General features: G+C 51.1%; 1 protein-coding gene across 1 annotated transcript; it reads left to right on the top strand.

The window, feature by feature from the left end:
• The first annotated feature begins 53,910 nt into the window (after positions 1 to 53,910).
• Positions 53,911 to 58,190, top strand: CD93 (CD93 molecule). The gene is made up of 2 exons (XM_045529093.1): positions 53,911 to 56,217; positions 56,494 to 58,190. The coding sequence occupies exons 1-2, from the start codon at positions 54,296 to 54,298 to the stop codon at positions 56,516 to 56,518; spliced, it is 1,947 nt and encodes a 648-aa protein (XP_045385049.1). The 5' UTR covers positions 53,911 to 54,295; the 3' UTR covers positions 56,519 to 58,190.
• The last annotated feature ends 13,006 nt before the right edge of the window (positions 58,191 to 71,196 follow it).

The raw sequence follows: 71,196 nt of genomic DNA, 5'->3' as shown, positions 1-71,196 counted from the left end.
TCTGTCTTCCTCTGCTGGCCCCTGGTTCCAGAATGTGGACCCAAGCCCAGGCCCTACAGATACGGACAGTTCTCATGTTCTTGGTCCCCAGCCCTCCAAACGTAAACCTCTAGATTAGGAACTATCGCATTAGAAACACTCCCCTCCCATCTATTTTTCAATATGAAACCCAGAAGTTCAGAAAACAGAAAAGGAGGATAAAAGGAATATTAAAAGCCAGCACCTTTCCAGCTTTCATTATGTGCCTGACACTGTGCAAAGGACTTAACCTGCAATCCCCTTATTCAATCAATTATTACAATAACCCAGGAGACGCCGATTACTGTTACTCCCATTTTACAGATGACTCTCTACGGCACAGGTGGCTGCACATCCAGGACCAGCCTCATACTCTTCAGGGCCCTTGTTCAAGGGTCACTCAGAATTTCACGATGGCAACAGCAGAGTATTAAGCCTTCCTGGCTATGTGGTAAGTGCTTAGTAAACGCTGTTCCTGAGGCCAGGAGCTAATGAGACAGGGAGGATGAACGGTGAAGTGGGCCCTGGTTCCCAGTTCCGGTTCTGCAGCTGCTAGAGGAGCAATTCACCAGCCCCCTCCAGGGCCCATCCGTCCCCTGGGAACAAGCCTGTGGCCCAATGAGCTCCCTGAGGACCAATGGTAGCATGATGTCGCACACTCAGCTGCATGGCCCCAGCTGCTGAAAACTCGTGCTTTTGTGACCTCTGTCCTAGTGTTACTGGGACCTACCTTCGAGGCAGAATAAATCCATGCTGAAGTTGACTTGATGTCTGTGCTGTTTTTCTTGGGTGTGAGGAAAAAAGATAAGAACCAGGAAATCAATAGTGCGTGATCCACACAACCAGAAAACACACAGGGAATAATTGTGCTGACAATATAGTGACAAGAAAAGGGGACTTACCAGATAAAAGGAAGGGGCCGTGTAAGATGATTTGCTGCTTGTCTGAGAGGGCAGTCGGTGGCTCGGGCGGAAGTCCTCTGGGATTCTGAGGAGGCCTGGCTCGTCATTCCACGAGCTGAAGGAATTATTGGCCATGCTCCAGCCTGTGGTCAGATTATTAGGAGGTTCTTCAGGTTTAAGGTCAACTTAAGCTCATGGATACCATGTCAGCCTCAAAGCTACGGTAACCGCCCATAGCAGCAAATCCTGGCGATGCTCATGTTGGCTGAATCCTTCAATTGCCACAGAAATAGATACCAACTGGTGCATAAATATAATCGTGTTGTTCTCCAATGGATTTAAGAAAATGCCTGAGAGAGGTAACTGACCCCTCAATAGCACAGGCTGCGTGCTGGCTTCTCCACGCCTGTCGCGGTGCCAACCATCTGGACCAAGATGCAGGGAATCTGAGGGCTCAAATGTGGCTTTAGTTAGGCAGAGGGAGCCCCTGCAGATCACACCGGGCACCTGACCCCAAAAGTGCTGACCGAATCCTAGCAGGACACTGACGCCCAGTGTTCCCCAAACTGCATTTCTTGGAATGCTGTGTCCTATAGAATATTAATAAGTGTTTCTTACGCAAACAAGCAAGAAGATTCCCTGGTCCATGGAGTTTGGAAAACACTACCTTATATATTTATTGGTTTTGCCATCCTCAAGCTTTGCGTGCGACATGTTGGAAAAAGCTATTTTAAACAAAACAGATATCTCTATTTAGAAGTTGTTGGTGCCTTTAATGTGCTAATATGTGTTTTGAATTACCAAATTGAGAGGGGTGAGCATACAGCTCCACTCAAATTTATTTGATAAACCCTCAAATTTAACTGTTCCTTCTTTTTTATGGAATATCTACAGACTTATTATGGAAAATACAAGTTCCAAAGACGACAGCTTGCCAAATGCTGCTTGAAAAAATATAAAGATAACAGAATATTTTACACTTAGTTATGCCGGTTGGAAGTCTGATTTATTTTGTTCCATTGACATCCTAGGCAGGGAAGGGGAGTAAAGGGAAACCTTGCTAGCATTTACATCTTCTAACACCTTTGCATCATGGTTAGAAAATTACATTTTTTAAAGCCTATGACGGGTGAAGCCTGGGATGTTGGGCAATTGGGGGAGGGGCCCTCTTTGGATTTTTGTCCTCAGCGCTTCTGTTTTGGTGCTGCAGGAACAATGTGTCACAGGAAGCCAAAACATTGGGTAAGAGGAGGAACAATTTGGACTTTATAAGTCTTCCGCAAAGAGATTGACAAAGTATTGGCGAAGGAACCGCTGAGCTAGAGCCGGCCCTATAAGTCTTGTGTAAGTTTTAGCAAAAAAATTTTCCTTGCCTGCTGCTTTTCAGGGAGGCCGATCCTAACATGTGTCCCACCCCCGGGTGTGAGCGGGAGGTGTCCTGGCCTGGATGAGGGCGCGGTTCCTGCATGACAGCCACCCCCATCGGCCGGCTTGCAGGGACCCCCTAAGATGAGGACTGGGTGTGAGTTGTTTGCTTGGAAGCTGACCCCAAAGTGTAACACTGGGAAGTGGGGGGTGAGAAGAGGAGGAGGGGGTTGGGGTACTGGTCCTCCCACCCCATCTCCCCCGGCTAAGGCCTGCTCTCAGGGACGGCCACTCTGGCCTTGTGGGCACCTGCCAGAGAAAGCCCCTGGGGAGACGCAGGTGTTTGCTGCAGGGATGGGCAGTGCCGGGGGTGTGGTGGGACCCAGAGCAGGTGATGTCCTCTGATGTGACTGTCATCCCCAGCATTTTTAGGTCCCATGTCTGCCTGTTATGCCTGACCTCACACATCCTTCCATCCTGTCCTCATGCCAGCCTCAGAATCACCCCAGAACACCCCCAGAGAGGCTTCACTGCTTCCAAACTCCCTTGAGCTTCAGCTCCTGTGTTCCGGGCTCCTGGCCCCCACCTGCCTCGGAAGCCAGCCCCCAGGATAGCCCACATCCTCCCTCCTCTCCTCCTCGCAGAGCCCACTCACTGTCCCACCTGCGGTGGCCCTTCCCGCATGGCCTAGGGAGGGCTCAGGCACTGTGTCCTCCCCCAGGTATGCCCCAAATGCCCAGAGGGCACAGCTCGAGTTCTCAGTGGCCAGGGACTGAGCCTGGATTAGGAAGCCGGGAATGCCCACCCCCACTGTCCTGGATGGAAGAGGGGACCGACACTGCTGACATACTGTGCCTACCTTACGAGCATCCCCTGGAACCCGCAGCTGCAGTGTCATCTGCCTTTTATGGACCAGAGCCTCAGAGAGGCTAACCCGGTGGCCCGGGCCACACAGCCCGGCTGAGGTCCAAGCCCAGCATCTCCCCAAGCCCCAGGCAGCCGCCTCACTGCCGGAGCCTCAGGTCCCCATCCGCAGTGACGCTGTCTGTAGGGCGAGATTTGTGGTTTCCAGCCTTTTTTTGTTTTTGTTTTTGCTTAGCAATGGAGCTCGTCTGCAGCCTGCTATTCTGAGAAGCCCTGTAGGAACACACACAACGTAGCGCTGATCTGGCTGAGCTGAGAGGGGACCCCGCTCACCCAGGTCCGTCCCTGCGGGGGTCTCAGCTGCACAGTTGGAAACGCTGGGCTGTCATTCCTTCCGGTCTAAGCCTGTTTCCTTAAGGGTGGCCTAAAGCCACTTGCAAAAGAGTCCCCTGGCAGCCTGTTCCAAAGCCCTCTCCCGGCTCCCAGCTTTCCTCCACATCAGACGGGGTGCGGGGCAGCCGGAGCAGAAGGAAATCTGTGGTTTTAATGAGAGCACGTGCAGCGTTTTAGGCCAACTATGGTTTGAGAACTATTTTCTTCTGACCTCCGTTATCTTATCAAAATAGATAAGAAAAATATTCCATGCTAGACATCAGTGCTATGCAGAGAGCTGATACGGGGCGAGGAGACTTTGGGCAGCTGGGTGGCCCCTCTGCAGCCAGGCAAGGCGCCGGCCGAGTCTTCTTGAGGCACCGTGGGCCCTTTATTGGAGGGTGGCTGGGGGCAGGGACATCTCTTGGCCTCCAGGAAGGACTCTCCCCTTGAAGGCCTTCCCTCGCCCCACTTCTCCATCATCTGCCCGCATTCCTGGTGCCTCAAGTTGTGCTGCCCCCTCTTCTGGGTCCAGCACCCAGCACACGGGTGCTCTTATTGGAGGTGTGAGGTGGGGACTCCGTGCAGGCAGTCCACACCTTCTGCTCCCAGGTTTCCTCCAGTGTCACTTGACAAGGAAAGGGTGGCTGCCTTAACATCCTTGGTGAGGGACATCCTTCTCTAAGGGATGGGATGGCCAGCCACACAGCTGTGTGGTGTTGCCTGGGTCGTTCTTCCATTGTCCTCCCCGCAGGCTCAGCTGAGTTCACCATGTACACGTGCAGCAGTACAACCCACAGGGGCAGCCCTGTGGTGCGTGGACCCCACACTCTGCATCTCCTGGCCTCCCCCAGCCTCCCAGACCGGCCTTCCCCCTCCCTCGTCCTGGTCTCTGCTCCCCACGTCCCATCACTGGGGCCTGTCTGGCTCAAGTCCAGCCCACAGACCTTACCTGGGTTGCCAGAGCCCAGCCCAGCTGTCCTGGACCCTGGCTCCCCCTGCCCAGTGAACTGCTCACCCACAATGCCCCCTTCCATGGCCCCGGGACCCTTCCCTGACAAGGGCTATGTGCCCTGGAGCCCCGACTCTGACCCTGAGGCCAAGCTCCTCTTCCTCCCAGGGCCCTGGGTCCCTCCCTCCTATGACCAGTGGGGCCAGGGCCAAGCTGCCCTGCCTAGTCTCTCCCGCCTGCTGCTCCTCAGTGCCTGGCTCCTCCCAGGCTCATGCCCATGTGACCATCCCCTGCTCTGATCTCCAGCGCCCAGGCCCCTGCCCAGACACCCCCAGTACCCGTGCTTTTTGGGTTGTGCCCAGGGGCCCGGGTGCGAGCCTCGTTCTCCTCCATGTGGAGTTCAGCCTCCCTGCTCTGGGCTCTCAGGCGACACCAGCGTGTGCTCCACTCCCTCAGGGCTGGCTCAGCCACCAAGGCCCATTTCTTCCCAGGCTCGGGGCCCTCACTGGTCCAGCTCAGGAGCCGGATTCCTCAGGATCCAGTGGCTAAGGCCCGCACCTAGGCCTCCTTCTGCCCAGTGCAGTCCCCTTAGCTGACTCCTCAGGGTCCCCTGGGCCCTCACCCCTTGGCCCTCCCTGTGATGTGAACCTGCCCTGCAGCTCTGCCTCCTCACCCCTGCTTCCCAAACCCACTTGTTCCCTTTGCCCAGGAGCTCTTGATTGTCCCCAACCCTGGCTTAGTCCCTCCTCCCCTACCCACTCTAAATCAGCACCCCAGCACCCACGCCTGCCCCTCCCCCTTCCTCTGAGTCAGCACCCAGCACCTGGGCCTGCCCTTCCTCCAACCCTCCTAGGCAGCCTCCCAGCACCCACGCCTGCCCCTCCCCCATCCCTCTGAGTCAGCACCCAGCACCCAGGCCTGTCCTCCCCCACCCTTCCTAGTCAGCACCCAGCACTTGGGTCCCAGCACCCGCACCACTGTCCTGAGCTCAGTGCCCAAATCATTCTAAATTCCCTTGTCTCCTCCCAAGAATCACTGTCTGATGTTCCAGAACCTTCTAGTCTCTGGTTTTTCTTCCTTGCAGCCTGGCCCCTCAAGTCCTTGCAAGTCACTACCTGATCTCCCCACGAAGCAGTCCCCTGGGCATGTTCTCCTGGTCAACCTTGTTTCTGAGCCCAGATACTCCTGGGCTGGCCCTCATATTGGAGTATGTCAGGCCCAGCCTGAGTCCCCTGGACCCCCAGCCCCTGCCAGGCCCTTGGGGAGCCCCAGGCTCTGGAGACAGATCTAGACTTCCCCATACAACCCCTTCACCCCAGAGTTCATTGTTTCCATTTAGAGCAGTGCCTGTCAACCCGGGGACACTGGGTGATGTCTGAGACAGTTTTGGTTGTTGCTCAGCACTCCACAGTGCCCCGGACAGCCCCACCATGGGGAGTGACCAGCTCCCAATGCCACAGGGCCAAGCTGGAGAGATCCTGGTCTGAGTGATGACCCCAGGTCCAGAGGCCAGGATCCCCTAACGTCCTGAGCACATTTTACACATGTGTAGCATTTTCTCGTGGGAAGGGGCTTTGCCAGCATCCCGTAGTGCTCTTTGGGAGGATGGATGTGTTCTGCATCTTCGCTGTTTGACATGGGAGCCACCAGCCACAGGTGGCCACTGGGCCCTTATAGTGGCTCATGCAACAGAGGACCTGAATGTTTAGTGTTGCTTAACTGTACTAACCCGAGCAGCCACCTGCGGCCAGTGGCTGCGTACTGGGCAGCACAGCTCTGGAACTTTGCTGGTTTCCCAGAGGAAGCCCCGGCTCCTAGAACCTGAAATGCTGTTTCTCCAGATCTTGCTCCAGACACCCCCAGTTGCTCCACACACCGGTTCACACTCCCAGAACTTCCCTCCGAGCCTCCTGCCCAGCCGACCCCAGCCCTGCTCCTCTGCAGCCCCTGGGTGGGCCGGATCCAGGGGCCTGGATGCCTGGACAGCCCTGTGGCTTGAACACTGTGCACGCAGCAGGAGCAGGCCACCCCCACCCACTCCCCCCAGAAACCTGCCCCAGAAATGCACTCCTGCTGTCTGTTCTCAGTGGCACCTTTTAATTTGCAAAAGTTGCCCTCTTGGTTTTCCTCCCACAGGACCATCCTTCTTTCTCTGACTCCTCTGACCCCTCCTCACGTACCCTGCTCCCCTCCTCACCTACCCTGCTCCCCTCCCCTGTCCCCTGGGCCCCTTTTCCCTCACATTTCCCTCAGCTCCCGCCCTCCCTGTCCACTGCAGCTTTCTTTGTCTCTTTCCCTCCCTTCTCTGAGTCTTTTTTCCCCAATCTTCTTTTTTTCTGCCATAGTGTCTTCTCCCAAAAGCCCCCTTCTTGGCCCCCAGTTTATATCCCTCTGAATAAAAAGCCCAGAAACCACCTGCCCCACAAGGGGACCCGCTTTCCCCTGCATCTGGCGTTCACCAGGCAGTTCTGAGAAGGCCTCGGACCCCCAGGGTGGGCAGAGGGGCCTGGGGCATCCATCTGTGTCAGCCTCAGTGTTTCTCTGCTGCAATATGGGGGTGGGGGGACGTGGGAGGGTGGGGACAAAGGTCCGGCTCCCGAAGGTTGGATGGGCCCTGTGCATCCCCTGTCAAGAAGTAGCCTCCCCACTGGAGCATGCACCCCTGCTGTCACAGCGGGAGGTGTCCCCATTCTCTGGATGGGAGGCCTACTGCAGCCACCGTGTGTGGGGGAGCATTTCAAAACCGGGAATCGGTGGGGCGAAGGCCAGGGAGAGGAGGCCCTTCCGGGTTTGAAGCGTCGCTTCCAAGCATGGCCGGGAGGGAGCCCTGGGGAGGATGGGCCAGGGAACCCCAGCAGGAGCCTTTGAGAGCTGCTCTTCAAAGTCACGCTGGACTGCAGCCTCCAGATGTCCTCACCACCCTCTCCTTTCCCCAACCCTTACTCACTGGTGTTGGTTGGTTTTTCTCTCCCCAACTTCCTCTTTCACTCCTGTTGAGAAACCCGGGGCCGGGCAGCTGCGTGTCTCCAGTGCTCGGAAGGAAGCGTAGTGTGGTCTTAGCGCTCAGGTGTGAGCAGGAAGTGCGTTCTCCGTGTGCATCCTGGTCACTAGCAACAACAGATGGAGACCACTGTGCACCCCCAGTCAGGCCCCACCTCACTGAATCCCACCGGGACCCTGGGAGCTGGGCACACTCGCACTGTGTGTCAGCACAAACCTCTGCAGGCCCAGCTCCCAAGACCCAGGCCAGGTGGCCCCGCCAGGGCTCCGTCACCTGGGAGGCTGGCAGACTAGGGTCACGCACCTTTGAAGGAGTATAGTGACTTAGGCAAGAGACGCGGGAGCCGTGTGCTCTACCCTGTCTTGTCTTCAAAGCCTCTCTCCAGGTTGCTGCACGTTGTCACAGAGTCAGGGGCTTTGCGAAATCATCCTGGCGGCCAGGCGAGGTGGCTCACGCCTATAATCCTAGCACTCTGGGAGGCTGAGGCAGGAGGATCGCTTGAGTTCAGGAGTTCAAGACCAGCCTGAGCAAGAGCGAGACCCCATCTCTACTAAAAAAAATAGGAAGAAATTAGCTGGACAGCTAAAAATATATAGAAAAAAATTAGCCAGGCATGGTGGCACATGCCTGTAGTCCCAGCTACTCGGGAGGCTGAGACAGAAGGATTGCTTCAGCCCAGGCTGACCCCATGGCACTCTCGCCCAGGCAGCAGAGCGAGACTCTGTCTCCAAAAAAAAAAAAAGACAAGAAAAAAGAATTAAAAAAAAAATTATGCTGTCGAGTATTATTAGAAATGAGCAGACAGAATTTCCTGCATGTGCTACTTTGTCTCACAACGTGTGCATTTAAAGTTCACAGTTCAGGCAGTTCTGACTACACTTGGAGCCACCAGCACAGCCAGGATACTGAACATCTTCATCACACCCAAAGCTCCTCATACCCGTTGGCGGCCCAGCCGCTCTCATTCCCGGGCCCCGGCCTCTACTGACCGGCTTTCTGCTGGTAGAGATTAATTTTCTTTCTGTGTAAATGGAATCACACACGTAATCTTGAGTCTGACTTACTTCACTCAGTGCAATGATTTTGAGATTCAAAATGTTGTGTGTATCAGGAGTTTGTTTCTTTTCATTCCTGAATGCAAGTGGGCATGTGAAGTTGTACCGTTTCTTGGGAAAACCATCTGTGGTTTCCTTAAAAGTTACCTATACACTTGCCCTCCCACCAAGAGGAGGCCCAGAGGGCTGGGAAATGCACGAACCCCCATCCCGGCAATGTGCAGACTGGTGGCAGGGTGTCCTCCGGTCGGTGCAAGGCGCTTGCCGGCCAGCCCTACCGAGAGAACCACGTCACACGATATTTCCTTGTAGAGCTACACACAGGTATTAAACTAAAATCAAGAGTAGCAGTCATCTTTAAATGTATAAATTCTCTGACAATGCAGTTTTTTTATGCTTTAATCACTGCAGACCAATTTTTGAGGATAAAATTACCCAAAAATCAAATTACATAAAAAATTCAAATTTGGAATCTATCAAAAACAAACAACCCTCAGATGATATTTTTCCTCCATTGTAGCTTATGATGTTGAAAAGGCTCACTAGTAATTCGTAACTGATGGTGAATCTAACTCCGAGGCAGACGTGGGCCGCTGGTCCAAGGACACAGTGATGTCTGGTGGGTCACAGAATCATGTCAGAGTGCTCCAGCAGCCCCTGGGACCCAGGCAGAGGCCGGGCTCGTGGCCCCGACTGTGGGCTCCAACACTTCCCCGCTGCAGACCTTGGTCAGGCCACCTTCCCTCTCTAGGTCTCAACGGCTTCACCTATAAAGTGGTAAAAAATAACAAAAGCAAATCAGGCCAAAATGAAATGACATAAGAGTCCCTAACTTCCCAGCAGGCTTGCGAGCACCCAGTGCAAACTGAAGCACCAGGTAAGGTCCGCTGTGGCTGCCCCCAGCCGTCAACGAGACCATAGCTTCACAGACATGGTGGGTCACAGCATCGGCCCAGTTCTACACTCCTCCCCGAGTCCCTGCCCTCTGCCAGGGGACTTTGCTGGGCCCTCCCACGTGGGTAGAGTGCCTGCCCCAACGTCCGACCCTGGGCTCATCCAGGAGACTCTGCCAGTGGCACATTTGTTAGCGAATGTGACTTATCAGAAGCACAGAATGGATCTGGGCATGTGGTCTCAGGCAGGTGGCCTGGAGCAGAGCCCCAACCCTGCAGAAGCACCAGCCAGCCCAGCTGAGATGCACATCTGACCCTCCGACATGTGGGCTCTCATAATGAACAGGTGCTATTTGAGTTTTGGGGTGGTTGTTACACAGCAGTTGCTGACTGATATGACAGGGATATATGACATGAAAAGTAACAGTATCATGGGATTCTAAAGAGGAAGATTTACCAAAAACTTCAGAAATCCTGGAGGAGGAATCTCTGGAGTTGTCCTTGAAGGGTGTGGGGGGACGTGGCGGGAGGAAGAGGGAAGGCTGGCATGTTAGGGTGAACACACACTGTTTTGCAGACACAGAGTCAGGCAGCCCTCATGCTAGGACAGCAGGGAGGGACATGGCAAGCAGACTGTTGGTGGGGAAGTGTGTTGTGGGCCACATTGTGATGTATGTGAGTTGTCACCTCCATTGTCTCAGAGACCAGTCCTTCCAAGCCCTGGCTGAAGGACAGTATCTGGCAGCACTAGGACCAACACTCAGAACCTTGACCTTGCTTAGGGGGCCCCTCCCAGTTCACTGCACCTGCAAGCCCTCCCCGAGGGGCATGGTGGCAGCCGCTGGTCCCACTGCCACCATGCACGATGAGGCCTATTGGCTGGAGTGGCTGGATGCCCTCCCCCAGGCTGTGGTGGCTTCTGCTCAGCTGCAGACACTTTGCCCAACAGGGCCATGTTCCCGAGCATACAAAACAGGAGTGCCATCATTTTCATCATCAGATTCAGGGGGCACACTATTGTGTCACATTGCTGTCCTTGGCTCATTACATTAACAAACAGTGTGTACCACAGGAACAGACGGACGCTCTGGTCAACATGTAGAAACTCCCTGCACGTGTCATGGGGGTAATGAATGAGGTCTGTGTGGGGGTGTCGGGAAGGGTGTGCTGTTTCATCAAAGCCCACAGCAAAAACAATAGCGATCTGGGAATAAAGAATGGATTCCGATCATTTCCCCCCAGAGGGCTTCACCCTGCCACTTGAGTTCTGCTCAGGTCACCCAGCACCCGTTGGGACATGCCAGCGGGCGGCGGATCCTCTGGGCTCCCAGGCCCTGGAGCCGAGGGCTGGCGTGGCTCAGGCAATACTCTCCCGGGATGCCTGAGCCCAGAGATGCAGCCTGCAGAAGGCCTCGAATCCCTGAATGTATATAACCTTGCTGTGGAAAGAAAAGGGCTCTTATCTCTCAAGGAGTCACAATCTAGATGAGGCACGTCCAGCCACGGATTGCAGAGCCTGGGCATCTCGAGAAAGCATGGCTTTAGCCACAGGTGCAGGACTCGCAGAGGCCCTGGGAAAGTGCCTGGAGACATTCCTGGTGACAGCAGTCCCTGGAAAGGGACCAACAAGCCACCATCAAGCCACCAATGTGCATGATGCTACTTCCAAGCGAAAGGTCTGGTTTCTTGGATTTGGGGCAAGTTTCTCCATCCACTGATTCCTTGGGTGACCCCCCACATTCATGCTCAAGGGATGGAGACAGGGTGCCAGGGAGTGGGAGGAAACCAGGAGCAGGCCCTGGAAGCCGGAGAAGACAGAGGGTGGAGGTTGAGGTCACTGTGGAGCAAGGCGGGACAGAGCCTCCACTGTGGCTTTGGACAGACAGGGATGAAGTTGGCCAGTTTGGGGGGTTGTTGAGAAGAGAATGTGCCCTGCGGAACTGGGAACACCAGGGGATTTAATTCTTCTATCCATAAATGTCTCCTAAGCTCCTACCCCACGCCAGCCGAGCACGGAAGGAGAACAAACCAGCCTGTGAACTCCCCGCCCAGGGGCACTTGGTGACCCCTCGAGACTTACTTCTCCCTGGTCAAGAGGGAGGTGGTGGAAAAGCCTCTGGGTATCTTGTCCTTGAACAGGCAGTTGTGAAGCGAAGACGGACCCTCCTGGAAGTGGCAAGGTTGGAAAGTCTGGCCCTAGCCTCTGGGGACTCAGGCAGAGGGGCCAGGGGTCTGGAGGCCAGAAGGAATCCTACAGGCTCCGCTGGGAATGCTGGAAGGAACCCAAGGACCTGCTCTGTGTTTGCCAGTACTGGGGCTCATCTTAGTTTGCCAATACTCCACCCACCCCACCGCACCCCAAAGCAGACCTGAAGCAAGGACCCATGTGCAAGGATTTGTGGGGCGGTGGCCCCAGGAGGCACCGTGAGGGAGCAGTGGGAAGTGAGATGGCAGGAGGAGGCAGGTGTAGGTGCGACAAGAGGGGTCTGTCGGGCACCCCTATGGGTGTACCTCGGTGACGGCTCAGGATGGGGTCTCCACTGACCCCGGGCTCAGCTTGGGGGTTGTCCTTGGGGGCTCAGCACCCTGCTCTGCGCCTGCCCCGCCAGAGGCTGAGTGAGGTCCTGAGGCCCAGAGGCAGAAGCTGAGATCTGAGACCGAGGCCCTGGGAAGGACCACCCCTGTGTGCACCTGTGCCCCTCGCAGAGCACATGGGCTCCGGTGGGTGAGGACATCGGGGCGGCCCTGGAAGTGACAGTCCTGGGACACACGTGCACCCAAGGCTGTGAGGGGTCTTCCCCGGGACTGCTAATGAGCCGGCCAAAGGCAGCGGGTGCAGCAGGCGACTTGCTGAATCACACTGGCCCGGCAGGGAGATTGTGGGAGCACATGTCCCTGTGCTCTTTGAATCCGCTTCTCTGACAGCAGGAGTTGAGCAGCCACCACCTGGTGGGGAACCACCGGGGTGCTGGGATAGCACAGTGGCACAGAGTTCTGCGTCAGTGGAACCTTTGCTTCAGCACGGGACAGCCAGAAGCACAGAAAATGACACCTGGGTAGGAGGCAGAGGAGCGGAGGGCAGGAGGCGGCCAGTGGCTGAGCCGAGGAGACCGGGGAGAGGAACAGAGACGGGCCCTGTGTGGTGGAGCTGGGCGAGCGGATGCAGGGAGAGGGCAGGGAACAGACCGGCCGGAGCACGGCTGGGCGGCCACCGCGGGTGAGGCAGGCCAGGGGAGGCTCTACTGGTGTGTCACCATCCAACTGGGTGACCGTCAGGGGCCTGCCACAGTCTGGGTGAGGACCACAGTGGCCTGGGCAGCGGTGGCAGTGCTGGTGGTGAGAAGGGATATTTGGGGACAGATGGAGTCACTGGGATGTGCTGGGGGGTTGGATGTGGGGGAGGAAGCGACAGAGGCCTGGGGACCATGGGGACCACGGGGAGAGGGTGGGCTGGAAAGGCCGGCAGGAGTTGGGTGTGGCCGTCCTCACTGAGAGCCTCCGGGTGCCCTAGGGGAGACTTGTGCCTTCCTGGATCTGTGCTAAGGGAGGGTCCCAGCCAACCACTTTTTGTCGCCATGCGCAGAGTCTGGAGGGACACGAGGAGCGTGGAGCAGTTACCCCAAACCCCAGCACCAGCCCCCGAGGAAGCAGGGGGCTCTGGAGCAGGGGTGTCGCTAGGAGCGCAGATTTCCCTCCCGACAGGCCCCCAGTCTGTGTGTCCCGGGGACTTGCCGGACGGGCCTTCTGGGGCCTGTGCTCTGCTCAGAGTGGCTTTGTTGTTCCAGGCGCAGGAAGGAAGGAGGGTGACTGTACCGGGGGCCTGCTGGTGGCAGTCTCTTCATGGATGGATCTGCCCACTCTGTCCCTGCCGGTCTCACAGTGTTGCTTTTTGGGCTGGGTGTGACTGACTCGCTTTTCCTGTTTCTAATTCTGCCCCTCTCCTAAAATGGGCAGATTTACCCCAAAAGCTGGCAGGAGAGGGGCGGGCCAGGAAATGGGAGCCAGTCCTCTCTTCCCTGAAGGACCCCAGAGCCTGGAGCAAGGTGGGCGGTCTAGGAGCATTTACAGCCTAAGGGAAGGAATGGGAGTGACGCTCCTCAGGGCCTGGACACAATGGCCGGTCCACCCCCAGAGCAGGCCCATCCGGGCAGGGGAGCCATGGAGAGCCCAGGGACTATGGCTGGAGGACGATGTCCCCTCCTCTCAGCTCCTGTTCTCTCTCTGCAAGTGAGCGACTCCAGTCACCACTCACCCCTGCCCCAGGAGCTCTACAGCTGCCAACTGACTCAGGCTCAGAGGTGACTCCGGAGACCCCTCATTTCCAGATGAGAAATTGAAGCCTGAGGGGAACTGACCCCTCTCCGCCAAGGACGTGCATCTCTGTGGGGCCCAGCAGGCTGGTCTCCCACGCAGGTCAGTGCCCTCCCCCGGCCGCCTGCTCTGACACCAGCCGGCGCTGCACCTGCGGTGAAGGTAGATGGCAGACCAGCCCTATGCTGCCTCAGGGCTCCTCCTCCTCGCACCTTCCCCCTTCCCAATCTTCTCTCCTGCTTCCCAGGTCCCAGCCAGGGGCTCCTGCCCCGTGGTTCACCAGGCAAGTGATCTGGCTCGACCACTGCTTCCCTGGTCATGACCCCCGCCAAGGACTCTTAGGGCTCAGGGCTTTGCTCCACCGTAAGGTCCCTGCAGGTTAGAAGGAACTGTAGATGTTGGTTTCACTTTACATTTCAGCTTATGCTGTCTGCTCTGAGAAGCAGACCCCGAGAAGGGATTAGACATGGTTATGGGTGAAGTGGTGTTCCCCAAAATCTTGTTGCAGTCCTGAGCCCCAGTACCTCAGAATGTGACTGTAGTTGCAGACAGGGTCTTTAAAGAGGTAATTAAGTTAAAATGAGGTCATTGGGGTGAGTCCTAATTCCACATGACTGGTGTCCTCATAAAAAAAGGAAATTTGGGCTGGGCACGGTGGCTCACGCCTGTAATCCTAGCACTCTGGGAGGCCGAGGCGGGCAGATCGCTCGAGGTCAGGAGTTCGAGACCAGCCTGAGCGAGACCCTGTCTCTACTAAAAATAGAAATAAATTATCTGGACAACTAAAAATATATAGAGAAAAAATTAGCCTGGCATGGTGGCGCATGCCTGTAGTCCCAGCTACTCGGGAGGCTGAGGCAGGAGGATTGCTTGAGCCCAGGAGTTTGCGGTTGCTGTGAGCTAGGCTGATGCCACGGCACTCTAGCCAGGGCAACAGAGTGAGACTCTGTCTCAAAAAAAAAAAAAGAAAGAAAGAAAGAAAGAAATTTGGACACAGAGAGACACACACAGAGGGGCAGGTGGCGTAAGGATTGCAGGGAGAAGGCGGCCACCTTCAAGCCAAGGTGAGAGGCCTGGACCAGACCTACCCTCAGCCCTCAGGAAGAGCCAGGCCTGGATACCTGTGTCTCAGACTTCAGCCTCCAGAACTGTGGGACGATACACGTCTGTCGTGGAAGCCACCTGGTCGGTGGTGCCTGGTTACGCCACTGAGCACACGCACACAGACGTTCAAGGGTCATGGGGGACATCGGTGAAGAACAGAGTGGAGGACGCAGAGCAGGTGGGGGTCGTCCAGACCTGATGGGGTCTGGCCCTTGTTGGGGGAGGAGGGGCTGGGCAGGAAGGGCCCAGAAAGCCTTGGCCAGGACAGTCAGGAGTCCCTGCGTCCTCCCCAGAAGTGAGCCGAGTGGATGTCCCTGCCTTCTCAGGCTTGGCCGGGGCAGCTCCCTGGGAAGCATGGCCTCAGCTCGGACCTGAGGTGGGTCCAGCGGCTGCGGTTGGTCAGCCACAGCACTCGCGGCTGCAGGAGAGCTGAGCAGGCAGCTTCCCTCTGCAGTCCTGTGACTGGGAGGCAGCCCTGGGGGCAGACTGGTGGCGCCCGGCTCAGACACACCCTCCCTCCAGATGGCTGGTTTCACTTCTGGATGGGGAAGCCTGAAGACTCGTGACTCCTTGCCTCTGTCACCACAGTGGGGGCGGCCTGGCCCAGAGATGACCACATCCAAACAGGCCTGGTGACTGGTCCTCCCCCAGGACAGCCACGCCAACATCGTCCTCTCACTTTCTTCCTCTCTGACGTGGTGCCCGGGGGATCCCTGGGCCATCGGGCCCCTGGAATCTGGTGAGGGAAGCTCCATGGTGGGCGTCCCAGGGGCTAGGGGCCAGGGGGACAGCACAGCAGAGCTGCGGGGGGGATGGGGAGATGCTGTCCCTCTATTTCCTGCGTGGTTCAGCCCCTGCATCCTCACGTCCATGGCAGGCCCAGGGCCTGAGGCCCGGCACATGCGGGTCAACCCTGGAGCAGCTGGATCAGTGTCAGAGCTAGAGGCCATCACGACCTGGTGGTGACATGAAAGAGATACTCACAGGGAGCCACACTAGGGAGTAGTGGGGACTGTGGTAAATGAAAGAAAAGATGCTTCCATCTAAGGAAACATGCTCAAAATTATAAATATAATAAATGAATCTTCCCCGAGGAGCCAACAAACACCGGTTTTCGAGTGAACGTGGCGGACGGGTCCTAGTTTTTGACAAGCACAGTCAAGATGTGCAGGATCTCCTCTATTTCCTCAAATCTGTGATGGGGAACTTTTTCCTCTGCCATTTTTAATATCTAGGCAAATCTTAAAATTGATGTATACAGTTCGTGTAGTAGGATCTCTCTTACTTTCTTCCCTGAAAAGTGCTGTCATATCGCTGTGTTAGAATCATCTAGAAGGCCTTGGAATCAAGAGGAACGAGTAAGCCTCCAGCATCTGGCAGCTCTCGTCAGTCTCCCCTTGTACTTGGTGCGGGGCCTTCGTCACTGAAGCAGTGGTCACTGGCATTGCCCAGTGGGATACTGTTCAGAAGTTACACACGACTAAGTGTCCAGGGACTGCAGGGCCCGCTGAGCACCTGGGTGTCCAGAGGTCATTCCCAGACCCTGGATCCTAGAGATTGGGCCCCCCAGGACCTCACAGCCAGTGTAGACACCCCCCAGACCCCGTGGATGGCACTGTTACACAGGGGAGCAATGAACTTCCATTTCGTGCCAGCCACTGCCTGTGGCGTGTCTTTGTCAGAGCAGCTCGGCTTATCTTCTAGTGCACCTTGGGGCTTTGGGAAGGTTAATTTGCTGGGGCAACGAAGGTTGAAGTATAAGAGAGGCAAGAAATGGCAAGAGGTAACGCCACCCACCTTCCCCAGCCACGTCTTGCTGTTTCCTTGCGATCCTCCCGTCTCGGCCTCCCAGAGTGCTAGGATGACAGGCGTGAGCCACCGCGCCCGGCCCTTCCTGAGACTATTTCATCATCCATAAACCAGGGATGAGGAAGTCTCTGCGCCTCCCAGACAGCCAAGCCACTTCCTCAAGGGGAGCTTTCCACGGCTTTGGGGGCAGATTATCTGAGACTCAAGGGGCAACTAGATGGATTATTCTGGTGACACCTTGCCCTGTGCCATGCCATAACACCGAAATGCAGGCTAGGCATGGTGGCTCATGCCTGTAATCCTAGCATTCTGGGAGGCTGAGGCGGGTGGATCATTTGAGCTCAGGAATTCAAGATCAGCCTGAGCAAGAATGAGACCCCGTCTCTACTAAAAATAGAAAGAAATTATATGGCTGACTAAAAATATATATGGAAAAAATTAGCCGGGCATGGTGGCGCATGCCTGTAATCCCAGCTACTTGGGAGGTTGAGGCAGGAGGATCGCTTGAGCCCAGGAGTTTGAGGTTGCTGTGAGCTAGGCTGACGCCACAGCACTCTAGCCCGGGCAACAGAGTGAGACTCTGTCTTAAAAAAAATAAAAATTAAAAAAAAAAAAACCGAAATGCAACAGAGTGGAAGAAAATTCTGAGCACGGGAGCTGGAAGGAAGCCCTGGGCTGGGAGGGAAAGGCTGGGCCGAGGCCTCTCCACCCTCACTGCAGACTCATCAGCTAATCTGGAGGTCAGTTAGCTTCTCCGAGGACCCACGTCCCTTTCTATAAAGTGGGGATATTGTAGCAGTTCTGCCCCTGTCCCGCCAGCCACATTGGTTAAAACCTGGTGACTTGTGAGAAAGGACTGTGCACAGGGGAGCACAGCAGGCGACAGTGACGTCTGAGTGACAGCTCTAGACTGTGTTGTATCTTTCCGGCTGAGCATGAGTGGGACTCCAGTGCACCCTCAGTCTCCCGAGTGACACCACACCTCTGCCTCTGCCCTTTTCCTCATGCAGAACACAATAAGGAAGGGTGCGGTGGAAAGAATGCAGCGTTGGGTGTTACACAAACTGGAGGCCAAATCTTCACCAGCTGTGTGACCTCCAACAAGTCACCTCAATTTAGACTGGGCACAGTAATAACTGCCTTTCGGGATTATTGTAGGATCAGGGATGATGTGTAAAGATGATAGACTGGTTAGATGCTTGCATGAAGACTCAGGAATAACTATACTATCTTCTCAAAAGGAGAGGGAGGAGCACAGAGCCAGCCCAGCGTGCGGGAAATCTAGGAGAAGGTCTAAGCGACCTTTCATTCTGGCGGCGGCAGATGGTATTTTCCAGTACTGGCCCCAGCAGTATTTCTGGTCCCCAATGCTCTTCTCAAATCTTGCCACTGGCCGTCAGAAGCAAGAGTCTGTGTGCCTTACTTTGCACCTGCAGTGGACATTTGTGCTGCTGTGTGACTTCTAAGGCTGGGTCATCGAGGCCCTAGAACTTCTACCTGTTCTCTCAGGACACATGACTTGGGTGGCAGTACTGAGCTGTCCCACTGCAGAGCCCATGTGGGGAGGTCAGAGGCCAGACAGAGGTGGAGAGAGATGCCGAGGGGCCCCCGGTGCACCTGCCCCAGCCCAGGCACCAGGCAAGGCAATGAGGAACCTTCAGGTGGCTCCAGCCAGGCCCGGCTGACGCAGAGGGAGCAGACCAGAGACACCCACTAAGCCCTGTCCACATGCATATTTGTGAGCAAAACAAATTTCGCTGGATGTGTGTCTGAGACCTGGGAAGGTTTGTTACACAGCAATACCTGATGGGGGGAACAAAGGAATCTCTCTGTTGGAGGCACGATCATGAATGGACTTCTCATGTGCCAACAAGGAACATCAAATCCAACTTGGCACCTAGTGTGGTGGATGATTTGAAAGTCAGGGGGGAGTCCTCTTGCATCAAAATATTCTCCTTGCTGGCCTGGGTTGATGTATTCATTATGACTGATAGTTTCATTCACTAGACTGAGGGCATTTTACCCTACTCTGGCCCCAGTTCCAGGAAGCCATGGCCAGTCATTTACACCTTAGTATAACTGAGTGTGGAGTGATCTTTCCAAAGCAGGGGACCTGGGGTGCCTGGGAAGAGAACAAGGAGCCTTGGGGGAATCTTTTGGGGCTCTATCCTGCCCAGACCCAACATACAGTTTTTCTGAGGAAAGCCGCAGGCACCACAGGCTCAGGGACCACCCTTCTGGGGCATCCCCACTCTCTGTCCCCTTGCTGACATCTCCCCACGGGCCTGCTCCCGTTGGCGTTCTCCTGCTTTGCTGGTCCACTTCAGACTGACGACACATTCCTTTCAGATGTCTCGCTTTTTGATTTCTCAAGTACGTGGCCATTCGTGCCCCACTGGCCTCTCACCTGCCCACCCACAGCAGCCAGGGTGCCCAGTGCCGGGTCTCTCTCCAGGCCCTGCAGCCCACCCTCCACTTGGCCCCCCACGCCGCTGAGGTGAGTGCCTGCTCTACAGCCCACAGGCCCCACGCCAGGGCATGTTGCACTCTCCCCTCCCCCATGTCAGTGGCTTTAAGACAACACACAGCTGGGGAGGAAGGCACAGGCACGTAGCATACTCCATTCAGACGTCATGGACCTGGGCCTGCGGTAAACCCAGGCTGATGTGCCCATGGTGGGCACCAAAGTGACCATGCAGGTGGGAAGCAGCTGCTATTCAAGTCTCCATGTGCCCCCTGCCTGCTGACCCCTTTTCTGGGAGCCCCATCCCCCCAGAGCTCTCTACAACCCAGCAAGAGCTCAGAGCCTGCTCTGGCCTCTGTTCCGAGGAGCCGCTGCTCACGCCCAGCAGGTGGTAAGTATTTTTAATACCAGCCCAGGACACAAGCAAAGCCCTGACTGGGAAATACCAGATTCCGTGATGGAAACTCCCTTGAACTCGCTGTGGGATGCTCAGCCCTGAGCCGGGCAGCCAAGGTGTTTCCACTTTGCTCCAGAAATATGCCAACCACAGCCTCCACTCGTGGTTTCAGCAACAGTCCCAGAGTCACCATTAAAATCATGCATGTGCTCTTCAACACCAACATGGCGTAAAGTTACAGGCCCCTCACCTCCTAGGGACTCTAAGAGGCCAAAATGTAAAAGGAAAATGCCTGGAGTGAGAGGGTTGAGAAATGAAAACTGTGTGTGCCGGTGATCTGGCCCGCTAAATTCAACTGTGCACGTTCCTGGGGCAAGTGACACACGGAGCTGTATGTCCACCAACTGTCTCGAAGGTAACATGATCACAGAAGCATAGGCCAAGTTCACCCCCATCCCATGCACGGAAGGTCGGCCAAGACCCTCACTGCGGGAGAGAGAAGGGCTGCAGCTCCTGAGAAGAGATTTAGAATGTGAACAAAAAGGTGGGCTTTGCAATTTTTACAGTCACAGGATCATCTGAGCCAACTCCTTTAGTGTCCAAACGGGGAATCTGGCCCCAGGGAGTCTCTAGTTCAAAGTCACCCAGTTTCTGAAGGTCTGCTCCTGATCTGAGATTGCACCTGGCCCAGCAGAGCTTGTCCTGTGGGGGGTCAGGTCTGAATAACCTGTGCGTGCCCCAACAGGAGAGACAGGCTGGAAGAAGTTTCCAGAGGCCAAAGCTCAAGGCCAGACTGTGAGTCGTGGGGCCGGTACCTGAGATAACACGCAGGCAACAGCAGCCCGCCTTGGAATGGGGTCTGTCTTGCTAGGACCACCCTGAGGTGTGTTTCACACTATGCCAGAGGTGCCCTGCAGGACCAGCCCAGATGCCCACGGGCTGCTCATGGACCCACTGTGTTACGGTCAGAGGACTATCTGGACCAACCTCTTTATTTTCCAAATGAGAGAAAATTGAATTTAAGGGCTCCAGCTCCCCTTCCCTGCCTCACTGCCCTGCTCCCAAATGCTCACTCTCAGGATCACCTCCAAAGAACCTACGTGCACTTGAATCCTTAACTGGAGGAATCGGGCCTAAGGCACGTCCATCCAAGGATGGATTGGAGCCTTCCGAAGCCGACAGCCACATGACAGGGACCAGTGTGGCCCCCAAGCTTTCCTGGCACTTTGAGTCACTTGCCCAACATGGCACAACTACTAAGAGGCAGAGCCAGGATTTGAAGCTGACCATTGGACCATGGAGCCTACACTGTTCACCACCCTGCCATACTACTCTCGGAAGATATGACATGCACATGCCAGGGAAATATAATGAATTCATGGAAAAAGTTTTCCCAGACTGAACATGTACATGAATAGAGACAGTTGCTTAAGACCCCCGATGCCAGATAAAATGGGCATGACTGTGACCAAGACGTGGAGTTGGACGTGGAAAACAGGGCGTGCCTTGCATGCCAGGCTGTCCCCCCACTGCATGCCAGGGTGACCAAGCAGTACAGCAGGATTTGGAGACAATGGAAGCTGCCTATTTGAGAAGGTCCTTTCTTCTCTAAGTCCAGTCTCTGAATTAGCCCAGGCACAAACATTAAACTGAGAGTCAGGAGCCTTAAGCTTAGAACTAATGCAACCTACAAATTTGCTGTGTGACCTTGGGTGGTTTGTGTGACCTGTCTGAGCCTTCACTTCTCTGTAGTCTGCACAGTATTACCTTCAAGTGCAATCAGAGGTCAGAGAAATGGGGGCTGCTTCTTGCAAGAGGTCATCTCCTGGATTTAGAGCTGCAATGTTTATGTGGGTACTGTAAATTATCTCACTGTCAGATAAACACCTCTGAAAACTTTAAAGCAGAACCTTTGCTCAGTCTGGGCTTTTGATATTCATTCTGGGAAAAATTTTTGGAGAAATGACTATGGTCAGTCATTCTCACACAGCAGTAAAGACACCACCATTTTCTCAAAGGAGACTGAGTTCTAGTCAAATTAATAAGATTAACATAGGTAATTAAACAACTTATTAACCTCCAGAAGAATTTATCAATTTGGATAGCCTTTTATTTTCATTTGAAAAATGAAATTACATTAGAAGAGATAACTTGATGTTTTTGGTTTTATTATCACTATTTTTTACATTAAAACTAATACGTCCAAAATGACAGAGATTCAGGAAAAAGTTGGATGGTAATACCTTAAAAATAGTAAGATATCTAAAAGTCTAGAGCAGTGTTTCACAGACCTCAGGTTTTCAGATACAGAGACAAACGCTTGCGGATAATTGACATTCTTCAGGAATGTCTTAGGCACGGGCTGTTTTGGTGATAATATAGAAAGGTGATAATATAGAAAGCAGTCAGTAGTGGTGACCTGGAGCCCCAGTGCACAGCCCAGAACTGCCCGGCCTCTGCAGATATCTCTTTGATCAAAGTACCTATTTAACGGTAGGAAATGTGGCCTCTGACAGCCCAAACATTACAGGTTGCAGTTCAGCGTCTCAAAGAGAGCCTGGCCTCTCAGTCTCAGAAAAATAGAATTCAAGAACTAGATGGCCCCATCCGGGTCACTGCCCACCCTCGGAGCAATCTGCCAGCACCAGGGACTGGTCCTCGTTGGAGGAACGTGGCAGCCGATGCTCTAAGCAGGTGGGGACGGACAAGAGAAATTCTGAAAATGGAGTGTCAAGGTGACCACCCCCTGCCTGGCTCCCAAGAATCCTAGACCAGGAGGCACAGGGGCCTTCCTTGCTCCAGAACCAGAGTGTACACTCAGGGACAAGAGGTGGTCCGTGGCTCCCAGAACAGCTCCAGGAATGGGAGAGTGAGCAGAAGGGCTGGTTTTGGAGCTGGAAAAAGCGCTTCTGCTTACTGGCTGTGTGACTGTGGCCAAGGACGTCCCTTTCACCGTCTAAGCTTGAATTTCTTTATCTGTAATGTGAGGATGAAAAGAAAATGCAAGGATGCGGTGCTGCCCTGGATGTGAGCGGTGTGTGCCCTGGCACAGAGCAGATGCACAGCCAAGGCCAAGTCCTTCCTGGCGCCTAGCCTGGCCTCTGCACACGGCCAGAGACTCCACACTGAACTCTGGGGACCTCGTTTCCTCCTCAAGGTTGCCCTGCTTGCACACAAACTGATTGCATTAGGACAAAAGTGGTGGAGGGAGGTTGAGGCAGGAGGAGAAAAAAGCACTCTGTGAGATGTTCAACAACTATTCTGAACTTTTTAAAAAGGAAAAGCCCTCCGAAAGATGTAGTGAAACAGGTACAGTTTTTCTCAACTTGTTGAAGTGATCCTTTATTTTCATGGTCTAACAACCCCCAGAGTGAGCGGATGGCCATCCTAATCATTGCTGCCCTCTCAGGCATGCTCTAGCCTGGCTCACGCCAAGTCCTGATCCTGCGAGTGATCTCTAAAGCCATCCGTGTCTCCAAGTCTCCAACAGCAGCAGGGTTCCGTGACAAGCTGTGGAAGAAATTTAGCAGAGCTCTCTCTGTGTACCTTGGCTGGAATTGTTCCTATCTCTATTTGCAGAACCCTAAGATTAAGGCAGCCAATCCATCAGCCAGTACCCGTGAAACACCTACTGCATGCTGGGGCATCAGGAGGAGCTACCGGGATGTTTATCCGTGTAGCACATGTTGCCAGGTAGCTGTGTGCACCAGCTGCTGCTCTGGGCAGCACGGATGGGTCAGGAACACAGTGGGCAAGCCCCTGCCTTGCAGAGCTGGTAAGTGATGTGTGCCACGGGGCAAGCTGGGTGGGGGCAGGCAACTGGGAGTGTTGGGGAGGGGTCCTACCTACAGCATGGGGGGGCATGGGAGCAAATGCCTGCAGGGCTGAGTGCGTCAGCTTTGAGAACACCTTGTGAAAGAGCATCTTAGGCAGAGGGAGTGGCGAGTGCAAAGGCCCTGAGGTGGCATGTGCTTGGCACGTGCTAGAGAAGCCAGGGAGCTACTGGGGTTCTTTGTGTCCTGGTGGGGACAAGAAGACATCAAGCAGCTTGCAGGTCAGAGTTGCTGCACAGTTCCACCAGACACGATGGACCTGTCCCCAAGGAGCTGGGCAAGGCCAAACTCTGCCTAGCAGATAGCCATTCTAGCCGCATGTGACTTTGTGCCAGGAGTTGCTATCTATGTCCATCCTTCGCCTGGGTCACCTAGCAGCCTGCAGATGTACAGAGGATGAGTTTTGGATTCGGACACACCCAAACTGTGACATTTTGCTGTAATTACCGTGCTTCTCTGAACATCTCTTTAATTTCTAAAATGGGGATACTAGTAACTCATAACACATGGGGTTGTTGGCAGGAAAACCAGATAATGCAAATGTTGTGGGCTCAACTGTGTCCCCCAGATGAGTATATTGACATCTTAACCCCCATCACCTCAGAGTGTGACCTTAGGAGATGGGGCCTTTAAAGAGGTAAAATGAAGTCACATGGTGGGGACCTGATCCAGTATGACTGGTGTCCTTATGAGAAGAGATTAGGACACAGACACACAGAATGATGACCACGTGAGGACACAGGGAGAGGACAGTCATCTACAAGCCAAGGAGAGAGGCCTCAGGAGAAACCAGCCCTGTGGACTCCTTGATCTTGGACTTATAGAGCCACAGAATAAAAACAAAAATTTGGCCGGACTCGGTGGCTCACGCCTGTAATCCTACCACTCTGGGAGGCCGAGGCGGGAGGATGGCTTAAGTCAGGAGTTCGAGACCAGCCTGAGCAAGAGCGAGACCCTGTCTCTACTAAAAATAGAAAGAAATTATATGGACAGCTAAAATTACATATATATATAAAAAAAATTTAGCCGGGCATGGTGGCGCATGCCTGTAGTCCCAGCTACTCGGGAGGCTGAGGCAGGAGGATCGCTTGAGCCCAGGAGTTTGAGGTTGCTGTGAGCTAGGCTGATGCCACAGCACTCTACTAGCCCAGGCAACAGAGCGAGACTTTGTCTCAAAAACAACAAAAAAAATTTGTACTGAAGCCCTCTAGTCTGAGATGCTTTGTCCCAGTGGCCTGAGCTGACTAAGATGTCAAGGAGGACGTCCAGCCCAGGAAAGTTCACTTTACCCCAAATTGCCTCCAGCAGACCCCAGGGAGGCCCCAAGTGTCAGCCAAGGAGGGTTTGGGGAGACCACAGCCTAATTGGGCAGCCCCCTTTCTTCTGTCTGGTTTTACAGAAGGGGGACTGTGGGACGATTAGGCTGTAGTGCTCGACAAAATCCAGGGTTCTGATTCTGCGGAAAAGGGATGTTTGGGTTGAATCGTGTCTCCAAAAAGATATGTAGACATCCTAACCCCCAGGACTTGTGAATGTGACCTTATTTGGAAATAGGGCCTTTGCAGATGTAATCAATGTGAGGGCATACTCATTGGGGTGCTGTCCTTATAAAAAACTAACATGACTGTGCCCTTGTAAGAAGAGAAAAGAGAGACACAGGTACAGATACTGGGTGGGGTGGGACAGCCGGCTGTGGGAAGACGGAGGCGGAGGTTGGAGTGATGCTGCCACAAGCCAAGAGACGCCTGGGCTGCCAGAAGCTGGAAGGGGCGAGTCAGGCTCGTTTCCCAGAGCTTCGGGGAGAGAACAGTTCTGCCGGCACCTCGATTCCAGACTCAAGTCCCCAGAGCTGTAGAGAATAAACTTCTGTTATTTCAGGCCACTGAGCTTGTGGTACTTTGCTAGGGCAGCCCCAGGACACTAACCCAGGGATGCGAATTTGCATTTCTGAGGAGCTCCTGGGTGAGGCAGATGCTCCCATGGGCGCTCACTCTGAGGGGTGCTGGCCCGGGTCACCAGCCCTGCCCACCACCTGTGTGCACTTGGAGAGACTCCCCACCCCAGTGGCCGTGAGCTCTGCACCCACAGCTGCCACCTCTCCAGCTGCTTCTCCTCTGGCCTCGCCCTCCCACGTGCTCTTCTGGGATAGAAAGAGCCCTGGTGCCCCTCTCTTCCGTGGATTTGCACATACCGCTCCTCTGCCTACATCCTTCTATCCCCGTCTAGAAAGCTCTGCTTTCGAATCCAGCCCCGTCACCACCCCCTGGAGTAGCACGCTACCTCCCCGTCACCATGGCGCTCCTGGCCTGGGCTGCCCCTTGGTCACACCACGTTGCCCTGACTCTCCACACACACATCTGTCTCCTCTTCTCACTTGGAGTCTCATTGGCATCTCATTTACCTAGAAGGGGACCTGGTACATCGTGAAGCCTCAGTGTTTCTGGAAGCGCGAGGAGAGTAAATAACAGGCTTGTGTCTAGAGTGGCCCAGCCGGCACTGCAACTGGGATCTGTTTTCCACAGTGCACCGTGGATGCGTTTTCCCAGAGTACTTCGGAGCAGTTTGGGTCAAGGTTGTTTCAGCAAACTTCCCTGACAGTTGAAATTAGCTTCACTTTCTGCTTCCCTCACCCTGGTCTTCAGGGGTAGGACGTGTTTATCACTGTCCAGCCCTTGTGCCGTGGGCAGCGTCCTTGGTGTGAGCAGGAAGAGGACTTTGGCTAGCCTCGCAGCATCCGTCGGGCCGTCCATGCAACATGCCGTGATTGCTAATAAACGCCTTGGGCCCGTCGCCCGCGAGGAGCAAGTCCCTCCAAGTTAGGCAAATGAGGAGCAGAGATTGCAGTTGTTTAACTCACATAACTCAACTTTCCCATGGCCTGTCCCGGACCTCAGGAGAGGGCCCAGCTTTTACTCAGCAGGTGGCCACAGAGTCTGAACGGGTGCATCCTACCGCGTGCCAAACTTAGGTTCCATAAAGGGGAAAGCAGGGGGAGGAAGCCCAGTTCCCACTAGACGCCCGAGGCCAGGGCTGGGACCGCCAGTCCACCCTCCCGCCTCCCCTCTCTGGTGGGTCCTACTTTGTAAACTCGTGGGAGGTCACAGCAAAAGCCAGGAGGCTCGTGAATTCTCAAGAGCTTTGGGGAAGTAAACAGAGAGGAATGCAAGGTCAGAGGTAGCCCATTTTCTCTGGAGGCAGGGTTGGAGGACAGAAGTTTGCCTGAGGACCTGCCCCAGGGGCCACACGTGGTCTCTGAGGTTGGACAGAAGAGCACAGCAGAGGACACCAGAAAAGGGGACTATCAACCCCAGAGCTGTCCTCTGTGGGCCAAACACATGCTGAATGTAGGACAAACCCGAGGACACTATTAGAACGAGGTCCCGCCTGCTGACCTGGAACTTTGAGACAGGCAACGGCACCAGATCGCTCCAGGTCAGGAGCCTGCATGCTAGTCTCTAGTTACAAATTCCCATCTTCTCTTCTGTTTTAAAACTGTACTATCTATATTTATTATACAAAGTTGGAAAAGACAGAGAAATAGTTGGGACCAAAAAGCCATCCATATGCCACCACCCAGAAAGGCTCACTGCTGGAAGGTCGGCGGGTTTCTGAGAAGTTTTGGACATAGCTGAGGTTACTCTGCAGAAAGTTTTAAACCCCAAGTTTCTCCCACTTGCATGTTAAAAAATAAACATTTCCCTGTACGTGCATAAACTCTTTGCCAACATTAGTTAATTTATGCATAACACATCATGTGGTTACGTGATAGTTTACTTAACCACACTATTATTGTTGGATTAGTACAGTATTTTTGTTTGTTCCAATAATGGTTCCATGATATTAATGCAGAACACTGATTTTGTAATTAAGATCCCTTTCTTAGGATATAGTCCCTTAAGAGCAATTATTTGGAGAAAAGGATAATGATTTGCCACACGTGTACTACATATATGAGCATATGCACATGCTTGCATACACACTTACACGCACATATAAATCTTGGATTCGGATTTGGCTTCTGCCACTAACTAGATGTTTCTTTCAACTTGGTCAAGTCACTTAACCTTTTGGATCTGATTTTTTGTTGCATTTGTGAAATGAGAGGTCAGAGCAAATGACCTCTGGTTCCTTCAGCTGGAGCACAGGAATGATTTTTCACACAAGGTTTCATGGAGCCCTTTTCCTGCAGACTCTAATAATGCCTAGGAGTGCACGTCTGCACCTGTGCTTGAGCGCATCCGAGTAGCTCCTCTACCTAAAGCATTTTCCATAAGTATCCCCAGTGGAATCCATATATTAACAATTTGTAAGGTTTTGTTTCTGTTGCATTTTTCAGTGAGACACTAGCACAGCCACTAGCTGTGACTTCAGCCCTGTTGACTTCTGGATTTTTCCAAAGCGGCCGTGTTCAAGTCCAATGTAGAGGACTATAGGTAGGAGAAAGGTGAGTGGCTTTAAAATCACAGCTGAGAAGTATGCAAACACGTGCTTAGTGTAAAAGACCAACGTGGGACTAGTCTGGTCTCCCCAAACCCCCCCTTCCCACAGATTGCGACCCCAGCTTGGGAGTCGGTCTGAGGATGGTGGCTGTCCGCTCACTCGGCCGGTCCTGGAGGTGCAGGTTTGAAAGAGGCAGCCTTCCCAGCTGGCTCTGCCGAACATGTTGAAGATCATTTTAATTATGCCTGAGGCCCCTTTTCATTTTCATTTTACCCAGTTTTTTCATAAGGCCCTGAATTAAAGACCAGAAATGAAAGAGTTAGCCCAAATTCCCCAGGTACCTCTCTCTACCAGAGAGAGGAAAAAATCAGTTGAAATCACAAAGACTGTACAAGAGCAACAAAATGTTACTAGGCTTTTGGGGATGTGGATTTGTGAGATGAATTTGTGGGAGCTTTGCTGACCAGCTGCAGGGCAGGGAGCCTACATTCCAGTAACATCTGGGAGAGGCGGGGATTCCTACTCTTCTGGGGATTGGGAATAACCTCTGCAAACTCTGGGCTCCAGGCATCCATTATGGGGCCCCTGGGACGGTGACATCCAGCCCGGCTTTGGCTGTCTTCAGCCCTTCACCTGCAGCCCCAGTGCCCATGAGCTCTCCCAGTTGCCTCGTTCATTATCCCCACGGGGCTGAGTCCCCTAACAGACGTGCCTGCTGGAGCCTGAGGTAACACACAAAAGCTTTTCCAAGTGATGGAGTGTCACCAGGTCAAGGTGAAAAAACTGGGGTCCCAGGAGACTTAGGAAGCTTGCTGATGTCAAAGCAGAGACGTAGATGTGGATGACGGTGGGACCAAGGATAACAAACAGGTCTCAACACAATGCAGTCTAAAAAAACTGTTCACACCTTGCTATTTTTACTCTCATAGCATCAGTGAATCAGAGCCTTATTAGCACCTTAAGTGGGTGTAACTGAAAACCAAACATCAGAGAGGAAACCTGCCTCTTGCAAGGTTTGAAAATTGCCACCAGCATTGCTACAGATAACACAGCATTCCTGATTCCTAACCTTGTTGTCTTTCTCAAAGTAGGATTTTAACTAGTAGTATTGGATGAGAGGGAAACACAACTGCACAGGATGAATGCAGCGCTAGGCTAGTGCAGCTATGACCCCAGAGGCCGGCGGGGAGCTTGGCACTCATGCTGGGCTGTGCACAGGGCAGCTCCTTCTGCACCTAAAACGAGGAAGAAGCTCCCGGGCCATGAAACATGGATGTTTCCAGTTAATCTCAGGAGCCTTGTCACCACCTTCCCCCACACTCTGTCCTATTGTTTAGGCAGTCAGTCAGCAGCGGTCCACAGACAGGAGAACCCGGGGCGCCCAGCAAGATGAGGCCAGCTCCTGCAGACAAGCTGAGAGACAGGTACGGTGTGTGGTGTAAACAACAGCCGACAGGCAAAGCTGACGCAATTTCCTGGCCCTTGATTCTAATAGAATGAGCACTTTGACCAGCTTTCTGAAATCGCTGCCCTGCACCAGCAGAAAAACACGCTGGACTTCCGTTATTAGCTAGAACCACAGCTCGCTGGCTGGATGAAGTTGTACTTCTCCATTCTCTCTGCAGGGGTTGGACCAGTGATTGCCCAAGTGTCCTCTCCCACCAATGGTTTAAGATTTTATCATCTGCTTTAGGCACGTCTACCCCACTGTAATGCAGCACCAGACCTTAATTATCCTTGAACCACTGACCCTTCTCTGCCCCGTAGACTTCCAGAGCTGGAGGCCTCAGACATGGGGGTACGTGGGAGCTGGCCTGTGCCGGCCTGCGCTTGTTTAGAGAGTTGATTGTAAAATTTTCAGGAATCTCGAAAGCTGGTTCTTAAACATAGTCATTATTCAAAATCAACTACGTAAATGTACAAGTAAATGAATGAATGATGTTTGAAAAGGTAATAAATATGGAAAACTCATGAATTCCTAATGATTTTTACTAAGATCTATGCTCTAGAGTTTACGTATGGTTATGGTGCCCATATGGTGGAAATACCATTTAATGGTGGGCTACGCACATCTCTTGTAGACTGCACACTCAGTAACATCTGGTGGTAGGTTGACATTGGCCATGGTAGAGTTATTTACACCACAGCAAGGGGCAAGTGCTACAAATGGGGCTTTTTCCCTGGAGAGCTGGAGTCAGTGATTTACTGGGATCTGCTGCTCTCAGGTCATTGCTACACCTTACAGCACCCAGCACAGGGTGGTGCACACGGGGGCAGGCATCTCCCAAATGTTTCCTCCAGAGAAGCTCCTCTGAGCTTTCCCTGAACTTTCTCACCGTGGAAGAACTTGCTGAGCATCTGTGAGGGCAGCCTTGGCCGACATACTTGGAGAGCCATCTCCTCTCCAGCAGTGTGGTGGCCACTTTGGCTTTGTCCCCTGACTGCCTGCCCCACACTGCTGGGCCTCCTGCTCCACGAGTCATGGACCAGGCAGCGTAGAAGAGTCAAAGGACTTGGAGTTCAAATCCCACCTAGGTCATGGCCTTGGCACATACCCAGTGTCCTCATCTGTAAATTTAATCATGCACCTTCCTTTCTAAGCATTGCTATGGAGGTGAGAAGACAGGAGAAGTCGACAGTCAAATTCATCATTACTGATCCTGCTGTTACCCTGGGTTAAGCCCTGGCTCCCCTCACAGGCACTTCCCTACCCCACCTGGCTTCCCAGGGTGAGAGAGGCGGAGCTGGGGGTGAGCGATTCCAGGGTCCAGCCAGGGAAAGGTGCACTGCAGGGTTTTCGCAGGGCTGAGCCGGGGACGAGGTCAACTGCAAGCCAGGGCTGGCTCCCTGAGTTTGGTGTCCTGAGGGTGGACTTCAGCAGGCCTGGATAATTGCTAGGGTGTAAACTTACTAGGTGTTCACAGCAGGTTGAAGAAAGAGTTCTCAGTGATTAGGATATACAGAAGTAAAAGTTTATTTACTTTCGAAAGAAAGAAAGAAAGAAAGAAAGAAAGAAAGAAAGAAAGAAAGAAAGAGAGAGAGAGAGAGAGAGAGAGAGAGAGAGAGAGGAAGGAAGGAAGGAAGGAAGGAAGGAAGGAAGGAAGGAAGGAAGGAAGGAAGGAAGGAAAGAAAGAAAGAAAGAAAGAAAGAAAGAAAGAAAGAAAGAAAGAAAGAAAGAAAGAAAGAAAGAAAGAAAGAAAGAAAGAAAGAAAGAGTGAGCTAGAGCTAGAGAGAGAGAGAGGCCACGACACACGGAGCAAAGAAATGTCGGGCAATTGAGGAAAGTTGTTTGGAGTTTTAAAGGGTAAAAATGCCTTTTTTCTCTGCTTCAACAGACTTACAACAAAAGCAGCGGCTGAAGTTGTTGCGGGTGCTCTTTCCAGCTTATCTGAGTCCTTGAAATCTGTCCAGCGGGAGGCAAGGAGCTGGAGCTGAGCCGCGCTCTGCTAAGGGCTCTTCAAGGCTGAGAAAACCCAGTCTAGAGAGGACGAGTTAGACCACAGGTGTTTCAATTAAAACAAAGGGGGTAGTTGTGTTGTGAGTTTATTTTCTGTTGGATTACCTTCTTCTGTTAGATAGGTTATTAGCAAGACCACCTTTCAATAATATCAGAGGTAAAAATTATTGTTTGATCAGAAAACTGGAGGAACAAAGTGTCAGCCAAACTGTCCACAGACACTCCTGGGGCCAGTCGTGGGCCAGCTGGGCCGGCCTCCACCCGGCTCTGAGAACCTCATTCCTCGTTCTTCCTCCACCCTCCTCCAGGGCCCTGATCCCACCTCACAGCTCCCTCGGGGGCCCAGCGCCTCTGTCTCTCGAAGTTTCTGCTCACTGGGTGCTAACGAGCAATCAAGCATGTGAATTGGCACCCAGCTTATAAACCAAAGCAAACAAAATTTCCAAAACACCTTCTTCTTTCAACAAAAGCTCCCCTAGTTCTCAGATGATATTTTGCAACAACATGCTGTTCCTGCTGTTGTTTTTCAGGCTGCTATGTAAAAGTCATGGCAATTAGATAAGAGCCGCAAAGAAGAAAGAGAATCCTTTGCCACAGTCATTGCTTAATTCTACGCTAAAACCGTTACTCAGTCACTCCTCGTTTCGTGTAATAAATGTGTTCCAGTGCAGTTGGCCACATACGATTTGTTTCTCAGAGCAAATTTCATTTCTCTGCTAATTTCTATGTTTATGTAAGTTTTCATGGGAACAAAGAATTTAGTCCTTAAACTCTAGTCCTGTAAGATGGTGCCTTTGCCAATTTTTTTCTTGTGATTTTAACTTTTTATAATGTGCTTTTTTTTTTTTGAGACAGAATCTCACTTTGTTGTCCAGGCTGGAGTGCAGTGGTGCAATCAGAGCTCACTGAAGCCCCCAGTTCTGGGCTCAAGCGATCCTCTCACCTCAGTATCCCGAGTAGCTGGGACTACAGACACATGTCACCATGTCTGGCTAATTTTTCTATTTTTTGTAGAGATGGGGTCTTGCTATGTTGCCCTGGCTGGTCTCAAACTCCTGGGCTAAAGTGATACACCTGCCTTAGCCTCCTGAGTAGCTGGGGCTACAGCTGCACATCACCACTCCTGGCTCATTTTTAAAAATGTTTTGTAGAGACACAGTCTCACCCAGGCTTGTTTTGTACTGCTGGCTCAAGTGATCCTCCCACCTTGGCCTCCCAAAGTGCTGGGATTACAGTCGTGAGCCACTGTGCCCAGCCATAGAACAGACATTTTCAAACACATATAGAAGTCAAAGCAATGACATAATAATAATACTGCAATGAGCTCCATGTGCCATCACCCAGCCTCACTAAGTTCACTGTACAGCCAGCCCCCTTCCAGCTGCACCCACCATTCCCGCAGCCCATTGTTTGGAAACAAATCCCAGATAGGATGATAGCTCTTCTGCAAATGTCTCAGAAAATATCTCCTAGCCAAGTGCTGGACTGACTCCAGCAGGGCCCCAGTGCAACCTTCTCCCTTTCACTTTGCTTCAAAAATACAGATTTTTGCTTCCCAAACTTGCCTCCACGACCTCCCTCTGGAGGCTGCATAGGTGTGAGGATACCACTGTCTCCGTACATTTTCCCTGCACAGTTCTCAGTTGGCTTCTATCAGAATCACGTGGGCCGATAACCAGCCGAGCAGATTTCCCAGCTCCAGCCCTGATTCCGCTCGTGGAGGGCAGGGTTGAAGGTTAAGCCTCTGCTTCTTTAAGGAATCACTCGTTTATGCTCCCCACACTGATATTTGAGATCCTCTGACGTAACACAGTGTTCTCCGGTGTGGACATACCTAAAATGCCAGGCAGGAGCCCACCAAATAAAGGGGACTCTGACTAGTTGATTTTTGCAACTTTAGTTTAACCAAGATGATGTGATCTTAGCTAGACCCATGATTAATAGAATAATGATCTAGTCAATTTCTCCTTTAAGGAGTTAACTTATGAGAGGCAAAACTAGCTCACTGAGAAACATCCCAGGGAGAAATGTGTCCGTTGTCACTGCTGGTTTTCTCTCACGAGTAAAAGATTTGCTGTCAGCAGAAGAAAACACATTGCTTTTTGTTAAGGAAATAGGGTGAGTTCCACTATCAGAGACAAATGTCCAGTGAAATGCAGTCGTTTTTAAAAAGGACACAACAAAGACAGAAGGAGCCATCCAACAGAGGAGCCACTGTTGCAACGAAGTGGGCCAAGACTTAGATGTATCAGTTCTGAGAACCTCCAGATGAGGAGGTTTGCAGGTACAGATGAGGTCCAGTTATTCCTTTGAAAGCGGCACCTGAAATCTCACCATCGTAGTTCTGACTGTATCATCACAGGGCCTTGAGTCTGTGTGCACTTTGAGTCCCAGGCACCAAAAAGTAGCTTCAGCTGGTCTGTCCAGGGCAATTTCTCCCTCACTCCTCAAGGCACCGATCTTCTTGTTCACAGAAGTCTTCCAAAACAAAACTTTCTCACAAAGCCCTTAAGTCCCTGGGGAGTCACATGCTCAGGGACTTCCAGGGCTGGGGACATAAAGTCCCTGGGAAGGAAGCACTGAGGCAGGCAGGGTCCAGGTCTGGAGCTCAGGGCCCTGCCAGCCTGAGCCCACTTTGGTGGTTTGTGCACTTGGCCTTCTGGCACCCCTGGCCTCTGGTTTGCACTCCCTCAGCCCCTTTCCTGGTCTGCCCCCAATATGTTTGCAGCCCAAAGCAAAAGGACAAAGAGATGCCCGTTTACTGCGTGTTTAAATATTTGGAATTCCTGAGTCAAGCTATCAGTTTGTTAGATAAAACATGGCTTATCTTGCTAGTATGATAGATACACCTTCCCAACAACTGGGAGCCCAGGTGTGAATTTTGAATTCTGGGGCTCCTCCACTCTCCCTGTAGAACAGGGCAGCCTGGCCCTCGGCCCACAGCCAGCTTCCCGGCTCCTCCCACACAGCTCTGCCCCACACCTCCAGGGCTCTTGTGCGCACACTGGTGACAACGCAGCCTGCCTGCACCTGCAGACCCTGTCCACAGGCAGCTGTGGCCCCCCCTTCCAGATCGAGGAGCACAGCAAGGGCTGTTGCACTCACAGGAGGACGCACCAGCCAGGGAAGGGCCCACTCAGCCCTGCAAGTGCCTGTTTGAGCAAAACTTCAAGGATCCCAGGTACCTGGAGCGTGCTCTAGAAATGGGGGGAACAGACTCTGGCTGGGGGACACATCCCCTCTGTCAGACCTCTTGTTCTTTTGAGTGACAGGAAGCCAAAATAGCATCGCTACTTTTTGTGGCTCCTAGGGTGAGAAGGAGTAAGGGTGGCTCTGCCTTCACTTTTTGACCGTAATTCTCAGAAAATGAGTCGGGGAAGGCATTTTTCCCAGACTTGTCACCACTAAACTTTGCCGACATCATTAACCTTGTGATGAGAACAGAACCCCCCATCTGAGCCGTGGGCTGCCACGGTAAGGACGCCGTCTGTTTCCTGTGGCAACCGTAGTGATCTGTGCTGGCGCCTTAGTGATGTGGGAGATTGTCACATCTCCAGCGCTCAGCTTCTCTGAGTATCTTTTCTGGTCTCTAAACTTGGGGAATGATCCCCCAGCATTATTCAGATTAAAGGATATAATAGGGTCTGTGGCATTTTTCACACAACGCCTGGCACTGAAGCTGCCAACAACTGGTAGCTTGAAAAAAACTTAGGGGGTGGGAGTCTCCAGGGTGGGGTTGGATGGCGAGGATCACAGGGAGCATTCAGAAGAGCCTGTCCCTGGCTGGCCGTCACTTACAAGGAATGGAGAGCTGGGCGGGCGGGACCTGGAGCTGGCACAGCTCCTGGGTTTCTCGTTCTCTGGACTGGGGCCACACGTGCAGGTCCAGTCCCCAGAGAGGCCCTGAGTGTTTCCACATGCTGAGGAAAAGGAGCCGCAGGAAGGGGGTGTACTCAGCGGGTGAGCAGCTGGAGACTTGTCCTGCTGGGGAACCCGGGGGCAGGGTGGTGCCGGTCCCTTGGAGCTGGCCCACTGCGGGCTGGCCAGCTGGGGTCACCACTGGTCGAGGCTGCAGGCACGGGCACTAATGCCCTGGCACTTCCAGCCTGCCCTGCACATGCACCAGAGAGGGCCCTTGGATGGCAGAGGGGACGTGAGGGGTGTAGCAGCACCCGCCACTCCACCGTGTCATGTAGAAATCAAGCCATCTGAGAAGACACTTCCCCTTCGGGTAACAGAAAGCACCCTTCACTCTCAGAGAACCCGTGAGCCTGTAAGCAAATAATTTCCCTGCCCTGGCATGAAATTTAGAGACCAGCTGAGAGGCTTGGCAAGGCAAGGTGAGGAGCACTTTCCCACCATGTTCTCTGAAGCTAAGTTTCTGGGATATTCCTAGTGTACCCGGATTAGAAATAGGTATTTACTTCCCCTACGTGATACAGCTATTTGTAATAAAAATACATACTTAACAGTGAAATGCTAGGAACATTCTCATAAAAGCCTTGAACAAGGATGCCAACTAATGCCACATGATGTAACATATTCTTAAAGTGTTCTTTAGTGCACTTAACCAGAGGGAAAATATTAAATTTAAAAATCTAAGAGGGGAAGAGTAATTACCTCTGTGTTTTGCAGGTGGAATGTATTACATATGAAAGAACAAAGCAAATTAATTGATTGAAAAGATGCCAGAAATAACAAGCAGTTCAATCAAGTTGTATGGTTACAAATTCAATTTGCAAAAATCAACAACATTTCTCTAAAACCAAGAACAGTCAGAAAACATAATGGAAAAAATATTCCATTTATGACAGCAATTTTAAAAAGTTTTTTTAAAGAGCAAAGAATAAACAAATAAAGAACATGTTCCTAGTGACAAAATCTTAAAACATAAAACAGAGAGAGGAAAAAAATAAGATTATGACTACATGGAAAGACATTCTCTGTTCTGGGATTGAAAACTCAGCATTATAAAACTTGAAATTCTTCTCAAATTAATCTGTATGTTTATGGTCATTTAAATAAAAATAAAAAGATAGCTTATTTTCAACTAAGTAAGCTTATTCTTATCTATGGGAAGTTCTTAGGGAAGTAATTACCAAAAAGGAAAAACGAGGTTAAAGGATATGGGAAAATTCAGATAAAGAAGAGATTTGGTTGTATAAAATTCAGACATATGGAAACATTACAAACTTCAGGAGTTTAAACAATTTACATTTTGAAGTCTAAATAGACAGATGGGCCAATGAAAGGAATCAAGTACAGAAATGAACCCAAATAATATAAAAATTTAATTTATAATAAAAATGGCATTTAAAATCAATAGAACAGGATGATTTGGCCATTTAATGAAGTTGGACAGGTAGATAACCGTCTGGAATAAAATTAAGTTGGGTCCCTAACTCATCCTGCTAATCAAAATATATTCCACATATAACAGAAAAATTTAAGTAAAAAATAATACTTTAAAATATGAGATGAAATATGGAAGCATTTTTTTTTTATGCGAGTGGGAAAGAAAAGTCCCTTCTAAGGAAAACACAAATTCAGAAACCAAATAGGACATGGAGTAATACACTTAACTAGGAAGAAATTACAATATCCTGGAAATAAAAAAAATATATCATAAATGAAGTCAAAAGACAAATGACAAACTGAGAAAAAAAGAATGTGCATAGCTCGCACATTACCGACACGCAGAGGCATACCTTGCAGAGGGCTGACTTTATAATTATGCACTGTATTTCTGTAAGAAAAACACCAAAATCTCAACAGGAAAACAGACACCGTCCCCCCCAACCCCCACCCCAGACCCCACAAAGGGCTCACAGGGTCTGTTCAGGAATGCGCTAGGACTGCAGCGTTGAATGCACCCTGGAAAAAATGTGCCCGCTCTATGGGGGCTGATAAGAGACAATCCCCAGGACATATTTCTAAGTGACAAACCACGGGCACAGCAGGACTGCACATACATGGTCATGTTTGTATTTGAAGAGAAATATGTAAAGGATGTACTGGGGAATCTCCCCGTGGGGAGGGAGAAGCCGGAAGCTCTGGAGGAGGAAGGGAACTCGCTTCATTGTGCCTTCCTACGTATTGCTTCAGTTTCAAGTCACACACAGATGCTGATACCTAATTTTAAAAGCTAGGTAATTTTCCGAAAAATATGGGGGGAAACACGTGGTCACCAGCAGCTGCCAGGGCACGGAGCCTGCAGCGCTCTGCCCTGCTGAGGCCAATGGGAGACCCTCAGCTCAAACAGAAGTCCCCCCTTCAGAGCTCCTTGTGCTCTGAGCCACGCCAGTGTGAGCTCACAGGAAACCACGTCATCACTTCCTCTAACAGGTCCTGGGCATGGTGGTTTCTTCTGGAAAGTTCTTCCATTTGCATCAGCCTTCCTGCTACTGTGAAGACAGAACACAAGGTAGGTGAGCAGCTTCCAGGGAGGAGAGAAAATGGCAAGAACAGCCAGCGAGCAGGGCGGGGAGTCAGCTGTGTCCTGCGCTTGGAGGCTGAGTAGCAGCAGGACATTGGACGCTATCCCCACCTCTTGGGACGGAGGCCTGGCAATGCACACGCCTGGGTCCCCCAGCTCTGCTGCCCTCCTTGAAGTCATGTACCCCAAAAGGGCCTCGTTGGGTATTAGGAACTGGCTGTGCATTTGAATGAAAAGAACACTGTCGAGTCCACCAGATTCCATCCCTGTTTCTACTTCAAAGATGAGACTTGATTCTATATATGTCAATGTTGTCTCTCATCCCGAATAGGGCAGGATTCTAGGTTCATCTTGCCCCTTGTGAACAATCACATGATGCTTTAAAGGCTCTGTCAGGTGGCCGAGCCTCTCCCTCTACACCCCTTCCCACCTTCCCCAGAGAGAGCCCCTCGGCCCCCACTCTCTCCATTGCCAGGCTACAGTGACTCTTTCTCGTGTTACATCAGTCTGATTCCATTTGTATGTTTTTAACCTGTCTGTGACTCCTGGAGGGCAGCACTGTCTATTTTATCCCAAACCCCCAGGGCTCAGAGAGGTCTTCAGGCTGCTCGTGAATGGTTTGAAGGGGGGTATACAAGGAGGACCTCTGGGGAATTGTAAAGACATCATGGCTCAGATGCAGAGATGCAGAACAGGTTCAGTGTGAAATGATGGAGCCAAAATGTGCACCAGTCACCTCCCCATCTGCCTCTGCCAGGAGAAGTCCCCAGCATGCAGGGCATCAGGGAGTTGACAGCTTCATGCATGGTGGCCCCTCCACGGGGAGCTTGCCCTGCTAGCGAGAGCAAGCAGCGTGCCTCTAGGGAAGCATTGCAGACAGTTCCGAGGGGGGACATGCAGTGGTGCAGACTTCTCCATCTCCCTCAAATCAGGCACAACAGAATCCAGAAACCATCTACATCTCATCAACAGAAGAGTGGATTTTAAAAATTGTGGCATATTCACACAGTGGAATACTCAGCAATGAGATGGAGGTGAACCAACTACAACTGCACACAACATGGATGCATCTCACAAACACAGTGTTGAGTGCAAGACACAAAACAGCGGACATTTGCTGGTTCTACTGATATAAAACAGCCCAACCTGATCATCTCTGTTGTCGGAGCCAAGAGAGTGATCCCCCGGGGACAACAGTGTTTGCAGGGGCAGTGGGGTGTCTAGGGCTTCTTGAATGTTGCTTCTTGATCTGGGAGCTGCTTATTTGAGTGAGTTCAGTTAGTGAAAATTCATCGGGCTGTGGAGACATGACATGTGCTCTTTCCAGTACGTAAGTGATATTTCCCCAAAAAGTTAGAGACAATCATGCACAAAGGAAGTTACCTGTACTACCTTCTCAGACAGTATCCCCACCCATTCCGTCCCCTACCTACCATGCAAAATGCTCCAAGAACTCCTCTGAGTGGGGGTTGGTGTCATTTATACGGGGGAAAAAAACTGTGCTGATGTCATATCTTTCCTTGTTATTTTAGCTCGCCTTTCATTATTTTTTTGTTCTTGCTTTAAATGAACTCCCCACGTTTTTTCCCCTCAAACTTCCTTCCTGATATTTGAGTCATTTCCCAAGGTCTTTGTATACTTTAGCTAAGAAACTTAGTGCCCAACATGGACTGTAAGTTCTACTGTTTATTTCTCCAGGGGCCTTCTACTTACACATAGGCATAAGTTAGGCAGAAGATTTTGAAGAAAATAAGGCATAAAAAAAAAATGGCTAGATTTTGCCTTAAGGCGAGACTCTGAATGATCACCTTTACTAAAACCCCAGGTAGATATGAAAGCTCACTTGCAGGCATGAGGATTATGTAACCCAGGACAGTAACCCACGGGGGTGCTTTCAGCTGTCCCCTCCTGGGCTGGAGTGAGTGCTTTGAGCCCCCATGGCTGGCGAGGGCCAGAGCTGGGATGAGACCTGGGTTTCTTGTTGCAGTGAAGTGTTCTCCTTTCCTGGTACAGGATCTCGAGCATTAACCTGGGTTGGAATCCATCTGAATTAACTTGCCCTTAGCTGGCATCATGGGGAGAAAGACCCAGGTACCTGCACGGTGGACACCAATACTGATAAGACGCCTCTCTCCGTTCTTAGCTTTTCCCCATCTGGCTCTAAGGATCCCCGACAGGGCCAGGGTGGGTGTCCAAGCTGGTCCCCAGCCCACTTCCCAGAGCCCCAGGCCCTTCTCTGGCCCTCCGCTGCCCCGTGCTTTTCCTCTGGTAGACAGACCCACCTCCAAACCTGCTAGGAGTTATCCATGCCCCCTTGGTGGTGGCCAGGGTAGACGCACTGTGCAAACTGCAAGAGCATCATGTAAATGTAAGCGATGCCAGGTGGGCAACCTGCAGCCTGCAGACCAAACCCAGCCCTATGCCTGCTTTTGTAAAAAAAGGTTTTACTGGGACACAGCTATACTCATTTCCTTACATATTGTCTGTGGCTGCTTTTAAGCTACAAGACAGAGTTAAGTAGGTGCAGCAAAGACCAAAAGTCCTGGCAAGCTGAAGATGTTTACTATCTGGCCCTTTATAGGAAACTGATGTCATGATGACGGTTGAGTTATTTTGCCTCTGGAGTGTGTTCACATTTTAACAGAACCTTCCAGAGACAATGTCTGCAGAGGACTGGCTGTTCACTGACAGTTCTGGCACCATCTCAGAAGAGCAGAGGCGATGGTGCCCGCTGGTCCTCAGTGGTCCTCAAAGCCAGGCTTGATGGCTCCCTGCACCTCCTATGCACAAATCTGGTCCCCACCCTTGCCAGGGGCCTGCAGCTCTGGTCCTAACAAAGACCACAGCCTGTGGGGCTGCAAGACAAGCCCAGGCCTTGGGTTCATAACACCCGGGGTGGGTGCTGGCAGTCTGTTTGGATGGGTTTGGCTTTTCTGCAGCTAACAAGTGACAAAGCCCCTTCCACCTAGTCCTTACGCAATGTGTGGATAAACTCGTGTCCTGGGAACCTCTTCTGCTTTTTCTTTGTTTAAACAAAACTTTTAATTTTGAGATAATTATAGATTCACATTCAGTTTATAAGAAGTAATACAAAACAACTCCATGTAAACTTTACCCAGTCCCCCCGATGGCAACATCTTATAAAACTGTAGAAAGATTTCACAACCGGGTGCTGACATGGATGTAGTCAGGACACGGGACATTCCCGTCACCACGAGGAGGCCTCCTGAGCCCTTTTATAGCCACATCAACTTGCCTCTGCCCCAACCCACCCCTTCCCTAACCCCCAGCAACCATTACTCTGTTCTCTTCTGCTATGCTTTTATCATTTCAGGATCATGACATACATAGAAGCATACGGCATGGAACCTTTGGGACTGGCTTGCTTCACACCCCATAATTCTCTGGAGATCCGTCCTGGTGGAGGTGTGTGTCAATAGCTTGTTACTTTTTACCTGAGTAGTATCTCAGGATATGGATGGACCATAGTTTATTCAACCATTTGCCTGTTGACGGTTATTTGGGTTGTTTCTAGGTTTGGGCTATTACTGATAAAGCTGCTATGGACGCTCATGGACAGGTTTTTGCATGGATGTGGGATTAATACAGCAAAGTCTGACCCAGCGAGCGTCAAGAACTTTGGCTATAGATTCCCTGTTCTGATGGCTCCCCTGCCAGGGCCTTGTCAGCTCAAAAGGAACAATCAGGCGCCCTTGGCGGGTGCTCACCCACGTGTCCCACTGACCCTGTTTCCAGGTCTACGTTGGAATTCTGTTTCCTCCACGACTCCTGGCTCTATCTTCACTCCTGGCTCCATCCTCACTCCTGGCTCCTTCGTCACGCATGGCTCCTTCATCGTCAGCCCTCCAGGTGTGGCGTTGGCAAGGAGACAAATGCAGTTACTCATCTCCACATGCAGGAAGGGGAGGGCCTGCCTTGCAGGCTGGGAAGAAGGTGAATGAGACGAGGTGAGAGGAAGTGCCCGCTGAGCTCCCCGTGACCTCAGACGTGGGCTTTGCTCAGGGTGCCGCACTTGGCCCAAGGGCTCCTCGGTGCACTTGCAGCTCCTGGTAATTGTCAGCTGGTGGGAAAGCAGCTTCCGTGGGAGGCGCAGTTATGTTCGTCTCTGGGGGAGGGGATGCCGCTCTGCTCAGTGGGTGTGTGCTGAGTAGTCAGAATGTGCCAGGCCCGTGCTTGTGCTGGGCAGATGACAAGGTGAATGAGATGCAGCCTCTGGCTTCAAGAGGCTGGAGGTGCAGTCAAATGACCTAAGGAAGAAATACCCTTTAGGTTCCAGCAATTTAAGGACTCTTTGCTTCTCTGCACAGAAGTCTGGGCTGAGGGGCAGAACTGTGCCCCTGAGGTCCCTTCAGTGCCTGTGCTGTGCATGTCCCATGTCGGGGATGCACAGTGGAGAGGCAGAGCTGTGGCCCCCTTCCCCGTGCAGGGGTAGGACGGGACATGGGCTGCACGTGGCAGAGAAGCTGTAGCTTTTGGATTCTCAGGTGTCCTCATCATACACTGAGGCTTAGGGCAATGAAACTAGTGAGAACATCCGGGACTCTCGACTTGGCCATGAGGAAGGAACGAGGAACAGTGCAGATTCATGCTGTGCCACGGATGCTCATGCTAAGGAGCTCTCCCCTCACTGCCCAGCCTGGACGCCATAGACCAGCGCTCCTCAGTGCTGATGTAAGAATCACATGCATGTGTGTGGGTGCATGTGTGTGTATTCGTGTGCAAAAGAACCCCCAGCCCAGGCCTCTCCGCAGCACATTGGATTTACTTGGCCCAGGACGGGGCTCAGCACTGTGGTTTGTCACCCTCCCCAGGTGACTCTCAGGTGTGGCTGGGATCAAATAGTTATTGATCACCATTCCCACTAGCAGGCATTGGGGAGCCAGCGATGGACAAGAGGGCCTGGTCTCCAGCTCTGATGGGTTACAGTTGACTGGAGGGAGATCAAGTTCACGTGTGTTAAGTTGTGGATTGTGTTCAGTTCTAGGAGGGAGGGGCAAGGCTGAGAGGCTGACAGAGAGAGCACATGACAAGGCGGCTGGATCTGCCGTGGGAAGGTGGGCAGAGCTTCACCAAGGCCTCAGGAGATTAAGAGAGTTACTTAGTCACCTAGTCAATGTGCGTGTGCGTGTGTGTGTGCATGTGTGCATCTGTGTAAGTGTGTGTGTGTGTGTGTGCATGTGTGTGTGTGTGTGTGTGTGTGTGTGTGTGTGTGTGTAGGCCGGCATTCAGGGCATTGCAAAGGTCCTGCACAGGGACCCAGCAGCCTGCAGAATCCTGGCTGAGGAATGTGGAAATGAAAATTGGAAGGAGATAAATCCAGGCCCTATCAGGGTTTTGATTTTTATCCCCAGCAGTGTTTCACTGTGGGGTTGTGTGTGTTTGTGAGGAAAGAAATGCGAGGTTTATATTTCAACATGATCTCTCCTTGGGGCCCGGGGACACTGGAGCCACGTGTGAGGCGGAGGAGGTGGGCGCAGGCAGGTGGAAAGAGGCCTGGTCAGGGCTTGGCCGCAGGTCATCCCCAGAGGCTGGGGAAGGTGGGGCAAGGCCTGCTGTGCCGCTGGGTGGACGGTGAGCTGGGGGGAAATGACAGTGGCTTGGGTCTTAGTGGCTCTGGGACGTCAAGGGGCACGGTGGCTGCTGCTGTTCTGCTTGGGAGCTGCAGGACGGGTTCACCGTGGATGCACTCATGCGTGGGGCTGTGAGCCGGGACCGCAGCGGAGGCGTGGGGAGTGGGTGCAGTCATGCAGGCCGAGTGGGGCACAAGGAAGGGAGGGGACCCCAGGAGGGACCCTGGTGAGGTTGGGCACTGGAGGAGGGGAAGAGGCCTGGGGAATGGAGACCACCTGGTGCCTTGCACCGGATGATTCCAGGAGGGTCACCTAAGGGAGCTGCAGACTGACAGGGGCCGTGCAGTTGGAGGTGACAGGAGGCCTGTGTGAGAGCAGCCTCAGGACACCACAGAGGCAGAAAAGAGAGGCTGGGTGCTACAAAAAGTGAGACGACAGTGGGGGCACGTGCTGGGCCCTGACCGCCCGGCTGTGGCAGGGGAGAGCACATCGCATCAGCTGGGGTGGGGTGTGGTTGTCCTGGAGGCAAGTGGCTGTCAGGCCTGTGCAAGGACCCGGGGGGGGGGGGGCGGGGGGGGGGAGGTGGCCTCCTCCTCCCGCGTGCAGTGACTCCCTGCCCTGGCCGGGGGACGGCATTATTTTGAGTTAAATGCCTCCTACACCCTGGTGTCTTTAAGAATCAGGTTGCTGCATTGCAGGGAGAAGTCAAACTGCCACTCATACCCTTGACGGTTTTATTTGCTGTGTCGAGTTATTTCCTTTCCTGTGATTCTATACTCACACCCCGTGCCCAGGACTTGAAACTGTGAGTTGGGGGGAAACGTGTTTTGTTTTATGGGATTCTGCAACACCAACAGGTCTTACAATGTGGCAACCCAACGTCTACAAATTGGCCACTGTTTTAAATTGTAATTTTTTTGGAGCTCAGAGATAGACTATTAAAACACACCCCAGTCGCTTCTGCCTTTAAAGCATGAGAGATAAGAGAAACCACACTCCCTTGCTGAATAACTCAGGTGAATTGCCGGCAGCCTCTGGGCATCCTGGCTTTGCTTTCTCAGGAAACCACACGGAGCTGCCTCTGCGTGAGGCAACAGCACCATGTTTCATCCCAAACAAGCAAAGGATGCAGCCTGCTCCGAGCGTGAATGTGAAATGGCTCCAGCGTGTTGGAGCCTGAAGTGGCCAAATGTCTCACCCTGCTTCTCATCACCCGCTTCGTTCCTGTGGGAAAGAGGAAGGTGATGGTGCAGGTACGTGGGTGCAGATGCCAGGTCCCCAGCCGGCCCAGGCATGTCTGGCCACTGCCCTGTCTGTGCCATCTACCGCTCCTGCTCACCCTGGACGCCAGGGTGCGGTGGTGCAGGCAGTTGCAGTGGGGACAGACAGACAAGAAGCCAGTCTTCCCCAGTGTGTGCTGGGCAGCTGTGCCAAGCCCCCAGGTACCTGGAACACCTGCAGGTACAGGCAGCACCTCCTTCCTCCGCTCAGCTGCCTCCCTCAGTCAGCACCGGGGGTCTATTCTCCCACCAGAAACAGCCCGTCTGGAAGACTCTTCTCCCTTGTCTGTCTACCAATAAGCGGGGAAGGAGTGTGTACGGAAGAACAGAGTTTGGCTCCCAAAACTATCATGTGGAAGTCTGATTCAGCAAACAAACCAAAGATCTACAGACCTGGGGAGGACTTCAAGACCTCTTGTTTCATGGAGTGAAATTTTTAGGACTCAGAATTCTGGAGAGAATCCTTTTGGCTGTCAGTAACAACCAAAGCATAAGAATGCTAATAATATCATGTAAGAAGTGCCAGGTGGAGTCATTTCAGGTTTGGCTAGTCACACAGTTCCAGGAGAGCTCAGAGCACCCAGGCTCCTTCCTTCCGCCCACTCACCTGTCTGAGCAGGCTTGTCCTGACCCAGCAGCTTTGCAAACTCGCCCTTGGGAGATCATTCCGAGGAGGGGCTGACCATTCCTCCAATCTCTGTTTAAGAGCAAGGGGGACTTTCCCAGAATCACCCGAAACTTTCCCTCACACCACATGGGTCAGCCTGTGTCACGTGTTCCCCTTGAGCCAGGGGTCGCCGGGACACGGAAATGCTGTCATTCATCAGACTGGATGTTTGCCCCCTGGCTAGGGGAGTCTCCCAGCGTGTTCTCATGCTCACTGGCAGCAGATACCCGATGGAGCATCTCTTAGGAAAAATCAGAGGGGGCATCTGTTGGAGAAGCTTCAAGAATTTATAAGATGTTGTAATTAGGAGTCTCCACACCTGCTTTATATAGAGAGAAATGCACACAGACCCTGCATCGGCCCTGGGTTAACTTCCCACGGAAGAACTACTGTGGCTTTGTGTGAAGGCACATGGGCTACTGAGTGGATAGACACTTGGTGAAGTCGAGGCTCCCAGGGCCACGGGAGCCATCTGCTAGCACAGAGGAGGGTGCTGGGGGCCGCTGATTGCCACATCAGAGTGGAGGCCAGCATCGCCAGACACTTTGATTTTTCAAGAAAAGCCAGAAGTCCAGATATTTCTGTAAAAATCTCACACTTCTTAAATGTGACAATTCATTGCAATATTTAAGAAGAACAGGGTCTGGGTCTAATACTCAGTGATGAAGACCTGGACCCAACCTGGGAGCCAGCAGTTGCCTTCATCCCGATGAAGAGGTTGACATGTGGCAGTCGTGGTGACACTTTGCCTTTACCTGTTTCACCGACCAGGAGTGGCACCCGGCTGGGGAGACACCAGTTGTGACAGTGGAGCCCTTGAAGAGCACTGTCATGTTCTTCCAGAGCAGCTGGCAGATCACTTTCCAATGTGTGCCTTCCAGAAAGAACTGAAAAATGAGGGACGGGGTAAAGCAGGGTGCCCGAGGAAATAGACAGGGACGTGTCCTATGCGGAGAAATGCTTCCCTTGCACGGCTGGAGAAAGGTAGGGCGTGGAGAGTGTGATTCATAGTTTCAGATGGAAACTAGACATAATCCTGAGCTTTTATGGGAAATGAAACCGGATGATGAAATGTGGCCACTGGTGAAATTAAATTAGACAAATAAGCCCCACCACAGGCAGACAGATCCACACACGGGCAGAGGCATTAGCGGAATCAGCCAGGAATGGAGCCGGGGCCCACGCATGCCCTGGCGTCTTTCCTTCCAGCCTCACCAGCACAGCAGCTTTTGGTGCTGGTGTTCGGCATCAAAGGGTCAATCCACCTTCACATCTTGGAGAACCAGTCAGGATTGGAAAGTCTAACTAATAAGGACTTTTCTCTGTCACTTTCCCCAGGGGCAGACTGGATGTGTGCCCTGCCCATGCCCCCTGATTTCCCATTTTAGCAGGTGGTCACTCGTGATCACCTCCCCGAGAATCAACCAGGGCAAAAATAATAACCTTAATCATTGGAACTGCTATGCAGCAAATGTGAGACTGTATTCATGTGGCTAATCATGACAACCATTGACTAAGCACTTACCGTGCCAAACGCTTCACCATGTCATCTCATTTAATCCTTGGGTCTCTGTGAGATGTGATACCATTTACATGTAAGGAAACTGAGGCCCAGAGATGAAAGATACTTGCACAAAGTCTCGTAAGTGGCACATTTTGGCTAGTGACCACACTACAGAAGATAGGAGTTATTATTACCATTTTGTGCTTAGGCGTGGAGCTTGGGAATGCCCACAGAGGCCAGGCAAGGCCAAGGCAGCATCCTGACACCCAGATTTTCCTCGTGCTCTGGGGCAGTCTTCCCAGTTACAAGGGGCAGCCCTAGTCCCCTGCCCCAAGTGCTCCTGGGTGTGGGTCTGGACCACCCCTGGAAGGTTCTCAGCAGATGCTTGTAATGTCGGCCTCTCCAGATCTTGTTTCTCCTTCTCAGGAATCTCCAGGACTCCCCATCAGCTTCCCAAAGGAAATTAAATGTTCTCTGAAAAGCAGGTCTAGCTATTCAACTTACATGAACTCTTTTCAAATAACTGTTACGTTATTGTTCTCATTTTTATGGAAAATCAAATCTTGGCATGTTAGGCCAAATAGATCATTTTTATTTCTGTCAAATTATATTGTCTAAATGGGGCTAAATTTGTTATGACAACTTACTGGAACCCCCGAGAATGTTGTAAATGCCAAACGGAACCTGCATTTCATCCCCGCCAGCCACGTGGGCATGATTTAGAAGCTTGTATTCCACACGCACAGCTGTCGCTGGAGATTAAATGTGCAAAAGGGTCCTGCCGAAAACTCTGCTCCCCTTCCTGATTTATCTCTTTCTGAAGGCTGATGAATGGCCTTTGCTTATCAAAGCCGGTGTCAAGAGGTGAGCACAAGTTAACCTTAAAAACAGCATTCGGCCCAGTCGAGTTTTCTATAAATATTGTGCATGATTAATTAGGCTAGAAGACTATTTGCTAAATGTGGAAAAATCAATAATGCTCTTAGATGAATGTTTACCCAACCGAGGATCCAAACAAAGACTCTAACTAAAGTCAGGGAAGTCTTTGAAAAATAAAGGCTTCGCATCTCCAGTAAATACAATAGGGGCTCTGCTCCTTGTCATTTTTGCCTCGGGGGGGGGACGAGTCCTGGACGTGTGGCGTTGCAATCAAAGCAGCAGTGACTGTTGTCTACTGATGGTCGCTCTGTGCCAGCCCTGACAGGAAGCGCTCCCCACTGCCGTCTCATCTAATTTAATCCTTCCCACAGCACGATGGCACTGTGACTCTCATTCTGCCTCTTCTATAAACTAGGAAACAAAGGCCCCAGTCTTTGTTTGACTGCGGATTGGCCCAGTACCAAACCCAGCAGCTGGCCGAGGCCCCCAGTTTGAGTTGCTGGAGCTGGTGTCCGGGTGGTGTCAACTCTGCAGGCTCCTGATGTGATGGTAACTAACATCTCAGGCACTTTTCTCAGGAATGGACTCCCTGAGTCCTCACAAAGCCCCCTGAGATTCAGAGACAGCTGAGGAAGGCGGTCACAGACTGCTGTACCACACAGCAGTAAACAGCGTGGTTCAGGAGCTTGCCTAAGGTCACACAGCTGGCAAGTGACAGAGCGGGATCGAAGCCCAGTGCAGAAGTATTCTGTCCCTTTCCTGCAGGACAGGCGGACAGTCAGCGAGCTGCCCCCATGGGAGATGTGTGTCACTGAATGGCTTTGCCTGCAGCGTGCTTGGCATCTTTGTGCCCAGCGTGGGCCACTGCAGCACCCACACCTCCGTACAACAGAGTGACTTTCAGAAATAATCATGTCAAAATCAAAGTTAACGATTTTTCCTAAATTTGTTTTTTTTTAAGTTTTAAGGCAAATGATTAAAAAAAGGAGAAATTTCAATTAAAAACTTGTTATCCAAATTCAGTTACATACCTCATGAACAAACTAAAATTTGCACTTAACAAACAAAAACATCAGTTCTCACAGCTTCTACTCTGTTTCCCTGTTTTAAACTTTGAACACAAAAACTCCAAGCGATCACATAGAATGATGGGACCAAAGTGAATCCAGTTGTATTTCATTCCTTTTGCAACCTCTGTGCTGTCATGATTCACGGTGACTCTACTGTATAAACCCAGAAATACATGAAATCACAGGTGCACGAGACCAAGCGAACTGAGAGATCCCCAACTACCATCAACTTGCTCTCAAAAGACGGTGGGTGGTTTAGTCCACGTGGGCTGGGACCTGCTCTACAAATGGGAATTCTCCTCATTAACCTCTGAGTGGAATACCATGTTTATTAAAGAATGAGCAATTAAAAGGTGCTAACCTGAAGCTTATAAATATTATTAAAACAACAGTGACGACCACAATTGTTTAGAATTTAGACTAGTAAAAGCTTTTTTTAGGGGGAGGAGAATTTTATCATTGACCTTGTTTAGGACTGCTGGGACTTGGCAAAAATAAAAAAGACAAATTAAAAGATAATACAGAGAAGACTGCCTTTTCATCAGTTTCAGATTCTCTGCCAATGAATCACCACCTTGTTTCCTACATCTCCTGTGTCTCTGATCTGCACCTGCTTTGTGCTCTGCCCCCAGCTCGGCCACCCACAGGCCCCGTGGAACGCACATCCTCCTCTCTGGGACACTCTGACCACCTCAGATGTGTGGCGTCCCCTGCTTGCTTGGGCCACCTCTAGAACGTGTCCTTCACTCAGCAAGAGTTCTCTTGCTGAGTGAAGTCTCCCGTCCTCTTGTCCCTCAGCCCTGCTGCCTGCTACAGAGCTCATAGGGCACCGAAACCCAGGTTCCTCCCCCTTAATGTGCAGAAAACAGCCTGGTGCATAGTAAGTGCTCAATCTACATTGACTGAGTGAATGAGCAAATAGGAGCGAACAGACCGATGTACATTGAGTACCTGCTGTGTGCTGTGCCAAGAAAAATGCAGTGTGCTCCGTGTACCCTCCTTAGTTCAATTTTTAGTTTAGAGAAAAAGAAAAAAAACAGAGAAGCCAGATGTCTGAATGATCCACAAACCAATTCGTCTGCTCCCAAACAATCGAGATTTTACTCTCCCTGTATTTGAAAACAGAACATTCTGTTCCTGGCATAATGTGAAGTAAATTTAAAAAGAAAGCTCAGAGTACTCGTTAAGACTCCAGAGTTCATGTGGAGGGTCTGGGGCCGTGGCTCAGGCACATACCATGCTGTGAGGCTTGCCGTGGTTCTAGAACACCTGACACGGCTGCCGTCCAAAGATCTGCCAAGGAAAGCTCTTTTAGTCTTCCAGCTGCTGATTCCTGTTGCTTAGGGATCTGTCCTTGGAGGGGTTTAATACAATCTGCCCTCTAAATACAATGCGATCAATCACCATTTGGGGGAATTTAGTATGTGGGGTGCAGAAGTGCCTTGAAGTTTGCATTCAGACCATATTAAATACTACATAAAACTCCACTAAATCCCACCCAGGAAGAGTGAGCTGTCCCTCTGCCCCCGAGCTCGTGCATCATGCCTCATCTCCCTTGCCCCCTCCTCTGAGGAGCATCCCCTACAGGTGTCCTCAGGAGAGGACAGCTGGGGTGACCTGGACCTGGAGAACCAGCTGTGAGGGGCCCAGATGAATTAACCCAACCTAGCCCAGCCCAGCAGGCAGCAGCCAAAGGATCGAGGGACAGGGAGGAAATCAGAAGACACTGGGGACGTGGAGAGGGGTTATAACCAGTAGGAAAACTGCCCTGTATTTTTGACACTCAGTGGGTCACTTTTGGAGGAAATCGCACATGTGTGGTTCAGACAGAGGTTTGGTTGCATCTGTGATACGTTGAGGCCTCAGTGCCCACTCTCTTCCCCAGTTCCAGAGGGGAGAACAAAGCATGATGTCACTGTTGTTAATGCTAGAGCAACAAAGGTGTCCAGAGGCTCAGTCCTCACCTCCTTATTTACAGAGGAGGGAGGCGAGAGCCAAGGCTGCGTTAACCAGGGTACCAAAAATGAGGAAGTGGAATCCAAGACTGCCAGGGCAGGACAGTTCCTACATTTTCTATGGCCTTTCTCACAGTCGGTGCTTTACAAATATTAATATTACGCTGTCTAGGTTAATGGATGAATAAACCGAGTATCCTTTTTGCTAGTTTATTTTCTCCTTTAAGATGTCAACACTTGGTGAAGTGCAATTGGTTGGAAAGTTCCCACATGGAAGAAGAAGAACTGACAGCTAAAGATACCTTGACAAAGATCTGGGAGTCAGAGCAGCTAACAAGCTATAAGTCACTCATTCAGCCCGTATGAGCACCAACTAAGCAGCAGGCTGGGCGAACCCTGCAGCTCTCGAGTTAGCTGAGGAATCTAGCCCTGGGCTGTACAGACAGAGGGCTAGACCCGGAGACAGGCTCCCCACTGAGTGGACGCTGGCTGCACACAGCCCAAAAAGCCAAGGCTGCCAGATAGTTTTCATAGAATGTTAGGGAGTCATTTGCCTGTGAATAAATGTTGAGAAATGCAGCTGCTCCCAGGCAGAGTGGCCAGCTACACTGGCTGGGAGCCAGGATGCCAGCCTTCCCACGTTCCCTCACACCTGGCTACCTCCCCAGCTCTGGTGGGGAAGTCCTTCTGCACACCTGCCCCTGTGCCCTCCACCCAGCTCTACCTGGCACCAAGAGTGGTCTGACCTGGACCCTCAGCACCTCCTCAATCTGTGGCCTCTAACCCAGGGGCCAGCCCAGTCCAAGCTGCTGTCCCTGGGCCTGGGAAGCTGTGGCCACCTGCTAAGTGGTCCCCCCACACCACTTGGGGTTCACATTGTACATGCAGGGCTCACGCTGCCCTCAGCACCTCCCCATGGATTTCAGAACAAAGCCCCACACCCTCATCATTTGGGCTCCAGGGCTCCCCTCCCCCTGCATCCTCCCCCCATCCCCCTGCTGCAGTCTGCAGCCCTGCATCCACGCCCTTGTCCTTGGTGCAAGCTGCTCCCCTATCTGGACACCATCCTGCCTCTTAGCTATCCAGATTCCAGCCTTATCACTTTCCTTCCCCAGAAGAGCTTTTCCTAGCTGCCTACTCCCCAACCAGGTCACTACCCTGCAATGACCTCTCCAAACACCCTGGACTCCTCCCGGTGTTGCCTGCAGTGAAGCCATCAATGCCGCGACTTGTTGAAATGCTTCCACCCTAATAGACTTTGAGGATGGTGGGGGCAGGAGTTCCCTCCTGGAGTCCAGTGCCTGGCTCGGCGCACAGTAGGACCTCTGTTAAGGACTGCTGGAGGGATGCATGGATGGATGGATGGACCTTCACAGGACCTCCAAGGAGTGCAGGGAGGGCACTGTGGCTTCTGTGAGAGGGTCCCCAAGTACCGAGGAGCATCCTCTGGGGGGTTTCCAGCTGGAGTCTGGGGAGGCAGGGAGCCAGCGAGCTCCTAACCCCCTGACACCCCAACTCAAATCTCCTGGAGGCCAGCACGGCAGTTGCTGGTGTCATGCCCAGTGGCAGTGCCCTGCGACTCTCCACCCGAGCGTTTCCTCTGGTGTATTCAGCCTCTCGGGCAGCCCGGAGCGCCAAAGAGCTGCCCTGTGTCGTGAATTCTTATAACTGTAGTCACCTCAGCATCCATTTTGAATGGAATTTGGGCTGTGTCCTAGCAGAAGCAGGGCTCAGCCGCCCTTGACAGAGTTCCCAGTTCTCTGTCTCTGCCTCCTCCCGGTTCCTCAGTGTGCCTGGTCCAGATATAATATCTGCCTTATGCAGCCGCCTCCTGGTGACCAGCTCCCTGTGGGACAGCTAAGTGCAGCCTGCCTGATGCTCCCCACGTGGACTGCCCAGATATGCCACAGTGCCACCTCTCCGTCACAGTGGGACCCCACGGAGCTCCCCCCTGCCTGCACCAAACCCACCTGTCCCCAAGGGAACCTGCTTGGGGAACCCCCTGAACCCCCATAAAGACTTCAGCCTCAGGTTCCTCTCTCTCCCCCTTTGCTCCCTACCTGCTGGTTGGGTGTGCATGTCCCGGATGGCTCCCCTCTTCTCGTTCGTTGCCTGTGCAGGGGGTGACAGGGCTTCCCTCTCCTCTCTGGGCCCTGTAAGGGACATGCTGCTTCTGTTACTTCCCGTGTTTTCTTGTTTCAACTCCCCTTGTCCCACCTGACCGACTCACCCGAGCGTAATTCTCCTCTGCCAGGGCTCTCTAGAGACTGGCTGTCTTAGTAGGAGTCAACTGCACACGGGTCAGACCAGAGCCACAAAGGTGTCCACCTGTATACACAAGCTTCCTGTGAGAGGTACACCTGGGCAGGTGGGCAGGCCTAGAGCTAGACCCCTTTAGAGAGAAACACAACCGGCTGCCCAGGTCAGAGGGGAGCTGCAGGAGAGAGGCCTGGCGCTGAGGTGTGGCCCTGGCTCCAGCAGTCCCCGGGCCACCTGCTCTGCAGATCGCCATGGGCTGGCTTCCTCCTCACCTGTTCCACTTCCCTTCCCAAATAAACTACCCGCCCCAAATCCTTGTCTCAGGGTCTCCTTGTGAGGGACCCCGACCAAAGGCAGCCCTGAAGAGCAGACGTCTGTGGCTGCAGGAAAAGAACCCTTTGATTTGAGGGCTTTTGACGAGTCGTGGTGTCCCCAGGGAGCCTGTGGTGGCTCTGATCTTCATTCCCCGCCCAGAGCTCTGGCCCTTCCCGGTAATCCTCTGCCGGGGGAAGCAGGCCTGCAAACCCAGGGCCACGAAGCCAGAGACATTTTCATTTTCTTTTCTTTCTGATGCTTTCTGTGACCCTGCCACCTCACAATGCAATATTTGCACTCTGAAACCCTGAAAACTGCCAAATTTCACCCAATTTGGTTTAATTTCTCAAGGAGCTTGGCATTGTGTTCGAAACCCAGACATTCCCACGGCCCAGTGCCTATTTAAAAACTGACTATCTATTTAAAGTTCATGATGGGGGGAATAAAAGAAAAAAGACTCCCAAAGCCAACAAAGGGAACATGAGATAGGCAAAAGAAAAATCCAGTTTGCTTCTAAAAAAGGCCGAAAATTATAACCATCCACGGCCTTGTGTCTTAAGTCTCAGAATTTTTCCCCCCTTTTGGTTGTTTGCAAACCAAAAGGGAATTTTATTATGGGTTGCTAAGTGAGCTGTCTCAAGTTCCTAGCCCCCAACGTCTTTGCTCGCTCGGTAGCATGCCATTTCGGTTCCTCATGCGGATGGGAGAAAGACGGAACCGAAGGGAAGCAGGCGGGTCTCTGAGCTGTCCCGTCTTCCCCCACGCCACTGCGTTTCCCCAGCACCGAGCCAGGGACCCAGCAAAGCTGCCTGGCTCCTTTTATGAACAACAAAACCGTGATGAAGGCAACAGGAGTCAGAAAACCATTCATGGCAGGAAGCCCCAGTATCCGGTGAGAAATAAGAAATACAACAGCACAGGATGCGCCTTGGGTCAGGGGGACGGGAGCAGCCCGAAGCCTTTGTGTCCTTCTCTGGGTCGGAGCAGCTGCCACTCAGCCCTCAGCTCCCCTCAGGGCACAGCTGGGGACCCAGATAGAAGCTCCAGTCGCTGTTGTCACTGGTGGGGTTATCACCTCCGCCGAGGGGGACACGGAGGGGGAATGGCCACCGTCTTGCTGCTGCTGCTGCTGCTATTCCTGGGCCAGCCCTGGGCTGGGGCCGGAGCCGACAAGGAGGCCGTGGTCTGTGCGGGGACTGCCTGCTACACAGCCCACTGGGGCAAGCTGAGCGCGGCCGAGGCCCAGAGCCACTGCAGCCAGGAGGGGGGCAACCTGGCCACAGTGAAGAGCGAGGAGGAGGCCCGGCACGTCCAGCAAGCCCTGGCCCAGCTCCTGAGGCGGCAGGAACCCCTGGCTGCGAGGATCGGCAAGTTCTGGATCGGGCTGCAGCGAGAGAAGGGCAAGTGCTTGGACCCCAGCCTGCCGCTGAAGGGCTTCAGCTGGGTGGGCGGCGGGGGGGACACGCATTACGCCAACTGGCACAAGGAGGTCCGAAGCTCGTGCATCTCCAAGCGCTGTGTGTCCCTGCTGCTGGACCTGTCCGTGCCGCCTCCCGCCAGCCGCCTCCCCAAGTGGTCAGAGGGCCCGTGTGGGAGCCCTGGCTCTCCCGGAAGCAGCATCGAGGGCTTCGTGTGCAAGTTCAGCTTCAAAGGCATGTGCCGGCCCCTGGCCCTGGGGGGCCCAGGCAACGTGACCTACACCACCCCCTTCCAGGCCACCAGCTCCTCTCTGGACGCTGTGCCCTTTGCCTCTGTGGCTGACGTGACCTGTGGGGACGGGGATGAGAGTACGAGCCATTATTTCCTGTGCAAGGAGAAGGCCCCCAATGTGTTTCACTGGGGCAGCTCGGGCCCCCTTTGTGTCAGCCCCAAGCACGGCTGCAGCTTCAACAACGGGGGCTGCCAGCAGGACTGCTTCGAGGGGGGCGACGGCTCCTTCCGCTGCGGCTGCCGGCCGGGGTTCCGGCTGCTGGACGACCTAGTGACCTGTGCCTCCCGGAACCCTTGCAGCTCCAGCCCGTGCACTGGGGAGGCCACATGTGTCCCTGAACCTCACGGGAAAAGCTACACATGCCGCTGCCCCCAAGGCTTCCAGCTGGACTCGAGTCAGCTGGGCTGTGTGGATGTGGACGAGTGCCAGGACGCCCCCTGTGCCCAGGAATGTGTCAACACCCCCGGGGGCTTCCGCTGCGAATGCTGGGTGGGCTACGAGCCCGGCAGCCCTGGAGAGGGGGCCTGTCGGGATGTGGATGAGTGTGCCCCCGGCCGCGCCCCCTGCGCCCAGGGCTGCACCAACACCGAGGGCTCATTCCATTGCTCCTGCGAGGAGGGCTATGTCCTGGCCGGGGAGGACGACACCCAGTGCCAGGACGTGGACGAGTGTGCGGGTCCTGGGGGCAGCCTCTGTGACAGCCTGTGCTTCAACACACAGGGGTCCTTCCGCTGTGGCTGCCTGCCAGGCTGGGAGCTGGCTGCCGATGGGGTCTCCTGCACCATGGGCCCTGAGTCCCTAGGACCACCGGCTGGGACCTCCTCCCAGGAGGAGGACAATGAAGAGAGAGAGGGGAGCACCGTCCCACCTGCCACAACGTCCAGTCCCACCAGGGGCCCTGAGGGCACGTCTGAGGCAGTATCCACCTCCAGGAGGCCTGCCCTCCCACCCAACAGCCCCCTCACCTCTGCCCTGCCCAAGATGATGGCTCCCAGTGGGCCCCCTGGCATCTGGATGGAGCCCAGCACCCACCACCCCACGGCCACCACTGGCCACCGTGACTCTGCAGGTGGGGATTTCGTGGCCCCACAAAGCGATGATGGAACCGACGGGCAAAAGCTGCTTTTGTTCTACATCCTGGGCACCGTGGTGGCCATCTTACTCCTGCTGGCTCTGGCTCTAGGGCTGCTGGTGTATCGTAAGCGGAGAGCGAAGCAGGAGGAGAAGAAGGAGAAGAAGCCCCAGAGTGCGGCAGACAGTTACTCCTGGGCTCCAGAGCGAGCCGAGAGCAGGGCCACTGAGAACCAGTACAGGTAAAGGAGCCCCGGGGACCCCGGGAGAGGGAGTGGGGACAGCATGGGGGAGGGGGAGACCCTGCTGTAGTACAAAGAGGCAGAGGCCAGGAGCCGGCACGGAGTCCCTGCAGATGAGCGATGACAGACGCCAACTCCTCCAGCGCCCCCCTACTCAGCGCAGGTCGCCGTGTCCACAGCATGCATGGGTGCACGTGGGGCTTCCTGGGAGGGTCTAGGTGTGCATGTGGCTGCAGCACAGTGGCTTCCAACACTGCCTTCTTTTGTTCCCCACAGTCCGACACCTGGGACAGACTGCTGAAGGCGAGGTGGCCCCAGGGACACTTAGAGTTGGCAGCCACCATCCTCGGAGCTTTGAACTCCCCGTTCCCAAGGGGGGACCCACATCTTTGGAAAGACTGGACCAGAATCTTAGCAATTATAAACCTTCTCCTTACTAGCCTGGCAATTTGGAATGTGCAGGTATTTTCTACACGTGTGTGGCGTTCCAGAAGTGGAAGCCGTGTGTTTGCCCACCATTGTGGAGATTTTGTGAATATTGAAGATTCTCACTCCCTCTCCCTTTTCAAATCCCAGTGATTCTGGATGGGCCTGAGGAGTCAGAACTAACGGGCTCCCTTCGAATGGCTTCTCTGCTCACTTTTACCTTCTAGGAGGAAACGGCAGATGCTAGCGCTGATTAGGATTGAAGTGATTTCTTCCTCTTCCTAGAAAGAAACTAAGTGAACTAACTATTAACTAGATAGGAGGCCTCCTTCTGCTTGTCGGAGGGAGCGGATTCAGGACATACTCACTGGCGTGCATGCTTTCCCCAGCACAAGCCCTGTCGTGTGGACATTGTTGAAATCCTCTGGAATGACCAGAAGTGCAATTAACTGCTTAGGCAGCAAGGAGGCAGGAAGTTTTGAAATCATGTTCCCTAGTTCTTAAATTTCTAATAGTCTCGAGTTTATTTGTGATCAGGGTTTGAAAAGTATGAGAAAAGTTTTTTTAAGTGAGTTAAATGTGTTTGTGAAAACATATAACCCAAAGGGCTGGGGCCAGAGGGAGGCCAGGGATTGGTTTCACAGATACTTGAATTCATTTGTCTAACTGTACCGATGTTGACACACACTGGACTCCTGATGAGATAAACACCTAACAAGAAAAAAAGTCAAGGACAACTTGCCTTTGTGCCAGGGCGGGCCTGAGATGCCCGCGAGCCGCTCTGCCTCTGACTTCGGACCTTTGAGTGCAGAGGGAGGAAGCCCTGCAAAGTGGTCCATCCTGGTTGTTTGCTAAAGGATGTGTGAGTGGGAGGTGATAGGCTGTGTTTTGAAAGCTGTCGTTCTAAAGCACGTTAGCAGGGTTCGTAGTTCACAGTAGATCCCGCATTCGCATTCGGAGAACTGGAATCCTGACGTGTGGGTGTAACGCACAGGGACTAGCCAGGCAGGACGCTTAAGGAACTTTTGTCATGTCTCTCAGAAAGGAGAAGGAAAGGAAATAACCAAAAGCTTTTGCAACAGCAAAAATTGCTGAAAGCCATTTTAATTTATATCCTCATTTTAAAGAGTACATTTGCAAGATTTCCCCTTATGATGTGGTTGATAGCACTGTTTGTTCTCTCCCTCTCTCTCTCTCTCTCTCTCTCTCTTTCTCTCTTTCCCCCGCCCTGGGGTGCTGGAAAGCAGGCCACCCCTCTCCGTGTTCACCGTGGTCAGAGTTGTTAGAAGTTGCCTGAGCATCTCCGGGAGGCCTCGAGTGTCCAGGGGCTTTTAGCTGCCACCGTGCAGGACAGCAGACAGAGGAAATGTTTCCTTCCAAGGTTCCAAAGTCTTTGCCTTTCAGCACACGGATGCCCTATTGTTTCTGGTCTTGCCTTAGCAACACATCTGTCCCAGGGGTCCACACCCTGAGGGGGGCGGGAACTGAATGCCCTCCAGGTGCATGGCCTTGGGAGTTAAGTAAATATCCTTTTGTCAGTTTTGAAATGTAGATGCTACAGTTGAGATTTTTGTTTTTTAAAAAAATGGAAAACTCAAAGGGTGGGGGAGGTGACAGGAAAGACAGAGGTGGAGGCTTCCTAGGGCTCAGTGGGGCGTCTGGAACTTCTGTTTTTAAAAGTCACCTCAGGCATGCGGTGGCTCATGCCTATAATCCTAGCACTCTGGGAGGCCGAGGGGGGCGGATCGCTCGAGGTCAGGAGTTCGAGACCAGCATGAGCAAGAGCGAGACCCCCATCTCTACTAAAAATAGAAAGAAACTAGCTGGACAACTAAAAATATATAGAAAAAATTAGCCGGGCATGGTGGCACATGCCTGTAGTCCCAGCTACTCAGGAGGCTGAGGCAGCAGGATTGCGTGAGCCCAGGAGTTGGAGGTTGCTGTGAGCTAGGCTGACGCCACAGCACTCTAGCCAGGGCAACAGAGTGAGACTCTGTCTCCACAAAAAAAAAAAAAAGACATCTCATAGTCTCCAGTCTTCAGCTGGAATTTTGATATTTAACACTGAAGGGAGACAAAGGCTGGGTCCATTTGGCAAAACTTCACTGGCCGCAGGACCCTAGGCAGTCTGTTGAGATGAGCATTCTGTGGATTGGAGAGCAACCCTCTGGCCATTCCGATGATTTTAAAGGCGTGGTTGGATGTGCTGCTAACCGGTATCTGCACTTAAGGGAAATAAATGCAACTGCAACACCTTTGCGTCTTGGCCTTTAAAATTCGTGCCCTCATCATTTGGGGTGAAGGAGACATTTCTGTTCTGGGTTCCCTACATATCCCCATGCTCTGTGTACAGATCTTGTAGGCCTTGAATCTGCTGAGGTCCCAGAGCCTCCTGCGGCTTTCACAGTGTTCTGATCGCTCACACAGCCCAGCACTTTGTCTGGTCTCTGAATTCTTCTCTAACTGGCGATTTGAAGCCCCGTCCCCAACAGGGATCCCCTCTTGGGGGCCATGGCAGTGGATAAACAAATGCCCACCAGCCAAGTGACCACTGACAAACCATTGTTTATCCAGAGGGGCCGATTGCTTGGGCTGAGGCACAGCCAGAGGGAGGGTGAGGGGAGGTGCGCTCTGCCATGTCTCAACTTCTCGGTAGACACAGTATTTCTGTCCCAATGACCTGTCCAGCAGCAGCAGAAGCTGGGAGATGGGGACATGGGGAAGGTTCCACTTGGCATCAGGCTCCAAGGCAATGGAGATTTTTTCGGTCCAAATAGAATTTTCCATAGCTCAATAATTCTGGGAAATACTTAGAAAAACTCTTCCTTCTCTCCTTCCCACCTCCCAAAGCAAACAATTTAAAGGGGAGAACACTTCCTGCGTTCTCACTGTGCCCACTCATTCCTGGATTTTGGGTGACTGTCATTGCTCTTTTTTTCTTGTTCATTATTTGGAGAAGAATGACGCAGGGGAGACAATTCCCTCAGATAATCTGAGGAATGCAGAAAAATCCAGGCTAGGACAGTTGTCCACAATGTCCACAATGCTTAGGAGAGACTTGGTGAGCATCCTTTGTGGTGGGCATCCACCCCGGCACAGCAGCTGGGCTTCCAGGCAGGACCAGACGCATCTGGTCTCCACCTGCGGTTGCTCACACAACTAATCACCACTGTCTGTCATCATGACCTCGTGTTGCTGCATATCTGCATATCGCTTTGTTCGGCCACATTGAAGGGACAAATGACAGCAGACTCTGAGGATGCTGAAGCCGGCTGTGGTCACCACTGGCCTTACAAGGCCACTCCTGCGTGTTATGCAGTGGCAGGTCTAGAGGAAGGGCCAGGATTGTGTCTTCACTGTGATCAAGCAAGAGTAAAAGTGAAACCTTTTTCTGTGCACGCTTATGTCCACTGTGCAGGGTGAACTGAGTTGAAATGAATTGCTTTTAAAGCTGCTATCATCTTGTAAGTCCTAATCAAGAGCCCTTGTCTGAGCATATTATCACTGAGCAACCTTTCAGTGGATAGATTTGGTACTTTTGTCCTGACCTTCATTTCCATAAATATTTCTGTGAAAATTAAGAGAACAGAGATGAGATTTGACAAAAAAAGTGACTAAATCCAAAATAACACAGGTTTTTTTTTTTTTTTTAAAGCTAATATAGGAAAGCCTTTTCCTATTATTTTTCTTCTTAGCGTCTCCATTGTCCAAATCAGGAAAACAGGAAAGCGGTGCTTTCTAGCAGCTGCGGAATGGTTTAATGCCCCCTGCATATTTCCATCGCCTTGAACAATAGCTTTAGCATGGGAATCTGAGATACGGTCCCCGAAAACATCTGTCCCTACTCTGGCTGCAAAGCCCACAGCTCAGATCTGTGTGGTTTGTGCAGTTTGTCAATGCAAGGACGATGATAATTCAAATTCTCCACGTATTCAATAGTCAGATACCCTATGCTGCACCAGATGCCCAAGACTCACTGCAGTGCTTGTTAAAAAATGAATCGTGTTTCTGTCTGTTCTTGTAGACAGTGCCTGTGTATTTTAGGTGGAAACTCTGGAATCCCTTGCTTGCATGTTCCCCTTGTCTGCAGGGTGGCAAGTGCTTCTTTTCAGCAGATTTGGCGGTTGCTCCAGCTGAAGTTCTTTGCGCAGATGAGGCTTAAGCTAGAATTACATCCTTGCAAGGCCGTTCTCTGTGATGTCAGATGTGACTGTAAATGTCAGTAATGGCTTCATGAAGGCTAAATGAGAATATAAGTATTTTTTCAATGTGTGTATTTGAAATGTTTGACTAGGTCTGGAATTATGGGATTTCTGTGCAGGATTTTCTTTCATCCTGTGCATGTTTCCCTAACTGCGGGGAGGGGAGGCTGAGGACTACCTTCTCTGCAGAGTCCCAACAAAAGGGTAGCTTGAGTGGCATCTCGGGTCGGGTCTCTAAGAAGTACCAGCTCTGTCGTCTTTGAGTTTCCTGTTATGCATCTATCGTAATAAACTCTGGAACACATTTGTTGTGAACTTGTTTTAATATATTTCATGACAATGCAACATACGTGGCAGAACTTGCTTTTGTGGTCATTAAGTTTATCCGTTTCCCTTTCCAAAGAATTGCTAAAAAGAAGATACCTTGCTGGCCACGCTTCCACATTAGGTGCAGGGCTCTGCCCTCCGTTGCCTCAGTGAATGCTCGCACCACCCTCAGTACGCTGCCCTCGAGGACACGGGGCACAGACGGACTGGACTGCAGTGTGCCCAGTATCCACGGCAGCTGGGGGACCCACACTGGACTTGATGCTTCCAACCTTTGGATTCTGATCTGGAGTCCACTCATCCATGTCTCTCTTTAATTCCCTGTGTCCTTTTAAATGTATGGGTGAGGCCTGGTGCAAGATTAAGCACATCCAATTGATGTGATGTGAAAACGCCATTCTATAATTATCACAGGAGCATTTATCACTACTTTGTCGGCAAAGCTCTTTGAGTTTATTTAACTAATTGGATGGGCAGACCAGATCATTGATTGTTTGGCTGAACAAATCTCACTGTGATTCCAAGTCAGGGATGGCAGATGGTGGTCGATTAGGAGTCTGCCTGCTTTAAGATTGTAGGCTTGGTAAAGGCTGCTACAAAAGAATGGGGCTTAAGCAGGATAAAGTGCTCTGCTGTGTTATGCTAATGACAGGACACTTGCAATAAACACCCATTATTTAGGGTTAAATAAAGCCCGTCCTTTTAGTAGTCTGGTCACTGACAACATACATTTGGAAATTATACCTTAATGTGAGCAACCATGGCTGCCTCCCCAAACATACACACACACACACACACACACACACACACACACACACACACACACGACAGGCACCTGCAAACACACGATACAAACATATTCACAAATGCACACACACACATACAAACATGCATCCACAAACACGCAGACACACACAAACACACACGATTCTAACATCCTTTTGTTTCATGCTGAAAAAAACTTGAGGCCAGGATTTCCTAATCTAGGAAAAGCCCATAAACAAAAATGCCAGCTTTTAATAGTGACTCCTCTTGGTGACTTTTGCTATCTAACTAAAATTTCTTAAATGCTAGGTAAATCTTTCCAATATGATTCATTTACCCCAAATTTAATTTACACAGTTGTTTTTATTGCACAGCATAAACTACATTTGTATTGCTAGCAGACAGCATGCAGATTAAAATGCAAGACTCGGATATATACTGTGTACATTCCATGGCATGCAACATGAATTGAGTGAGCATATGGAGTTATAAGCCAACTCTTAAGAGTGTTCAGCAAGAGCAGACAGAGACAGCAGAGATAATATACTTGAAAACCGAAAAAAGTCTTATTCATCCTTCCCCTGAATTATATGTTGCCATTACAGTGGCTTAAAAAGAGAACGACTGACAGGTTTGTCCCGCACAGTCTCTGTGTACCTCCTGGCTCCTCCTCTCAGAGGAAATAACGGCAGGTCAACGGTGACAAGGTCAACAAAGAGGCAAAATACATGGGGGTATTTGAGGTGTTTCCTCATTGACCTGGATGTTCTCTTGTGGTTGAAACTGGTCCGTAGAATTCAATCGAGTTGAAGGAAGAGGTGGAGGAAGGAAAGAGAGGGAGGGAGGGAGGAAGGAAGAAGAATAAATAAATGGAAGAAAGAGAGAGTGAGGGGGAGACAGAGAAAGAGGGAGAGGAACAGAGAGAGAAAACAAAAGGGGCTGGAGGAATGCCACAGGTGTGGTGAAGGTCATTGGGTCACATTCCTAGTGACTTTCACCACCCAGCGAAGGGCCCTTTCAGCCTTTAGCCTGAGACAATGAGGGGCCCTTTCCCCCACAGCTGTGTCCAAGTGACTTCCTGGGCCACACTCCCCACACTGGCAGATCAGCAGAACTACTGCTGCCGGCAGGGTGAGGACGGGTGCAGTCCCCTCACCTGTCCCTGCAAAGCCTGGCTTGCTGTCCCGCTGCGCTTTCACGCCTGCCCACAGGATTTACATCATTCAGCCTTAAGCTGAGCCCGTGACTTCTGCTCTGTTGGGCTCCTATGTTCAAACATCACATGAAAATAATGAAATCTGTGAGGTGGAAGAAAATAATTGGGGCTTTTACCTTCTCTCTCCAGGGTCTGCCTGTCCCAAAAAGATTATGTCCCAAACATTTTACTTCATTGTACAAACCACCAACGTCCCTCCCACATGTGTGTGTTGGGTGTGGTGCGGGCTCTACGGGCAGTCACACCCGCTTGTCCCCTGTGTTACTCACGGCCTGCAGATCCTCACTGACCAGCCTGTGTCCACACCGTCCCACCCCAGGGCAGCTGTGGTTTCCTCAGTTTCTCCTTGTATTTCTACCAGTTTTGTCTCCTATTTAAAGCTGTGTGGTGAGCTGATGGATATGTTTTTAACACATTGCTTCTTTTACCAATAGGAAATATACCTTTTTGAGCCTTTTCACGTCAAATTATATTTCACCAGACTTTCAAACTGATACACTTAATTCGTTCCGTTGCATCTGATGAATGCTAACTTTGTCAGGTTTTTCTTTTTCGTTTCAGCCTTCTTGTGTCTCTCACAAACAACAAAGCTGGATTTCACTATATTTTTTTCTTTTATCCAATCAAAAGCCTGTCTTTTAATGGGAGAATTCAAGCTATTCACATTCACTAAGATTACTAATAAATTTGCAGTGATTTATTTGATGCATTCTATTTATAATGTGTTTTGTTTGGCATTTCTAGTCTCTCATTCTTGTCAATGATTGGATTGATTAAATTTTCTTTGTTCTGCTTTTCCCCTCTAATAGTTTGGAATTTATGTGGACTATTTGTCTTCTTCGAATACTTAGTGTTAATTTTTCACCTCACATATTTGAACCTGTATCTTCCTATCAACGTCTTATGTTTGCTAATTACCAAATTCTTCTTCCTAAAAAAAAGATAAAACCCCAGAAATCTGTTATTTCTATTTCCCCACTTCTCAAACTATCCCAGTTCCCACCACCATTGCCCACCTTGGTTGCATCTGAATTTCATTTTTCAATTGTTAGAAATTTGATCAGCACCTATGTAGATATCATGAGTTTCACTTGACATTTTTCTCACCCTCACCACTGATTCCTGGGGCTCTAGGATTCAGCTTTCAGGGGAGTGTTTCATTGTGATCATTGCCTTTTCCTGAGAGAGGTGTCAAAGGGCAGATTTTCTGCATGCTTGCTTGACTGGAAACGCCTTTTATTCTCGGTTGAATGATGTCTTGCCTGGATATGGATTTCTGTGTTCTAAACTGTCATCCCTCAAAACTTCGGAGACTTGGAGCCTTTGCTTTCTTGCAGACATTGTTCCTAATGAGAAGGCTGATGGCAAATGATGTGTTTTCTTTGATGGGACACTTTGATTTTTTTCTTTCCTCCACTGAGTGCTTTGATTATTTTCTTATTCTCTGCTGTGTTCTGACATTTCCCTTCAGGTGTACAGGTGCGGGTCTTTCCCCATCCTGCCTGCACTAGGGCAGCACTTTCCACTTCGAGAGGATGCTCCATTCCAAGGGGTATTTGAACTTGAGCCTGTGTCAGAACCTGCTGGAGTCTCCTACAGGGCTCATTAAAACCAGATTGCCAGGCCAGGTACCCCCATACCCCCATCCCCCGAGTTTCTGACACAGCAGGTCTGGATTTCAACAAGCTTCCCAGAGAAGCTGATACTGCTGGCCCAGAAACCCCACTTGGAGAACTGTTGCTCTATTTGGTTTTGAGTAATTTTCTTCTCTTACTATTGCAGGTATATTCTCCCATTCATTCTCTTGACTCTCTTATTCTGGAAACAATTTCTCAACTTTCCTTCCATGCTTTCCGTTGTTCCATCCTGTCCCAGCGGGTTATGAGGTTGCAACTTCTCTCTCAGATCACCCTTGCTCTGCCCTACTTTTCTCAAAACACTAGTCACCTTCTAACACAGTATATGATTTCCTTTTGCACATTACGATTTATTTATTGTCTATGTTTATTCACTAGAATGTAAGGTCTACCAGAGCACATTTTTTTGTCTTTTGGTCTCTGATATGCCCCAGGCATCTAGATGAGAGCCTGGCATCCATGATGCTCAATAACTCTATGTGGAATGCATGACTGAGCTAAGGGTGGGAGCAGGAAAGCAGATAGGGTAACCCCCGGGTGGTCCTGCATGAAGCCCTGATGTTGTCCAGAACCTCCCTCTCCCTCCCTGCCAGCCTGAAGCCCACCCTGGCTCCACAGTCTGCTCACCTGGCCCCTGGTCCCTGGCTCAGGGTACTCGAGCCTTCTCTACTGATGACCTAGGCTGTGGTCAGCATGGCCCTGTGGTCTGGGGCTCTCTCCACTCCAGCTTCTGGAAGCAGACCCTGCAACAAGGATTCAAGTGCATGAGTCCATTGGGGAAGTACAGGGGATGGTGGCAGGAGCATGGGACAGTGATGTAACTGTGGAAACACTGGCAAATGGAGCAAAACACACCGGAGTCATCCTGCCTGAGGGCCAAGGAAGCTGGAGGGTAAACTCTCCGTCAGTAATGAGGCTGCTCCAGGCTGGTGTGGGTGGGTGATTTCCAGCACTTCCAAGTGACCTGACATGTGGGCAGAGTGGCCTCCTCACCAGGGAGCGGGCAGCCTTCTGGGAAAGAGGCAGGCACTGGCCTGAGCCCAGGGAACAGTCTGGGGCCACTGTGAGCTCTGCCGGCAGCCTCCACACAGCCATGCTCTGAAGCCCTTCCTGCCCCCAAAGGTCCGTTTCCCCAGGAGGAGCTGTCCCCTCGAGGCGGCAGTTCTCCGTTCTCTAACAGCCCTCATCACTTTATTCCTCATGGACAGACATGCCTTATGTCTTTCTAAGACACTGCAAGGCACTCAGGTACAAGGGGTGTACAAGGGGTGTAATCTTTCTTGTGCCTGACTCATGGTCAAGCCTCAAATATTTTTTAAATAGAAGACATCTGGATATATTATTTTATACTGTATGTGCTACTGAAGCAATGTAGGGGCAAAATGTGTTGACCTTTTACCCTGTACCAGATATGAAAGTGGTATTCACTTACTGAGAAACAGGTAGTATTACTATCCCCACTTTATAGGTGAGAAAATTGAGGCATAGAGAAGTTAAGACATTTGTCACAGCTGACAGGTGATGAGGTGGGGGATGGAATTTTGCGTTCTCACTCTTCATCCCCAGGTTTCACTGCCCCCCGTTAAACACAAGTGGGAGCTGCAATTGACAAAGTGTCAACCAGCAAAGAGCTAGGAGAAAAGTTGGCTTCTCAGCCTGTTCCAGATAGGAAAAGTAGAGCATTATGCAATGTGGGTCTTTTTAATAAGATAATATCTTATGTTCAAATGAACATACTTGCATTTGTGTACCTCCCCAAACACACACACACACACACACACACACACACACACACACACACACACACACACACACGTGTACTGGGAGTAGAATTAATCAAAAGCCCTCTGACATCCCCAGAGAGATTATATATCCTGAGACTCACCTTGCCTGACCTAAGGGCAGGTCCCATGGGACACACCCTCCCTGAACCAGCGTGGCCACCGCCCTTCTGCCTTGGTAAGAATGACGTATCTGTGTGCGGGCAGGAGGTGGGGGAGGGAGGAATGTACAATTCACCCGAGGGCCTGTCCCGAAGTCAATGGCTATTTCTCAACTGGAGCTCCTGTACACGCTGATGGGAATATAAATGGCAACACCTCTTCAAAAACGAGTGGTTCCTTTCTTAGAAAGTTAGACATATACTGACTGTACATCCCAGCAATTCCGCTCTTAGATATTTATTTAAGGGAAATGAAACCATGATCTACACAGTCTTAGCCACAGATATTCACAGGAGGTTTATATAGAGAGGCTTAACCCGGAAACAGCCCAGATATTCACCAGCAGGTGAAGGGGTGAAGGTTGTGGGTTGTTTCTACAATGGGGTACTCCTCACCAAGGAAACAGGACAGACTCCTGATACACACACCAAGCAAAGTCAGACGGACGCAAAGGGACAAAGTCAGCCATGCACTGTCTGAATCCATTTCTGTGAAACTTTAGAATAGGTAGAACTAATCTGTAGCTCAAAGGTAGTGGGGGTGAGGGCTGGCAGCAAAGGACCTCGAGAGCCTTCATGGGACGATGGAAATAATCCATGTCCTGACTGGACATTAGTTATGTGGGTGTTTTGTATTTGTCAAAACTCATGAAACCATACAGGGAAAATGGGAACATTTTATTTTATGTAAATTAGACCTCAATAAAGTTGATTTAAAAATGTTGCTTATCAATGTTAGGAATAAAATAAAGGTTTGTAAGTTGTGGCCTGAATTTTTTCTGGAAGAGGGAAACAATTGCTTTGGACTCTTATTATTTCAGAGGTAAGAAAAAATGAATGAATCTTCTGTAAGCTGGGGTTAGTGATTGTGACAGCACCCTGTCGCTGACCAATCCCTTCCCCCTCCCACCAAAGCAGCACCAGAATCCTGAATCTCTCAGTTGCACCGACCACCGTGGGGACACACACCTGCTGAGGGATTGGGCACCATTACCATGTCCCTCTCATCTGTCCTGAGTACCAGCTTTTTAAATTCACAGCGTCGGGTTCTTTCTTTTAGCCTCTTCACTTCAAACCATCCATCTACATTTCCTTAGAGGCGGCCTCAGTCGACCCTGCCCTTTGGCCGTAGGCCCTGCAGTTTTAGAGAACCATCTTTTATTCTGGAAACAACATTTCATGTCATTAAACTTTATGAGTAAAAACAACCTCGTAAAAGCTTCTGGTGGAGTCTGCAGCTGCCCAGTTTGAAGTGGAGCCGATGTCAACAAGAAAGTCATGGCCTTTCATTAAGGGTTCTCTCCCATTGCCCAGAGGAGGCCAGATGCCCAGTTGGACTTCTTTGATGCTCACAGGGACTGGGTTTGATGCTTAAAGGGTTTGTGGCTGAAATGAAACGCTTTTTATTAACTTTGGTTATGTGTCGAATGATTTTCAGTGGAAGGTATTTTTGAGCAAAGGAAAAGATGATTCATTTGGGTCTTATAATTTCAAATTTTGGAGTCATATTGGGCTGGAATCAACTTGTTTGTTAGCTTAATAAACAAGAAACCAAACCAAAACATGGAGGGGGGGAGATTTGTTAGGGGAAATGAGGTTTATAAGAGATTTTAGCTGAGCAGTTTAGTCTACTAAAAATTCATCTTGTAGGGTACTCGACTCTACGTTTACATATACTTGTATAAAATAGATACGAATTATAAACGGTTATTACATGAATGCAAGAGAATGCAAGAGAATCAATATCTGTTTAAGTATTTTATTCCGGTTCTGCCTATATCTAAATACGTTATTGAACTTTTAAGATTTAGCAATAAATTTGCCTGTGCATAACAAAACCTGGTTAACATAATGCTTATTTTCTCACTTGACAAGAGGTTCAGAGGTGGGAATGCCAGGACCCCTGCAGCTGCCCTTGGTCGTTTCTCCTTTTTCTGGTCCTCCCACACCAGTGCATGGCTTTCATCCTCATGCTTACAGTATAGCTGCTGCACCTCCAGCCAGCCCACAAAGGCAGTTCTTTTTTTTTATTTCTTGTTAAAAAAATCAAAGTAAGATTTATATGCAGAGAAAGGTACCAATCCCAATTGTACGATTTGACACATTTTGATAAATGTATGTGTATCTCCATTGTTAAGTGACATAAGACTGTATATGTTTTGCAAATATTTCAGTCCGGTCTATAGCTGGTCTTTTTATTCTTTCCACAGTGTCTTTTGCAGAGCAGCTGTTTCTAATTTTACGCCTATTTTACTATCGCATTTTAATGTCTCTACTGGCTGTTAGGAGTTCAGCTGGGCTGGAGAGAACGAGCTGAGCTGTCAGGTGTTGGAGTAGCCGGTTAAAGCACCAATGAGCCAAAGTGAAAGTAACAATGGAGCCTCTGATCACTTGCTGCAATGGTATGAGTGAGTCTGAAACCAGGGGAAACGTTGACTTCCGGATTTCTTTTCCCCCATGGAACTGCAGAGCACCAGTCAAGGTTCAGGTTGGGGGTCATCCCACTATTGACAGAGTCCAGCTGAAGGCAGTTTTATGGGCCCTGAGGTCAGATGGAGACATCAACGCATGTCATTAACTAGAAGGCAATACTTGTTTATAGTTAGGTTTTTCTTTTGAAATAAGGTTCACATACAATTAAATGTGCACATTTAAATGTGCCATTCTGTGAGTGTCGACCAATGCAGACACCTGTGTGATCCAAACCCTTTGCAAGATAAGGACCACGGGCATCACCCCAGAAAGTTCCCTCATCCCCTTTCTCAGTCAATTTTAACCATCCGGTCCCCAACTAGAAGCAGCCACTGTTCTTATTTCCACCACCCCACAACAGATTAGTTTAGCCTGTTTAAAAACTTCATGTGTTTGGAATCAGATAGAATGTACTCTTTTCTGTAGAGCTGCTTTCACTCAGCACAATGTGTTTGGGATTTGTCCATGCCGGTGTGAGTTCAATCTTTCATCGCTGAGGAGAATTCCACTGTGCAGGTATACCAACATTTGTGTATCCATTCACCTGCTGACAACACCTGGGTGTTTCCAGCTTGGGACAATATTCACTAAAAAGCTTGCTTCTAAGTCTTTCTGAAGCCACTTTTCACAGGACTGTAACAATAGAGCCTTGATACATCTCAGAGGCAGACCCACACACGGCACATCAGACTGCAAAGAGTACACATTTCTTCTGATTTATTTCTTTTAGCTCAAGTCATTTTAGGGGTAGAAGAATGGTTATGTGCTGGATGACAGAGTTATACAGACTCACAGCTGAATCCTGACTTCACCTCTGCCCTATGACCTTGGCCAGGTTAACTTCCCTAGATTTGCTTCTGTCCTCTATAAAATAGGAATAATAAAAATAATCTGATACTTGCTTGTTTTGAGGATTCAATGAGATAATCCATGCAGTGTACTTAATGTGGCACCAGGCACAAACTAAGTGACCAGAAATGGAATGGATAAATAAAAAAATGATATACAACAAAAGTCCAATAAATATTAGCCAAAAAATGTAACTACTGGCACCAGGAAACGTGGTGAAGATTCTAGAACTTTCCATCAGAGACATCTACGGGACAATTGCTTGCATGTTTTATGACTCATCTAAAATAAGTTTTTTTCATATCTTGCTGAAAACAAAGAGAGCTTTCCAAAACACATCCAGTTGTCCATCACATGGGCTATTTTTATTTTTTGGCTTCAAAGAGAACTTTGCTATTTGACTTGAAGGGGAGAATGGCATAATTTTGGTTAGCCTGGGAATCAGCATTCCTGCAAAGACATGCCAGTGTAGATCTTGCTAAAAAGAAGAACTGGAAGAAGAATGAGTCCCATGGCCACGACTTGTCAACGAACTCCATGTACACACCCCATTTTATCAGAAAGTTCGGAGCTTAGGTGCCCACACTATTGATACAAAACTTCAAGGCAAACATAAATCCTTGTCTAGCTCAGGCTCCACGGGCATTGGACTACCTACCATGCTTTCTTTTCAAGGGATGCAAAATGTGGGTGGCAAAGCCTAGAAAACACATTTCCTTTTAATCACATGATTAATGCTTGCACTTTTATTACCAGGCTCCCTGATAAGTGATGTTCCTGATAACGGAATTCGTCTTTTTCTTCCATTAGGTTGTTAAAGCAAATAAAATCCCTCCAAAAATGAAGGATTGTTATTCCCTGCGGTGCTTTCCTGCTTCTAATCATTCCTTTTCACCATAAACATTAAGATTGACAATACCGCTTTGTGCCGCCCACTCTGAAATTGAAGGAGTAACTGACAGCCAATTTTTACATTTACCATTTTGGGTTTTAATGGGGCTTAAGATGTATGCTTTCGTGGAAGGTCAATGGTTGTTTGGCTAGAAGGGGTGCCCCTCTTACAAGGAACATTAATCGCTAGGGGGAAGGAATTGAAAGTGATGGGCACAGAATCCCCAGTCACTGTGTGGGCCACAATGGGGG

The sequence above is a fragment of the Lemur catta genome, chromosome 17 (assembly GCF_020740605.2).
Source record: "Lemur catta isolate mLemCat1 chromosome 17, mLemCat1.pri, whole genome shotgun sequence".
Taxonomy (NCBI): domain Eukaryota; kingdom Metazoa; phylum Chordata; class Mammalia; order Primates; family Lemuridae; genus Lemur; species Lemur catta.
Note: the sequence above shows the minus strand (reverse complement) of the source record. Positions and strands in the feature narration are given on the sequence as shown.

Excerpts from the sequence above, each read along its gene's own strand:
- CD93 (XM_045529093.1), top strand. The coding sequence starts at position 54,296 with ATGGCCACCGTCTTGCTGCTGCTGCTGCTGCTATTCCTGGGCCAGCCC. Across the intron at positions 56,218-56,493 it reads GCCACTGAGAACCAGTACAG|TCCGACACCTGGGACAGACT; the intron begins GTAAAGGAGCCC and ends TGTTCCCCACAG.